The 67,500-nt window shown below is 45.4% G+C and overlaps 4 protein-coding genes across 8 annotated transcripts in view; 1 reads left to right on the forward strand and 3 right to left on the reverse strand.

The window, feature by feature from the left end:
* Window positions 1-2,768, reverse strand: part of LOC149984739 (very long chain fatty acid elongase 4-like) — a 14,315-nt gene extending 11,547 nt beyond the window's left edge. Inside the window, exons 1-2 of one of the 3 annotated variants that reach the window (XM_090215788.1) lie at window positions 2,467-2,768; window positions 1,372-1,464 (exon numbers count right to left, since the gene is read on the reverse strand). In XM_090215788.1, coding sequence (XP_090071914.1) covers window positions 1,372-1,438 — 67 coding nt within the window. In that variant the 5' untranslated portion in view covers window positions 1,439-1,464; window positions 2,467-2,768. The remainder of the gene's footprint in view (window positions 1-1,371; window positions 1,465-2,466) is intronic. The other 2 variants (XM_090215793.1, XM_090215798.1) reach the window with 2 other exon arrangements.
* Window positions 2,729-15,252, forward strand: LOC149984740 (PRELI domain containing protein 3A-like). Of its 2 annotated transcripts, XM_090215801.1 has the most exons (7): window positions 2,729-3,175; window positions 5,711-5,879; window positions 10,482-10,571; window positions 10,677-10,747; window positions 11,768-11,870; window positions 12,701-12,777; window positions 13,835-15,252. In XM_090215801.1, the coding sequence occupies exons 1-6, from the start codon at window positions 3,144-3,146 to the stop codon at window positions 12,770-12,772; spliced, it is 537 nt and encodes a 178-aa protein (XP_090071927.1). In that variant the 5' UTR covers window positions 2,729-3,143; the 3' UTR covers window positions 12,773-12,777; window positions 13,835-15,252. The 2 variants fall into 2 exon arrangements, with proteins under 2 accessions (XP_090071927.1, XP_090071931.1); XM_090215805.1 differs by lacking the exon at window positions 13,835-15,252 and having other exon boundaries at window positions 2,750-3,175; window positions 12,701-12,861.
* A 4,591-nt stretch (window positions 15,253-19,843) lies between these two features.
* LOC149984741 (F-box only protein 32-like) lies at window positions 19,844-36,432 on the reverse strand. Of its 2 annotated transcripts, none has more exons than XM_090215812.1 (9): window positions 36,131-36,432; window positions 33,279-33,394; window positions 33,098-33,147; window positions 32,826-32,918; window positions 25,810-25,903; window positions 24,680-24,864; window positions 23,006-23,188; window positions 22,216-22,359; window positions 19,844-21,844 (listed from the first exon to the last, which is right to left on the reverse strand). In XM_090215812.1, exons 1-9 carry the CDS (start codon window positions 36,241-36,243, stop codon window positions 21,755-21,757), a joined length of 1,068 nt encoding a protein of 355 aa, XP_090071938.1. In that variant the 5' UTR covers window positions 36,244-36,432; the 3' UTR covers window positions 19,844-21,754. The 2 variants fall into 2 exon arrangements, with proteins under 2 accessions (XP_090071938.1, XP_090071939.1); XM_090215813.1 differs by lacking the exon at window positions 36,131-36,432 and adding an exon at window positions 35,197-35,217.
* A 12,675-nt stretch (window positions 36,433-49,107) lies between these two features.
* LOC149984742 (kelch-like protein 38) lies at window positions 49,108-56,150 on the reverse strand. Its single transcript, XM_090215818.1, has 8 exons — window positions 56,054-56,150; window positions 53,860-54,100; window positions 52,734-52,883; window positions 52,518-52,595; window positions 51,505-51,627; window positions 50,593-51,357; window positions 50,169-50,274; window positions 49,108-49,650 (listed from the first exon to the last, which is right to left on the reverse strand). Exons 2-8 carry the CDS (start codon window positions 54,097-54,099, stop codon window positions 49,361-49,363), a joined length of 1,752 nt encoding a protein of 583 aa, XP_090071944.1. The 5' UTR covers window position 54,100; window positions 56,054-56,150; the 3' UTR covers window positions 49,108-49,360.
* Between the last annotated feature and the right edge of the window lie 11,350 nt (window positions 56,151-67,500).

A 67,500-nucleotide genomic window follows, 5' to 3' on the forward strand; every position in this document is an offset into this window, starting at 1 on the left:
GGATCTGTTACACAGGTGCACCTTGTGCTGGGGGGACAATAAAAGGCCACTCTAAAATGCGCTGTTTTTGTCACCCAACACAATGACACACAGATGTCTCAAGTTTTGAGGGAGTGTGCAATTGGCATGCTGATTACAGGAATGTCCACCAAAGCTTGTTGCCAGAGAATTGAATGTTCATTTCTCTACCATAAGCCACCTACAACGTTGTTTTAGAGAATTTGACAGAACGTTCAACCAGCCACACAACCGCAGGCCAGGTGTAACCACGCCAACCCAGGACCTCCACATCCGTCTTCTTCACCTGCGGGATCGTCTGTCTAATAAAGCCCTTTTCTGGGGGAAAACTCATTCTGATTGGCTGGGACTGATTTCCTTCTATGAACTGTAACTTAGTAAAATCGTTGAAATTGTGGCCTGTTGCGTTTATATTTCTGTTCAGTATAGAAAGAGAAAGAGACTTGTCTGAGATTGAGATTCTCGCAAACCAAGATCACGATCAAGACCAAGATCAAGACCAAGACCAAGATCAAGACCAAGATCAAGACCAAGACCAAGACCAAGATCAAGGTGAAACCTCAATGACTGACGCACACATACACACACACACAAACACTGGCATTGAATGACACACACACACACACACACACAGACAATGACTGACACACACACACACTGGCACTGACTGACACACACACACACACACACACTGGCACTGAATGACACACACACACACACACCGACAATGACTGACACACACAAACAATGACTGACACACACACAGGCACTGAATGACACAGACACACACACACACACACACTGGCACTGAATGACACAGACACACACACACACACAGGCACTGAATGACACACACACACACAGACAGACAATGACTGACACACACACACACTGGCACTGACTGACACACACACACACACACACTGGCACTGAATGACACACACACACACACACCGACAATGACTGACACACACAAACAATGACTGACACACACACAGGCACTGAATGACACAGACACACACACACACACACACAGACAATGACTGACACACACACAGACTGGCACTGACTGACACAGACACACACAAACACACACACTGGCACTGAATGACACAGACACACACACACACACAGGCACTGAATGACACACACACACACACACAGACAATGACTGACACACACACACACACAAACAATGACTGACACACACACACACAAACAATGACTGACACACACACATAAACACTGGCACTGAATGACACAGACACACACACACAGACAATGACTGACACACACTGGCACTGACTGACACAGACACACACAGACACACATACGGGAGAGTGTGAGGATTACCTGCGATGGTAAGGGCCCATTTATATAAATTAATGGTATCATTTATCAGATGTGTGGTGAGCTCCATCTTTGCAGGCCAGTATCTGAGTTACCCTGGCAGAAAGACACACAGAGAAGACAGCAGTAGAGCTCAGTAAAACATCCTCAGGTGTTTAACAACATCCAGCTATCACTGAACACTACCACGTAGCCCCCCCCCCCCCCCCCCCCCCCTAGATAACGCCGTGTGATTTAATGATCTCTGAACGGAAGCCTAAATATGACGCCCCCCCTTCTACAGTACACAAATTAAAAGATGAATCTACAGTCCTTCCGCACATTCTGATGTAAAGTAAACAAATAGACTTCCATCAATATTTATCCGTTCCTGACAGACCGCGGGGGGGAGAGAGGATGTCCGGGGGGCGACACTGCGCTGTAACTGTTCTGTTCTGCTCCGTGACGTGAAAGTCGAATGGTCCTCTATTCTAGCGACGCACAAAACCCTGACTGTCCGCACCGCACCGCCCGTTAACCGGAATCCAATCTGTAGTCCTATGCTATTTCATTCAAAACTACAATTAGATGTTACACTCGACATGTTTTATACCCAACCAGGTCATTGCACGGTGCGCGAGCAGAGTAGTAATAATATAGTATATTGGCCTAGAGCGCGTGGATAACGCCGTGTGATTTAATGATCTCTGAAGGGAAGCCTAAATATGACGCCCCCCCTCCCCTCCTCTCCTCCTTCTGACTCGCAACTAGGCAGCATCTGCACGAACCCAAACCGTATTTAATCTGATGGGAATAAAGCATTATGACCAATTAAAATATAGGCACATTACAAAAAAATATATGTCTGGATATTTGAGTAGGGTAGAATAGGCTATATAGATGATTAGCATATCCCACTGGCCCTCCACGTCACTGTGATAACACGGCAATGTGCTATTCATTGATCATACACGGACCATTTCCCACCCATCCTATAATTTGAGCCATAAAATAAAGAAAAACTAGCAAGCTAGCTAATTGTATCCAGTAAAATAAGTCAAATCTACCGAAACTCTGCGCACTAGTATTTGACGAGAATGAAGATTCTTGTTATCTTACCGTGTCGACAGATTGGGCTATATACGGTCCTTTTATTGTGACATTCAGTACAAGGTCATGTAATCTAACAGATCCACAGTTTCGGCTACTAAAAACCCTAATATATATATTTGTTTATATCCGTGGTTATGTTCCTATAGAAGACTAGTTAACATAACGGCGGAACAGAGAAATCCGTTATAGAGGCAACATAATGACCGCAACCCTTGTCACTGCAGCTGGAAACGGTTCTCCGGTGCGACTCGTTGGACTGATGACGGACACTGTTTGATGGTGCGCATGCGTAGATCAGTAGTCGAATGCAGCAGTAGTGGAGACAGGGAATATGTAACCGGTATTTTTTTTTTTTTTTTTTTACCGATCTCTCCGTTGTGATCTTGGTTGTACATCACAGGCTACCTCAGCATTTCCCCATCCTCGATCTGTGTGCGCTATGAACCGTGTATGTGGATGTCTGGCTCAGTGTTTTATAGCTTTATACGTACCGACCTAGTTGAGTCGTAACGAAACGACCTATTTTATTTGTGATGATCGTTTCTACTTGTTGTCTATGGACCGGATCCACCGTACAATGATAGGCACGGAGGATATGTCCCGGTAGAAAATGGGCCTGTAACGAACCGATATTTCTAACATATTTCTCCTCCTATAAGGAGAAGGACAGAGAAAACGGAAAGATGAAGATCTGGAGTACTGAACATGTTTTCAGGTTAGTAGGCCAAGAGTCTCTAAACCGAGCATATCGATAGGCTAGTTTACCGCTACCGTTAAACGCCGTGTTGCTTGTTTGTACAACCGTGGTCTTTTAGTTGAATTTCTATCGTTCCAAATGTTAGTCTACATTAAGAGGCTTGTCGAAATGAGCGCAGAGCAGCGACGCGATCCTACACGGTTCCCTCTCCCGTTGAGCATGTGAGGGATACGGTGTTACTATTGAGGTCCCGGTGTTGTGCCGAAAAACTCCCCACCTGACAGAATTTGAACCCAGTATATTTTTTGAAAGTGTCGTGATAATAATTCAGCCATAGTTGTTCTGAAATGTTTATTACCTTGCCAACATTTTACTCCCTCCTCTATGTTTAATATAACACACATACATTAAATGATTGATTTCGGTTGCCTATCCTAACGTGAAGTTTGTTCTATAGAAAGTATTTGACTCTAGCCACAAAAGTAAGGAAATTATAAGAGGGGGGGGGGGGGCGAGAATTCTGTCAGGGGGGTGATTTTCGGCACAACACCAGTTTTATAAAATATCACTGTCACACAAACGTTTGAACATGTCTGTTACGTTGTTCTACAAGGTGTCAGTTGTGTGAAACGAGTAGCCAAACGTTTATGATTAAAGGGATAGCGGCCAAACGTTTATGATTAAAGGGATAGTGGCCAAACGTTTATGATTAAAGGGATAGTGGCTAAACGTTTATGATTAAAGGGATAGTGGCCAAACGTTTATGATTAAAGGGATAGTGGCCAAACGTTTATGATTAAAGGGATAGCGGCCAAACGTTTATGATTAAAGGGATAGTGGCCAAACGTTTATGATTAAAGGGATAGCGGCCAAACGTTTATGATTAAAGGGATAGTGGCTAAACGTTTATGATTAAAGGGATAGTGGCCAAACGTTTATGATTAAAGGGATAGTGGCTAAATGTTTATGATTAAAGGGATAGTAGCCAAACGTTTATGATTAAAGGGATAGCGGCCAAACGTTTATGATTAAAGGGATAGTGGCCAAACGTTTATGATTAAAGGGATAGTGGCCAAACGTTTATGATTAAAGGGATATCGGCCAAACGTTTATGATTAAAGGGATAGTGGCCAAACGTTTATGATTAAATAGTGGCTAAACGTTTATGATTAAAGGGATAGTGGCCAAACGTTTATGATTAAAGGGATAGTGGCCAAACGTTTATGATTAAAGGGATAGTGGCCAAACGTTTATGATTAAAGGGATAGTGGCCAAACGTTTATGATTAAAGGGATATCGGCCAAACGTTTATGATTAAAGGGATAGTGGCCAAACGTTTATGATTAAATAGTGGCTAAACGTTTATGATTAAAGGGATAGTGGCCAAACGTTTATGATTAAAGGGATAGTGGCCAAACGTTTATGATTAAAGGGATATCGGCCAAACGTTTATGATTAAAGGGATAGTGGCCAAACGTTTATGATTAAATAGTGGCCAAACGTTTATGATTAAAGGGATAGTGGCCAAACGTTTATGATTAAAGGGATAGTGGCCAAACGTTTATGATTAAAGGGATAGTGGCCAAACGTTTATGATTAAAGGGATAGTGGCCAAACGTTTATGATTAAAGGGATAGTGGCCAAACGTTTATGATTAAAGGGATAGTGGCCAAACGTTTATGATTAAAGGGATATCGGCCAAACGTTTATGATTAAAGGGATAGTGGCCAAACGTTTATGATTAAAGGGATAGTGGCTAAACGTTTATGATTAAAGGGATAGTGGCCAAACGTTTATAATTAAAGGGATAGTGGCCAAACGTTTATGATTAAAGGGATAGTGGCCAAACGTTTATGATTAAAGGGATAGTGGCCAAACGTTTATGATTAAAGGGATAGTGGCCAAACGTTTATGATTAAAGGGATAGTGGCCAAACGTTTATGATTAAAGGGATAGTTCATTCAAAATCACCCACTATACTCTAACACCAAACTTAATTGAACCACAATTAAGTTTGTGTAGTTCAGTTGGTAGCACATGGCACTTAGAAAGCCAGGATAATGGGTTTGATTCCCGGGACCCATCTATATGTAGCATGTATTACTGCATGACTGCCTGTTGCTTTGGATAATAGCATTTGCTAAATGGCATACATGATTGAAACAACCCATTTTGAAGATAAATACAGGTCTAATGATTATGACATTGCATGACCATTTCATCTTGTTTAGTAACCTGGCTGTTATTCTGCTATAGTAATTGGGCCATATTCACAATGTTTAACTTGGGGTGTCAAAGGACCGTGTTACCATGTTTAGTGACCTGACTGATTATCCTGTACTTAGAGACGGTGATCAAGGCAACGATGAGAAACCCCATGAACCCTAACAGTCCTCCTCCTCTCTGTCTCTCTGTCTCTCTCTCTCTCACTGTCTCTCTCTCTATCGCTCTCTGTCTCTCTCTCTGTCTCTCTCTCACTGTCTCTCTCTCTGTCGCTCTCTCTCTCTCTCTCTGTCTCTCTCTCTGTCTCTCTGTCTCTCTCTCTGACTGTAGCTACCCGTGGGAGACGGTGATAAAGGCAGCGATGAGGAAGTACCCTAATCCCATGAACCCTAATGTGGTGGGAGTGGATGTGTTGGACAGGAACCTGGATACCGACGGACGGCTCCACAGCCACAGACTCCTCAGCACCGAGTGGGGCCTGCCAGGCATCGTACGAGCGGTAAGTAAGCTGCTGCTATCTCTCTCTGTCTCTCTCTCTGTCTCTCTCTCCTCCCCTCTCTCTCCTCTCTGTCTCTCTCTCTCAAACTTTGCTTTAGTCTGTCAGTCCTCTCTCTCTCTCTCTCCTAGTCTGGTGTCTCTCTCTCTCCTAGTCTGGTGTCTCTCTCTCTCCTAGTCTGGTCTCTCTCTCTCTCCTAGTCTGGTCTCTCTCTCTCTCCTAGTCTGGTGTCTCTCTCTCTCCTAGTCTGGTCTCTCTCTCTCTCCTAGTCTGGTCTCTCTCTCTCTCCTAGTCTGGTCTCTTTCTCTCTCCTAGTCTGGTGGTACAGTCTGTTTGTGCCTAGCCAATGAAACAGAGGTTGTTCTTAGACCTGGACACTTGGGTTAGCTCTCCAAGCACAAACACAGTCTAGCGTGGTGCCGACCTCTCATCAATGAGCTGTTTTCACCCACAGGACTGCCGACCTCTCATCAATGAGCTGTTTTCACCCACAGGACTGCCGACCTCTCATCAATGAGCTGTTTTCACCCACAGGACTGCCGACCTCTCATCAATGAGCTGTTTCACTCACAGGACTGCTGACCTCTCATCAATGAGCTGTTGTCACCCACAGGACTGCTGACCTCTCATCAATGAGCTGTTTCACCCACAGGACTGCCGACCTCTCATTAATGAGCTGTTTCACCCACAGGACTGCTGACCTCTCATCAATGAGCTGTTGTCACCCACAGGACTGCCGACCTCTCATCAATGAGCTGTTTCACCCACAGGACTGCCGACCTCTCATCAATGAGCTGTTTCACCCACAGGACTGCCGACCTCTCATCAATGAGCTGTTTCACCCACAGGACTGCCGACCTCTCATTAATGAGCTGTTTCACCCACAGGACTGCCGACCTCTCATCAATGAGCTGTTTCACCCACAGGACTGCCGACCTCTCATCAATGAGCTGTTTCACCCACAGGACTGCCGACCTCTCATTAATGAGCTGTTTCACCCACAGGACTGCCGACCTCTCATCAATGAGCTGTTGTCACCCACAGGACTGCCGACCTCTCATCAATGAGCTGTTTCACCCACAGGACTGCCGACCTCTCATTAATGAGCTGTTTCACCCACAGGACTGCCGACCTCTCATTAATGAGCTGTTTCACCCACAGGACTGCCGACCTCTCATCAATGAGCTGTTTCACCCACAGGACTGCCGACCTCTCATCAATGAGCTGTTGTCTGTTTTTTTATTAGTCTCTCTATTCTCGGTAAATCCCTTAACACTGTCGTGCCTGTAAAACCCCATGATGCCGACCGTTTCTGAGATACCGGAACCCGGCGGGCCTGGCACCGACGATCATCCCACGCTCAAAGTTGTTTAGGTCCCTCGTTTTGCCTCGACGATCGTCCGCCTGCTTTCTAAAACAAGCCACGGCCACGTGACTCACTGTCTGTAGGAGCGAACCATTTCTGTGAACGGGGTGTAACCCCTTATAAACTGGTCTCTGAGTATGTATGTATACACACTACCGTTCAGAAGTTTAGGGTCACTTAAAAATGTCCTTGTTTTCCATGAAAAATATACATGAAATGGGTTGACAAGATTATTAATAATGATTTTTAATTGAAATAATAATTGTGTCCTTCAAACTTAGCTTTTTGTCAAAGAATCCTCAAATTACAGCCTTGCAGATCTTTGGCATTCTAGTAATCTGAAGAGATTTCACCCCTTGCTTCCTGGAGCACCTCCCACAAGTTGGATTGGCTTGTACGGTCAAGCTCCTCCCACAACAGCCCAATAGGGTTGAGATCTGGTGACTGTGCTGGCTACTCCATTATAGACAGAATACCAGCTCACTGCTTGTTCCCTAAATAGTTATTGCATAGTTTGGAGCTGTGCTTTGGGTCATTGTCCTGTTGTAGGTGTAAATTAGCTTCAATTAAGCGCCGTATGTCATGGCGTTGAAAAATGGAGTGATAGTCTTCCTTCTTCAAGATCCCTTTTACCCTGTACACATCTCCCACTTTATCACCACCAAAGCACCCCCAGACCATCACCCCCGGACCATCACCCCCGGACCATCACCCCCGGACCATCACCCCCGGACCATCACCCCCGGACCATCACCCCCGGACCATCACCCCCAGACCATCACCCCCAGACCATCACCCCCAGACCATCACCCCCAGACCATCACCCCCGGACCATCACCCCCAGACCATCACCCCCAGACCATCACCCCCGGACCATCACCCCCGGACCATCACCCCCGGACCATCACCCCCGGACCATCACCCCCGGACCATCACCCCCGGACCATCACCCCCAGACCATCACCCCCGGACCATCACCCCCAGACCATCACCACCAGACCATCACCCCCAGACCATCACCCCCAGACCATCACATTGCCTCCACCAAGCTTGACAGATGGCGTCAAGCACCCCTCCAGCATCTTTTCATTTTTTCTGCGTCTCACGAATGTTCTTCTTGTAAACCAAACACCTCAAACATAGATTAATCTGTCCATAACACTTTTTTCCAATCTTCATCTGTCCAGTGTCTGTGTTCTTTTGCCCATCTGAATATTTTATATTTAATGGCCAGTCTGAGATAAGGCTTTTTCTTTGCAACTCTGCCTAGAAGGCCAGCATCCCTGAGTCGCCTCTTCACTGTTGACGTTGAGACTGGTGTTTTGCGGGTACTATTTAATGAAGCTGCTAGTTGAGGACTTGTGAGGCGTCTGTTTCTCAAACTAGACACTCTAATGTACTTGTCCTCTTGCTCAGTTGTGCACCGGGGCCTCCCAGTCCTCTTTCTATTCTGGTTAGAGCCAGTTTGCGCTGTTCTGTGAAGGGAGTAGTACACAGCGTTGTACGAGATCTTCAGCTTCTTGGCAATTTCTTGCATGGAATAGCCTTCATTTCTTATAACAAGAATAGACCGACGAGTTTCAGAAGAAAGGTCTTTGTTTATGGACATTTTGAGTCTGTAATCGAATCCACAAATGCTGATGCTCCAGATACTCAACTAGTCTAAAGAAGGACAGTTTTATTGCTTATTTAATCAGAACAACAGTTTTCAGTTGTGCTAACATAATTGCAAAAGGGTTTTCTAATGATCAATTAGCCTTTTAAAATGAACAACTTGTATTAGCTAACACAACGTGCCATTGGAACACAGGAGTGATGGTAGCTGATAATGGGCCTCTGTACGCCTATGTAGATTCCATTAAAATAAATCTTCCGTTTCCAGCTACAATAGTAATTTACAACATTAACAATGTCTACACTGTATTTCTGATCAATTTGATGTTATTTCAAAAACAGGGACTTTTCTAAGTGACCCCAAACCTTCTGAACGGTAGAGTGTGTGTGTGTGTATATATAGACTGACTTGAATGCTTCTAGAGTGTATATATAGACTGACTTGAATGCTTCTAGAGTGTGTATATAGACTGACCTGAATGCTTCTAGAGTGTGTGTGTGTGTATATAGACTGACCTGAATGCTTCTAGAGTGTGTATATATAGACTGACCTGAATGCTTCTAGAGTGTGTGTGTATATATAGACTGACCTGAATGCTTCTAGAGTGTGTGTGTATATATAGACTGACCTGAATGCTTCTAGAGTGTGTATATATAGACTGACCTGAATGCTTCTAGAGTGTGTGTGTATATATAGACTGACCTGAATGCTTCTAGAGTGTGTGTGTATATATAGACTGACCTGAATGCTTCTAGAGTGTGTGTATATATAGACTGACCTGAATGCTTCTAGAGAGTGTATATATAGACTGACCTGAATGCTTCTAGAGTGTGTATATATAGACTGACCTGAATGCTTCTAGAGTGTGTGTATATAGACTGACCTGAATGCTTCTAGAGTGTGTATATATAGACTGACCTGAATGCTTCTAGAGTGTGTGTGTATATATAGACTGACCTGAATGCTTCTAGAGTGTGTGTGTATATATAGACTGACCTGAATGCTTCTAGAGTGTGTGTGTATATATAGACTGACCTGAATGCTTCTAGAGTGTGTATATATAGACTGACCTGAATGCTTCTAGAGTGTGTATATATAGACTGACCTGAATGCTTCTAGAGTGTGTGTATATATAGACTGACCTGAATGCTTCTAGAGTGTGTGTGTATATAGACTGACCTGAATGCTTCTAGAGTGTGTATATATAGACTGACCTGAATGCTTCTAGAGTGTGTGTGTATATATAGACTGACCTGAATGCTTCTAGAGTGTGTATATATAGACTGACCTGAATGCTTCTAGAGTGTGTATATAGACTGACCTGAATGCTTCTAGAGTGTGTGTGTGTGTATATAGACTGACCTGAATGCTTCTAGAGTGTGTATATATAGACTGACCTGAATGCTTCTAGAGTGTGTATATATAGACTGACCTGAATGCTTCTAGAGTGTGTGTGTGTATATAGACTGACCTGAATGCTTCTAGTGTGTATATATAGACTGACCTGAATGCTTCTAGAGTGTGTATATATAGACTGACCTGAATGCTTCTAGTGTGTATATATAGACTGACCTGAATGCTTCTAGTGTGTATATATAGACTGACCTGAATGCTTCTCTTGTAGATCTTGGGGACCGGTCATACCCGGACGTACGTCAAGGAGCACTCCATCGTGGATCCCGAGGAGAAAAAGATGGAGCTTTATTCAACCAATGTGAGTGGAAAGCGGTCCCCTTCTCTTGTATCATCAGGTTTCTGTTGTTGGTGGTATCTTCATGAACGTTTCATACAAATGATTGTCTTCTTCTTCGTCCCGCAGATAACTCTAACCAATCTGGTGTCAGTGGATGAAAGACTGGTTTACAGACCTCATCCAGACAACCCAGAGGTGTAAGTAGAAAGAAAGCCCCAACCTAGCATGATAACACATTACAACCTATCATGATAACACATTACAAGCTAGCATGATAACACATTATAACACATTATAACCTAGCAGGATAACACATTACAACCTAGCATGATAACACATTACAACCTAGCAGGGTAACACATTACAACCTAGCAGGATAACACATTACAACCTAGCAGGATAACACATTAGAACCTAGCAGGATAACACATTACAAACTAGCAGGATAACACATTACAACCTAGCAGGATAACACATTAGAACCTAGCAGGATAACACATTACAAACTAGCAGGATAACACATTACAACCTAGCAGGATAACACATTAGAACCTAGCAGGATAACACATTACAAACTAGCAGGATAACACATTACAACCTAGCAGGATAACACATTACAACCTAGCATGATAACACATTACAAGCTAGCATGATAACACATTACAACCTAGCAGGATAACACATTACAACCTAGCATGATAACGCATTACAACCTAGCATGATAACACATTACAACCTAGCATGATAACACATTACAACCTAGCAGGATAACACATTACAACCTAGCAGGATAACACATTACAACCTAGCAGGATAACACATTACAACCTAGCAGGATAACACATTACAACCTAGCAGGATAACACATTACAACCTAGCATGATAACACATTACAACCTAGCAGGATAACACATTACAACCTAGCAGGATAACACATTACAACCTAGCAGGATAACACATTACAACCTAGCAGGATAACACATTACAAACTAGCAGGATAACACATTACAACCTAGCAGGATAACACATTACAACCTAGCATGATAACACATTACAACCTAGCATGATAACACATTACAACCTAGCAGGATAACACATTATGACACATTTATAACAACCTGGTATGTGTCGTTTCCACTTACCTCATTTACAAATGAATATTAACTTGTACTGCAACTATCTTGTTCCCCCCTCCACCCCTTCTCTGTCCCTCTCAGTACTGTTCTGACCCAGGAGGCCATCATCACAGTAAAAGGAGTCAGTTTGAGCAGTTACCTGGAGGGAATGATGGCCCTCAGAATGTCAGCTAACGCCAGAAAGGTGCTGTTGTAATAAGTTACTCTACAGAATCTCCTTAAGCGATACTGATGTAACAATCCCTGAGCGTGTTCTGCATGCAGCTTTTAGCCTCTATGCTTTCCCTGACTGTGAAGAGAGACGGTCCACGGTCATTAGACATCTCTGTGTGGCTGACCTCGACCATGTTTTCTCTGAAAGGAGTTGGGATGCTCTACCTAAGATCTTCTCTGTGTGTTACTGTCTCTATAGGGTTGGGATGCTCTATCTAAGATCTTCTCTGTGTGTTACTGTCTCTATAGGGTTGGGATGCTCTATCTAAGATCTTCTCTGTGTGTTACTGTCTCTATAGGGTTGGGATGCTCTATCTAAGATCTTCTCTGTGTGTTACTGTCTCTATAGGGTTGGGATGCTCTATCTAAGATCTTCTCTGTGTGTTACTGTCTCTATAGGGTTGGGATGCTCTATCTAAGATCTTCTCTGTGTGTTACTGTCTCTATAGGATTGGGATGCTCTATCTAAGATCTTCTCTCTGTGTGTTACTGTCTCTATAGGGTTGGGATGCTCTACCTAAGATCTTCTCTGTGTGTTACTGTCTCTATAGGGTTGGGATGCTCTATCTAAGATCTTCTCTGTGTGTTACTGTCTCTATAGGGTTGGGATGCTCTACCTAAGATCTTCTCTGTGTGTTACTGTCTCTATAGGGTTGGGATGCTCTATCTAAGATCTTCTCTGTGTGTTACTGTCTCTATAGGGTTGGGATGCTCTATCTAAGATCTTCTCTGTGTGTTACTGTCTCTATAGGGTTGGGATGCTGTATCTAAGATCTTCTCTGTGTGTTACTGTCTCTATAGGGTTGGGATGCTATTGAGTGGATCATTCAGAACTCTGAAAGGGAGAACGTTCCTCTGTGTGAGCTGTACTGACTCTGGTAACTACTCTTCCCTGGCTGAGTTTAGCAGCACCTGACTGGTAACTACTCTTCCCTGGCCGAGCTTAGCAGCACCTGACTGGTAACTACTCTTCCCTGGCCTAGCTTAGCAGCACTTGACTGGTAACTACTCTTCGCTGGCCGAGCTTAGCAGCACCTGACTGGTAACTACTCTTCCCTGGCCGAGCTTAGCAGCACCTGACTGGTAACTACTCTTCCCTGGTCTAGCTTAGCAGCACTTGACTGATAACTACTCTTCCCTGGTCTAGCTTAGCAGCACCTGACTGGTAACTACTCTTCCCTGGCTGAGTTTAGCAGCACCTGACTGGTAACTACTCTTCCCTGGCCTAGCTTAGCAGCACTTGACTGGTAACTACTCTTCCCTGGCCTAGCTTAGCAGCACCTTACTGGTAACTACTCTTCCCTGGCCTAGCTTAGCAGCACCTGACTGGTAACTACTCTTCTCTGGCTGAGCTTAGCAGCACCTGACTGGTAACTACTCTTCCCTGGCCTAGCTTAGCAGCACCTGACTGGTAACTACTCTTCCCTGGCTGAGCTTAGCAGCACCTGACTGGTAACTACTCTTCCCTGGCCTAGCTTAGCAGCACTTGACTGGTAACTACTCTTCCCTGGCCTAGCTTAGCAGCACTTGACTGGTAACTACTCTTCCCTGGCCTAGCTTAGCAGCACCTGACTGGTAACTACTCTTCCCTGGCCTAGCTTAGCAGCACTTGACTGGTAACTACTCTTCCCTGGCCTAGCTTAGCAGCACCTTACTGGTAACTACTCTTCCCTGGCCTAGCTTAGCAGCACCTGACTGGTAACTACTCTTCTCTGGCTGAGCTTAACAGCACCTGCCTGCATGCTGCTGTAATGGTTCATTTAGACAATGGCCATTATCCTGCTACTTTCCCTTTTTCCATTCATGTTCTTCTATCTTGATAATTAGAACCAGACAAGATCCAATACTTTGAGCAATGAAATGGGGAAAAACTTGAAAGCGCCTGTCAACTTTCTGTCTGTTTGATAATAATACTTCTGCTATTGTTGCCTGCAGGAAGGGCCAGTCAGAGGACTGTGTCGACTACATGATCAGGGACTATATCATCCTACACAGAGCAGCCCAGACAAACCTCCCACATGGCAGCCAGCCCAGACAAACCTCCCACATGGCAGCCAGCCCAGACAAACCTCCTACATGGCAGCCAGCCCAGACAAACCTCCCACATGGCAGCCAGCCCAGACAAACCTCCCACATGGCAGCCAGCCCAGACAAACCTCCCACATGGTAGCCAGCCCAGACAAACCTCCCACATGGCAGCCAGCCCAGCCAAACCTCCCACATGGCAGCCAGCCCAGACAAACCTCCCACATGGCAGCTCCATAGAGGGCATCACAACCCTCCCTGGTGCCCAGGCTTCATAGAGGGCATCACAACCCTCCCTGGTGACCAGGCTCCATAGAGGGCATCACAACCCTCCCTGGTGCCCAGGCTTCATAGAGGGCATCACAACCCTCCCTGGTGCCCAGGCTCCATAGAGGGCATCACAACCCTCCCTGATGACCAGGCTTCATAGAGGGCATCACAACCCTCCCTGGTGACCAGGCTTCATAGAGGGCATCACAACCCTCCCTGATGACCAGGCTCCATAGAGGGCATCACAACGCTCCCTGATGACCAGGCTCCATAGAGGGCATCACAACCCTCCTCCCAACCCTCCCTGGTGACCAGGCTCCATAGAGGGCATCACAACCCTCATCCCAACCCTCCCTGGTGACCAGGCTCCATAGAGGGCATCACAACCATCCTCCCAACCCTCCCTGGTGACCAGGCTCCATAGAGGGCATCACAACCCTCCTCCCAACCCTCTCTGGTGACCAGGCTTCATAGAGGGCATCACAACCCTTCCTGGTGACCAGGCTCCATAGAGGGCATCACAACCCTCCTCCCAACCCTCCCTGGTGACCAGGCTCCATAGAGGGCATCACAACCCTCCTCCATGCCCATAAAGAATGTTGCTGCTGTCAAGTCGACGATCAATAGAAACACGAGGGTTATTAATATATCATCAGAAAGACTGCGATCATTGATCCTTCCACAGAAAGGTTTCCCTACTGAGGGATTGAGGCCAATGTTAATGTCCAGGAGGATATTGATTGGATACAAAGGTCTATGATAGATGTAGGTTGCGTGCCATTTAGGATGCCATTTAGGATGCCATTTAGGATGACATTTAGGATGCTATATAGGATGACATTTAGGATGCTATTTAGGACGACATTTAGGATGCTATTTAGGGTGCATATGTAGTGTGAATTACATATAAAAGCTACAAAATGTCATTCTCCATATGAAATGCGGATGGTATTTGCTATGGAAATGATCTGCTGCTATACACTGTATGAAGTATGCATTCAGCATTCTCTTACGGAAGGTTCTTCCAGGGAATCTGTCACAACATTCTCTAATGGAAGGTTCTCCAGGAATCTATCACAACATTCTCCAGGAATCTATCACAACATTCTCTTATGGGAGGTTCTTCCAGGGAATCTATCACAACATTCGCTTATGGGAGGTTCTCCAGGAATCTATCACAACATTCTCCAGGAATCTATCACAACATTCTCTTATGGGAGGTTCTCCAGGAATCTATCACAACATTCTCTTATGGGAGGTTCTCCAGGAATCTATCAGAACATTCTCTTACGGAGGTTCTCCTGGAATCTATCACAACATTCTCTTACGGGAAGTTCTCCAGGAATCTATCACAACATTCTCTTACGGAGGTTCTTCCAGGGAATCTGTCACAACATTCTCTTACGGAAGGTTCTTCCAGGGAATCTGTCACAACATTCACTTACGGAAGGTTCTTCCAGGGAATCTGTCACAGCATTCTCTTACGGAAGGTTCTTCCAGGGAATCTGTCACAACATTCTCTTACGGAAGGTTCTTCCAGGGAATCTGTCACAACATTCTCTTACGGAGGTTCTTCCAGGGAATCTGTCACAACATTCTCTTATGGAAGGTTCTTCCAGGGAATCTGTCACAACATTCTCTTATGGAAGGTTCTTCCAGGGAATCTGTCACAGCATTCTCTTACGGAAGGTTCTTCCAGGGAATCTGTCACAACATTCTCTTACGGAAGGTTCTTCCAGGGAATCTGTCACAACATTCTCTTACGGAGGTTCTTCCAGGGAATCTGTCACAGCATTCTCTTACGGAAGGTTCTTCCAGGGAATCTGTCACAACATTCACTTACGGAAGGTTCTTCCAGGGAATCTGTCACAGCATTCTCTTACGGAAGGTTCTTCCAGGGAATCTGTCACAGCATTCTCTTACGGAAGGTTCTTCCAGGGAATCTGTCACAGCATTCTCTTACGGAAGGTTCTTCCAGGGAATCTGTCACAGCATTCTCTTACGGAAGGTTCTTCCAGGGAATCTGTCACAGCATTCTCTTATGGAAGGTTCTTCCAGGGAATCTGTCACAGCATTCTTTTACGGAAGGTTCAATGGTTTTGATATTTCATATTTAAACAAGAGAGTTTCTTTGACGTTTTAAACACAATGAATATTTCTTTGCACGTAGATAGTCTAGGATTATGAAGGTATATACATTAAATGAATGTACAGTGACCTCACATAGATAGGAAAACTACAGTAGAGCTAACAATGCAGTAAAAATATATCTAAATGTTCAGACAGAAAGTTCCACGGTTAGAGTGAACAACCTCACTCTCCAGACCAGGGTGATATGGTACATAGCTGTGAACAGAACCTCGTTGGGTTGGCAAATGGACTTCCTGACAGATGGGTATTTTAACGGGCTAACAAGTATTGGTAGCCGCTGCTGTCATTAACAACACTGACCCTATGTCTAAACTAATGTGTCTAAAATGGCATCCTATTCCCTATATAGTGCACTACTTTAGACCAGGGCCCTATTCTCTACATAGCACACTACTTTAGACCAGGACCCTATTCCCTACATAGAGCACTACTATAGACCAGAGCCCTATTCCCTACATAGCGCACTACTTTAGACCAGGGCCCTATTCCCTACATAGTGCACTACTTTAAACCAGAGCCCTATTCCCTACGTAGTGCACTACTTTAGACCAGAGTCCACCCTATTCCCTACATAGTGCACTACTTTAGACCAGAGTCCACCCTATTCCCTACATAGTGCACTACTTTAGACCAGAGTCCACCCTATTCCCTACATAGTGCACTACTTTAGACCAGAGTCCACCCTAAGACACTTTACTGACTTGTTTATTCATAGCGTCTTCATATACTTGAATTATCACAGTTGATTTAATTGAATGTTAGAAATATATTTATTTTTGTTATAACATTGTGAAAATGTATTTTCTTATTTTTTTTATTTATTTAGTTTTTACTTCAGTTCATTTTAGTAAATACTTTTGTAACACTTATTTTTCTTTAAATTGCATTGTTGGTTAATGGCTTGTAAACATTTCACATGTTGTGTTCGGCGCATGTGACAAATAAAATTAGATTTGGATTTGAAACCTGCTGTGGACTAGTGGACTCTCTCTTTACATACATGCAAATTACTTGGAAATATGCAAATATGGCCTATTTAGTCAACAGCCACCGGCCAATGAATAGAGGACTAGTCTGCAGCACCATCACTGACCAGCCAATAGGACAGAAGATCACGCTGCAGTAAAACCTAGTGGTCAGTTGATGGCGTAATTGAGCCATGGCTGACAGAATGCTGGACAACAAACAACATGTTGAAATGTTTTGAATCATAATTCTCTGTGTGAAGCCAGTATATATAAAAAAGAGATGATAGATTCTGGATGATAAATACCAGTACTGTATGACACTGGTTGCAACTGGAGATCATCGTCTAGTTAAATAAAACATGAGTAAACCTCGGGAGGATCACAGCTAGAATAGAAGAACATATTCATTAGTACATGTAATTCATATTCCAATAACGTAGGACAAATTACTGAATATTCATGGGGAGACAGCTAAAACAAACCAAAAAAAAAAACAGAATTATTTTCAGTTTATTTATTGAACAGAAACATGGACATAGAAAACACTGCATGTATTGGACATTACTCTACTGCCTAGGCAGTGTGAATAGGGGTCTGAGACTACATCCCAAATGGAATACTAGTACTTTTGATCAGGACTCATATAGTGCACTATATAGGGAGGGGGTAGGGTCCCATTTGGGACGTAACCGGAGTCAAGATTGCACCACTCAACAGGCTGTTCCATCATGCTTCCTCTACCCACCAACACAGGCTGTTCCATCATACTTCCTCTACCTATCAACACAGGCTGTTCCATCATGCTTCCTATACCCACCAACATAGGCTGTTCCATCATGCTTCCTCTACCTATCAACACAGGCTGTTCCATCATGCTTCCTATACCCACCAACATAGGCTGTTCCATCATGCTTCCTCTACCCATCAACACAGGCTGTTCCATCATACTTCCTCTACCCATCAACACAGGCTGTTCCATCATACTTCCTCTACCCATCAACATAGGCTGTTCCATCATGCTTCCTCTACCCATCAATACAGGTTATTCAATATGTCAGACACACAAATCATTTAGAAAAACATCTGAGTATTTTTTAAAAAGCAGCATCATGCAGGAAGCCATAAATAAACAAGTTATGAATTATTAAATAAAAAGAAGTCCTTCAAGCTTTTAAAAATATATTGGTTTTCAAAGCTGCTCCTTCAGTACCATGTCAAGTTCTTCTTGTAAATAAATGTCTCCTAGATTAAAAAGTTTAAAAAACACAAGAATCTGAAAACATCCCACTTTTGTTCTTAACCAGCTGCTCTTGGGCACACCACCATAGCTGTTATTATTATTATTATTATTATTATTATTATTATTCAGTGTGTTTGTAATATGGTCAGTAAAGCATTAGCAGCTAGTGACGACACACAAGCAAAATACAAAAACCTTTGTAAATATCAAATATATAAAAGTGAAAAAAAGGGGATGGGGTTGTGTTTAGAAAATTATATGCAGTCAACATATCAAAGAATATCATACCAGTCAACATAGCAAAGAATATCATACCAGTCAACATATCAAAGAATATCATACCAGTCAACATATCAAAGAATATCATACCAGTCAACATAGCAAAGAATATCATACCAGTCAACATATCAAAGAATATCATACCAGTCAACATATCAAAGAATATCATACCAGTCAACATATCAAAGAATATCATACCAGTCAACATATCAAAGAATATCATACCAGTCAACATATCAAAGAATATCATACCAGTCAACATAGCAAAGAATATCATACCAGTCAACATATCAAAGAATATCATACCAGTCAACATATCAAAGAATATCATACCAGTCAACATATCAAAGAATATCATACCAGTCAACATAGCAAAGAATATCATACCAGTCAACATATCAAAGAATATCATACCAGTCAACATATCAAAGAATATCATACCAGTCAACATATCAAAGAATATCATACCAGTCAACATAGCAAAGAATATCATACCAGTCAACATATCAAAGAATATCATACCAGTCAACATATCAAAGAATATCATACCAGTCAACATATCAAAGAATATCATACCAGTCAACATATCAAAGAATATCATACCAGTCAACATATCAAAGAATATCATACCAGTCAACATAGCAAAGAATATCATACCAGTCAACATATCAAAGAATATCATACCAGTCAACATATCAAAGAATATCATACCAGTCAACATATCAAAGAATATCATACCAGTCAACATAGCAAAGAATATCATACCAGTCAACATATCAAAGAATATCATACCAGTCAACATATCAAAGAATATCATACCAGTCAACATATCAAAGAATATCATACCAGTCAACATATCAAAGAATATCATACCAGTCAACATATCAAAGAATATCATACCAGTCAACATATCAAAGAATATCATACCAGTCAACATATCAAAGAATATCATACCAGTCAACATATCAAAGAATATCATACCAGTCAACATATCAAAGAATATCATACCAGTCAACATATCAAAGAATATCATACCAGTCAACATATCAAAGAATATCATACCAGTCAACATATCAAAGAATATCATACCAGTCAACATAGCAAAGAATATCATACCAGTCAACTTTGGTGAAAAACACCTTAGCAAAAAAATTTACATTCTCCCAAAATGTGTGTCCGTCCCCCCCCCGCCCCCCCCTCCATGCCAAATCTAAAGCCAGATTCTCTCACCTTTTCCCAGATTACCAAAAAAGTCAAATGCATAAAAACATTGAAAATGTTTTTGTCCTTGAAATTGACCCAAACTACTTACAAACTTCAAATCAGTTAATATATTTTCCTTTTAGAAAATGAAAGCCATTATGTTTTAAAACTAGGGCTGTCAAAGTTAACTCGTTAAATAACGCGTGACATTTGTAATTCCGTAAAAACAAAATTGGACACCGTTAGTCTCCTTTCTTCATCACACGGAACCTTCTGAGCGCTCGTTTCCGCACGGACCGTTTTAAGCGCAACACACAACACGCTCTCTGCCTGGTCACCTCAGTCAGTGTGACCTCGGTCTCAGTAGCGCTGTCGGGCTCTTGTGGTGCACGACGCGCATAGCTTTGAACAACAGTTAAAAGGAAAACTGACATGAAGTTCAACCATAAACACATTCCCAGGCGTTTCTTTAGATAACAGCAAAAACATACATTTGTACAAAAGCGGTTAGCTTACTTATGCTAACGCTAGCTAGCTAACCAAACTAAAATGTTTACAATGCATTGCCCTGATTGCATCTGGAATCAACCAGCTAGCTAACTTCCCACAAAAACATTAAATCCATCCCATTTACCTAACGTTACCGTTTTAGTTTTCAGGTTAAGTTCAGAAAAATATCCCAATTCTAGTAGCAGCTTGTGACTAGTTGGTGTTGAAGAACATGGATCAGTATCCTAGGCTAGATCTAATAGTTGTATTATATTTGACAAGACCTCAGACCTGTCTGATCGGTTGTTAATTGGACATGTTTAAAATCTCTGTCTCCATGGATACAGTTCTAGTTTCCTTATAGTCAACACTCCAATCAGAAATTGGCAGAACACTCATTTAGAATGCCTGAAGCTTTCAGGACGTGAGTGTGTGTGTGGCAAATGAGGAAGTGTTAAACTTCAAGAACATTGATAAGAGGGAGTAGAGGCCGACTGAAACATTGGGAGCGTTAACATCTATGTTCGCCGTTTATAGTTTAAAATGCCATTAAAAACATTCATACAGGTGATTTTGTCTCTTGCCCTTACAATTCAAAACATAGTATGTCTATAACTCAATGCACTGCTTTTTAAAATGATTTTTTTTAGGGCCAAATTTAATAAAAAAAAAATATATATATATATATATATATTATATATATATATATATATTACTAATGCTATTAACTAACTATTAATTATTTGAATCGTTTGACAGCCCTATTTAAAAACTAAACAAATTCACTTTTGCAAATGATTTCCTTTCTGGAAAATGTTTCAACTTAGTATGCTGTTATGGTAGCCATGCAATAACTGCACTCAGGAAGAGAAGTGCACTTAATTGGAATTAAACATTTTAAAAAAGGACCAAACTTATTTAATACACTTCAGAGTACTCTGTTCCACCTCATCCCCCTCTTCTTGTTCCACCTCTCTTTGATCAGTTTGGCAAGTTCACTTGTTCTCAGCTGTAGAACTCCAGCTCCCAGAATCCTCAGCTCTCCAGAAAACCAATAATTCGATTGCATCATTTCCCCACTGCTTCCTCTCCCCCAGTGTCACGGTGACCAGGAATCAAATGCACCATCACCACTATACACATACTAAGGTCCTGTTTGAATCCATTTGATCGCACTATAAAACGGTTCTGTACCGTATGTACAAAAGTCACTCGGGCTCCGTGTGGCTCTCAGAACTTGAAGAGGTTGATAAAGCCTTGTGGAGAAACAGGCTTACAGCAGCTCTCTGTGTTGTTGGCTGTGCAAGGGTGGTTTGTATCCTGAAACCACACAGAGAGAGAAAGAATTTAGTATAGTGAATTAATTCTAAAGAAACAGAAATAACTGTCTAATTACTACTATGTAATAAGTGTTACTTGTATTTGAATAGAGAGAGAGAAAGAGAGAAAGAGAGAGCGAGAGCAAGAGAGAGTGATGTTGGAATGAGAGATGTTGAAGTGTTCCCAACACTACCTTCCAGAAGTGGATGTGGCAGTGTGTGACCCAGAGAGAGACAGAGATGATGGAATGAGAGATGTTGAAGTGTTCCCAACACTACCTTCCAGAAGAGGATGTGGCAGTGTGTGACCCAGAGAGAGACACAGAGAGAGACATGTTGGAATGAGAGATGTTGAAGTGTTCCCAACGCTACCTTCCAGAAGAGGATGTGGCAGTGTGTGCAGAACTGCAGGGTTTCACTGTATTGCTCTCTGACAGGGTAGCAGCGACACAGCTTAAAGTACATCTTCTTCCACTCCAACTGGCCCTTGTCTGACACCATCAGACGCTTACGGATCTGCACAGAGAACACACACACACACACAACCTTGAGTCATGTTTAACTCCAAATGCTTGCAGCTTTTGATATCTGCACTGCAACAAAATAAAACACACACACACACAAAAAGAGATGCATTCAGTTTTAGAGTTAGGAGCTAGGGTTAGGAGCTAGGGTTAGGAGCTAGGGTTAGGAGCTAGGGTTAGGAGCTAGGGTTAGGAGCTAGGGTTAGGAGCTAGGGTTAGGAGCTAGGGTTAGGAGCTAGGGTTAGGAGCTAGGGTTAGGAGCTAGGGTTAGGAGCTAGGGTTAGGAGCTAGGGTTAGGAGCTAGGGTTAGGAGCTAGGGTTAGGAGCTAGGGTTAGGAGCTAGGGTTAGGAGCTAGGGTTAGGAGCTAGGGTTAGGAGCTAGGGTTAGGAGCTAGGGTTAGAGTTAAGGTTAGAATTAGGGTTAGGAGCTAGGGTTAGGAGCTAGGGTTAGGAGCTAGGGTTAGGAGCTAGGGTTAGGAGCTAGGGTTAGGAGCTAGGGTTAGGAGCTAGGGTTAGAGTTAAGGTTAGAATTAGGGTTAGGAGCTAGAGTTAAGGTTAAGGAAAATAAGATTTGAAATGTGTCCCCACAAAGTTAGTTATGACTGTGTGTGTGTATATATATAAATACCAGTCTGTACCTGTCTGTCAGTGAAGTGGTACTGGCAGAGCCTCTTCCACAGCAGCCTGTCCTCAGTGAGTTGTCCCAGGTCTGGAGTCACCTGTCCCAAACTGACCAGGTCCCTGCCATCTGACAGACGCTCCATGATGTTCAGCTGCAGGCTGGCAGGCAGGTCTGTTAGGGTCATACCCTTAGACACAGGCTGGAGGGGGGGGACACAACAGTGGGTTAACTGCCTGTTCAGGGGCAGAACGACAGATTTGTACCTTGTCAGCTCGGGGGTTTGAACTTGCAACCTTCCGGTTACTAGTCCAACGCTCTAACCACTAGGCTACCCTGCCGCATCTACACTCTAACCACTAGGCTACCTGCCTCCTCTACACTCTAACCACTAGGCTACCCTGCCGCCTCTACACTCTAACCACTAGGCTACACTGCCGCCTCTACACTCTAACCACTAGGCTACCCTGCCGCCTCTACACTCTAACCACTAGGCTACCCTGCCGCCTCTACACTCTAACCACTAGGCTACACTGCCGCCTCTACACTCTAACCACTAGGCTACCCTGCCGCCTCTACACTCTAACCACTAGGCTACCCTGCCGCCTCTACACTCTAACCACTAGGCTACCCTGACACCCCTTCCACATAAGGTGGAAGCTTCTGGTTCGGCTTCCTTTCTACCTTCAGCAACAATATATTCCTTATATCCATTCTTATTAAAGCATCTCTAGTCCTGGGGGGTGTCAGTGATTGGCTGAATTAGTCCTGGGGGGTGTCAGTGATTGGCTGAATTCCAACTAGCTGGGTCTCACAGGTCTAAAACAACAAAGGTAAATCCAGAAACGTAGAGATGCCTGCAGGATCCCAGGACCAGAGTGGCTCCATTCTAATATAGTCTTTCATTTCCTTGACAGATTCCTTATGATCCTGTAAAAGATTGGGGGCTCAACCCTGTTGATCTGAATGTTGTCTAGCTGTTATTGCCACTGTAGAATGTTCTCCATGCTAACTAACTAGCTGTGCCTGTCCTACTCACCCTGTTGATCTGAATGTTGTCTAGCTGTTATTGCCACTGTAGAATGTTCTCCATGCTAACTAACTAGCTGTGCCTGTCCTACTCACCCTGTTGATCTGAATGTTGTCTAGCTGTTATTGCCACTGTAGAATGTTCTCCATGCTAACTAACTAGCTGTGCCTGTCCTACTCACCCTGTTGATCTGAATGTTGTCTAGCTGTTATTGCCACTGTAGAATGTTCTCCATGCTAACTAACTAGCTAACTAGCTGTGCCTGTCCTACTCATCCTGTTGATCTGAATGTTGTCTAGCTGTTATTGCCACTGTAGGATGTTCTCCATGCTAACTAGCTAACTAACTAGCTAACTAGCTGTGCCTGTCCTACTCACCCTGTTGATCTGAATGTTGTCTAGCTGTTATTGCCACTGTAGAATGTTCTCCATGCTAACTAGCTAACTAACTAGCTGTGCCTGTCCTACTCATCCTGTTGATCTGAATGTTGTCTAGCTGTTATTGCCACTGTAGGATGTTCTCCATGCTAACTAGCTAACTAACTAGCTGTGCCTGTCCTACTCACCCTGTTGATCTGAATGTTGTCTAGCTGTTATTGCCACTGTAGAATGTTCTCCATGCTAACTAGCTAACTAACTAGCTAGCTGTGCCTGTCCTACTCACCCTGTTGATCTGAATGTTGTCCAGCTGTTGTTGCCACTGTAGAATGTTCTCCATGCGATGGACCCAACAGTTGATGTTCCCCACCAGAACAGACTTCCCCATATCCTGCACCAGACCACACAGAGACACGTACAGGGTCTGAAGGAGCTCCTTGATGGGCCGAACATTCTGCTGGTCACCGAGGACTGTGGAGGGAGAGGACAAGAGAAACATTTTTCAGCAACTCTCAGAAATACAAATGGAAGTAGATTTCAATAGTACTTCTAAACTTTGTATTATGAATGTGTTATTTAATTTTTAAAAAGGACACATCGTGTCAGAGCAGTTAATACACATGGTGTTCCCTTGGTAGTGCTATTTACACCAGCCATTCTAGATCTACCAATGGGTTCATAACATTTCCTAAACAACATGAACCTTTGTTTAGCCTGAAGGAACATCTAGTTTACACAGGAGGACTGTGTGTTGACTGTTATCATTTCCACTGAGAACCATTATGTAGTGGCCATGATTCATTACACCTTCTAGTGGCCATGATTCATTACACCTTCTAGTGGCCATGATTCATTACACCTTCTAGTGGCCATGATTCATTACACCTTCTAGTGGCCATGATTCATTACACCTTCTAGTGGCCATGATTCATTACACCTTCTAGTGGCCATGATTCATTACACCTTCTAGTGGCCATGATTCATTACACCTTCTAGTGGCCATGATTCATTACACCTTCTAGTGGCCATGATTCATTACACCTTATAGTGGCCATGATTCATTACACCTTCTAGTGGCCATGATTCATTACACCTTCTAGCGGCCATGATTCATTACACCTTCTATCATGAAAAACACCCCGGTCAGCGAGCTGATGGTTCAATGGGTTTTGATGACATTTACATGACCTGGTCTCTTGAGCATGATAAGAGGAAGTATGGAGGTCGTAATGCTCCCCAGACCTGGTTGTTGACATGATTAGAGGAAGTGTGGAGGTCATAATGCTCCCCAGACCTGGTTGTTGACATGATTAGAGGAAGTATGCAGGTACACAATAATAAACTAGGAAGTCATGAAGAAATGAAGAGAGAGGGGAGAAAGACCGGATTTGAGATTCAAACAGAAAGCGAGCTCACCTTTCTGCACCACTCTCTCCAGGATGTTCATGTAATTTTTCTGAGCCACTCCGCTGAGCGAGGGCAGCTGGGACTTGGCAATGAGCTCCAGCAGCTAGAAAGAGAGACAGAGAGAGAGAGAGACAGAGAGAGAGACAGAGAGAGACAGAAAACAGACATAAATATCAGCAGGCCTACTGTCAGACTCACAGACTCTCTGTGTTCCTCCATTACTTACTGTTTGCTATGCTTCTCTGTCTCTGCGTCACAAATAGCAAGGGCCTGGTCAAAAGCAGTGCACTATGGGCCCTGGTCAAAAGCAGTGCGCTACAAAGGAAATAGAGTGCCATTTGGGACTCAAGCTGTTCTTCCATGACTGACTGCTTATTATGGTTTTTCTCTCTGTATGTGTAGGAAGACAGACTGAGCTCATTTCAAAACAACCTCCAGGTCTCTAACTATCACCAGACTGTTGGAACGGAGGAGGTGTCTCCTGGTCTCTATCAGCAGACTGTTGGAACAGAGGAGGTGTCTCCTGGTCTCTATCATCAGACTGTTGGAACAGAGGAGGTGTCTCCACGTCTCTATCAGCAGACTGTTGGAACAGAGGAGGTGTCTCCTGGTCTCTATCATCACACTTTTGGAACAGAGGTGGTGTCTCCACGTCTCTAACTATCATCAGACTGTTGGAACAGAGGAGGTGTCTCCACGTCTCTAACTATCAGCAGACTGTTGGAACGGAGGAGGTGTCTCCACATCTCTAACTATCAGCAGACTGTTGGAACGGAGGAGGTGTCTCCACGTCTCTATCATCAGACTGTTGGAACGGAGGAGGTGTCTCCACGTCTCTAACTATCATCAGACTGTTGGAACGGAGGAGGTGTCTCCTGATCTCTAACTATCATCAGACTGTTGGAACGGAGGAGGTGTCTCCACGTCTCTATCATCAGACTGTTGGAACGGAGGAGGTGTCTCCACGTCTCTAACTATCATCAGACTGTTGGAACGGAGGAGGTGTTTGGAAACTCTGCACCTGGCTAGAACTCTCTAGCCCCATCATGACTCAGTGGATACACAGACACATTCTTGAAAGGGAACATCTATGCATGAATCCTATAAGGGCTTGAGAGCGTGCTCGTGTGTGTGTGTGTGTGTGTGTGTGTGTGTCTCCCCCTATGTGTTTACATGCCTACAGTATCCCTGTCACTTTAAAGAAGCCACTAGAACACTGTTCCCACTGGCTGTGGCAGTTTGTCTTGCCCAAGCCCTGGCTGGGGCAGGGTGTCTCTAGTCCAACACAGTGTACACCACAGCATCTAGTCCAACACAGTGTACACCACGGCATCTAGTCCAACACAGTGTACACCACGGCATCTAGTCCAACACAGTGTACACCACGGCATCTAGTCCAACACAGTGAACACCACAGCATCTAGTCCAACACAGTGTACACCACAGCATCTAGTCCAACACAGTGTACACCACGGCATCTAGTCCAACAGTGTACACCACGGCATCTAGTCCAACACAGTGAACACCACAGCATCTAGTCCAACACAGTGTACACCACAGCATCTAGTCCAACACAGTGTACACCACAGCATCTAGTCCAACACAGTGTACACCACAGCATCTAGTCCAACACAGTGTACACCACAGCATCTAGTCCAACACAGTGTACACCACAGCATCTAGTCCAACACAGTGTACACCACAGCATCTAGTCCAACACAGTGTACACCACAGCATCTAGTCCAACACAGTGTACACCACAGCATCTAGTCCAACACAGTGTACACCACAGCATCTAGTCCAACACAGTGTACACCACAGCATCTAGTCCAACACAGTGTACACCACAGCATCTAGTCCAACACAGTGTACACCACAGCATCTAGTCCAACACAGTGTACACCACGGCCAGGACAGGGGTGGCATGTGTGGCATGCAACAACAGACACAGCTACTGACACCATGGAGAAACTGGTCCTTACACCAGTCTGGACAGGACATGTGACCATTGTCAGCACCCCCCCCCCAAACAAAACACAAGAGCCCCTTAAGGCGTCCACATGCTTCCCATCCCAAACAGTTTACGCATATCAATAAAGAATATACTGTGTATAATGACCACATTCAGTGGCGTTTCTGTTCTTTTGTCTCAAGGCAAGCCTCAGGTCGGGGGCCCTCAGGTCGGGGGCCCTCAGGACGGGGGCCTCAGGACGGGGGCCCTCAGGTCGGGGGGCCTCAGGTCGGGGGGCCTCAGGTCGGGGGGCCTCAGGTCGGGGGGCCTCAGGTCGGGGGGCCTCAGGTCGGGGGCCTCAGTCGACGCCCCTTCGCCAGTGATTGGTCAACAGTAGGAGTTCTTCAGTTGAAGGGTTTGTTTTCATTCGTCGAATATCAAAATCGTTTTCATGCAACAAAAAAAAAATCCACTTGAAAAATATTAAAACAAACATCTTTGTTAGATTGTAAAATTGTACAACTAAGATCTCCTCTGTAAAAATGAATGACAGATTGGGGGCGGATCCCGAGTGGCGCAGTGGTTTAAGGCGTCACTACAGACCCGGGTTCGTTCCCAGGCGGTGTCACAACCGGTCGTGATCGGGAGTACCATTGGGCGACGCACAATTGGCACAGCGTCGTGCGGGTTAGGGGAGGTGCTTTACTTGGCTCATCGCGCTCTAGCGTCTAGCTTGTGGCGGGCCGGGCACCTGCAGGCTGACTCGGACGGCAGTCGAACAGCGTTTCCTCCAACACATTGGTGCGGCTGGCTTCCGGGTTAAGCGGACGGGGTGTTGTGAAGTGCAGTTTTGGCGGGTCATGTTTCAGAGGACGCATGACTCGACCTTCGCCTCCCGAGCACGTAGGGGAGTTGCAGCGATGAGACAAGATCATAATTGAGAAAAAAGGAGGTCAAATAAAACAATCATAATAATTAATTACAGATTTATTGAGTTATCTGCGATTAATTCTGACTATTTTTAGGAAGTGTATAATGGCTACAGCATCTCAAAATGGACGCATTTTTCTCATTTTTCAAGCGAAGGTCTTTTATTGAGTTCGGCTAGGCGCCAGCCAAACTGAAGCATGCGGAAGGCTTTACCCTCCCCTCAACCTCCCTCAAGTGTCTGAGTGTGCCTCTCCTCTCCTTTCCATCCACCCCCCCCTACCTCTTCACAGCCCCAACAAGTGTCTGTGCGTGGAGGAATGGCAGCAGTAGGTCAGGACATTGTGTATGTGTGTGTGTACTTATAGCCTCCACTCTACACTAACTAACCGTCAACGTAGGTTTTGTGGGTCTCCATTTCCACTAACCCAGAGAGTATTGTAGGTTTTGTGGGTCTCCATTTCCACTAACCCAGAGCGTATTGCAGGTCTTGTGGGTCTCCAGTTCCACTAACCCAGAGAGTATTGCAGGTTTTGTCGGTCTCCATTTCCACTAACCCAGAGAGTATTGCCTAATAGATCAACAACGTAGCTGTGTTTCCATGATCGTTGTTGTGTCACCCTATGGGCCCTGCTTAAAAAGTAGTGCACTACATTATATAGGGAATACGGTGGCATTTGGGGTCCCGGACAAAGTAGTGCACTACATTATATAGGGAATACAGTGGCATTTGGGGTCCCGGACAAAGTAGTGCACTACATTATATAGGGAATACGGTGACATTTGGGACGCAGTGGTAAACCTGATCGGTGTGGGGTAAACCTGATCGGTGTGGGGTAAACCTGATCGGTGTGGGGTAAACCTGATCGGTGTGGGGTGAACCTGATCGGTGTGGGGTGAACCTGATCGGTGTGGGGTGAACCTGATCGGTGTGGGGTGAACCTGATCGGTGTGGGGATAAACCTGATCGGTGTGGGGTAAACCTGATCGGTGTGGGGTAAACCTGATCGGTGTGGGGTAAACCTGATCGGTGTGGGGTAAACCTGATCGGTGTGGGGTAAACCTGATCGGTGTGGGGTAAACCTGATCCTGTGGGGTAAACCTGATCCTGTGGGGTAAACCTGATCGGTGTGGGGTGAACCTGATCGTGTGGGGTGATCGGTGTGATCGGTGTGGGGTGATCGGTGTGGGGTAAACCTGATCGGTGTGGGGTAAACCTGATCGCTGTGGGGTGATCGGTGTGGGGTAAACCTGATCGCTGTGGGGTGATCGGTGTGGGGTTAACCTGATCGGTGTGGGGTAAACCTGTGGGGTAAACCTGATCGGTGTGGGGTAAACCTGATCAGTGTGGGGTAAACCTGTGGGGTAAACCTGATCGGTGTGGGGTAAACCTGATCGGTGTGGGGTAAACCTGATCGGTGTGGGGTAAACCTGATCGGTGTGGGGTGATCGGTGTGGGGTGAACCTGATCGGTGTGGGGTAAACCTGTGGGGTAAACCTGATCGGTGTGGGGTAAACCTGATCAGTGTGGGGTAAACCTGATCGGTGTGGGGTAAACCTGATCGGTGTGGGGTGAACCTGATCGGTGTGGGGTGAACCTGATCGGTGTGGGGTGAACCTGATCGGTGTGGGATAAACCTGATCGGTGTGGGGATAAACCTGATCGGTGTGGGGTAAACCTGATCGGTGTGGGGTAAACCTGATCGGTGTGGGGTAAACCTGATCGGTGTGGGGTAAACCTGATCGGTGTGGGGTAAACCTGATCGGTGTGGGGTAAACCTGATCGGTGTGGGGTAAACCTGATCGGTGTGGGGTAAACCTGATCCTGTGGGGTAAACCTGATCCTGTGGGGTAAACCTGATCGGTGTGGGGTGAACCTGATCGTGTGGGGTGATCGGTGTGATCGGTGTGGGGTGATCGGTGTGGGGTAAACCTGATCGGTGTGGGGTAAACCTGATCGCTGTGGGGTGATCGGTGTGGGGTAAACCTGATCGCTGTGGGGTGATCGGTGTGGGGTTAACCTGATCGGTGTGGGGTAAACCTGTGGGGTAAACCTGATCGGTGTGGGGTAAACCTGATCAGTGTGGGGTAAACCTGTGGGGTAAACCTGATCGGTGTGGGGTAAACCTGATCGGTGTGGGGTAAACCTGATCGGTGTGGGGTAAACCTGATCGGTGTGGGGTGATCGGTGTGGGGTGAACCTGATCGGTGTGGGGTAAACCTGTGGGGTAAACCTGATCGGTGTGGGGTAAACCTGATCGGTGTGGGGTAAACCTGTGGGGTAAACCTGATCGGTGTGGGGTAAACCTGATCGGTGTGGGGTGATCGGTGTGGGGTAAACCTGATCGGTGTGGGGTAAACGGTGTGGGGTAAACGGTGTGGGGTAAACGGTGTGGGGTAAACGGTGTGGGGTAAACGGTGTGGGGTAAACGGTGTGGGGTAAACGGTGTGGGGTAAACCTGATCGTGTGGGGTAAACCTGATCGGATTACCTAAGATATTATTCTGATGATCGTCTGTACTTACTGTTCAGAATATTCTAGTTCTCTTTTAAATCAACAGAGAGAGAGATGTGTTCAAAGCAGACCACCAAACACACACCGTATCTCTCTCCCTCACAGAGTCTCTCTCGCTCCCTCACAGGCCGCTGTGAGTTAAGAGAATATCTCCAAAGAGCCTCTTGTCTGGAGAGAAGTGATAAGGCCCAGAGAGAGAGAGAGACAGCAGAGACAGAAACAGCAGAGAGAGACAGACAGAAACAGCAGAGAGAAAGAAAGCAGAGAGAGAGAAAGAGAGACAGCAGAGAGAGAGAGACAGCAGAGAGAAACAGCAGAGAGACAGCAGAGAGAAACAACAGAGAGAAACAGCAGAGAGAAACAACAGAGAGACAGCAGAGAGAAACAACAGAGAGACAGCAGAGAGAAAGAGACAGCAGAGAGAAACAGCAGAGAGACAGCAGAGAGAAACAACAGAGAGACAGCAGAGAGAAAGAGACAGCAGAGAGAAACAGCAGAGAGACAGCAGAGAGAAACAACAGAGAGACAGCAGAGAGAAACAGCAGAGAGAAACAACAGAGAGACAGCAGAGAGAAACAACAGAGAGACAGCAGAGAGAAAGAGAGACAGCAGAGAGAGAGAAGAGAGCGAGCAAGAGACCTACACGCCCAGGACATAACACAGCCCTTTAAACACCCCTCAGTACTGTGTCTGAGGTTAACCCTTTAAAAAGGTTAAAACCCCTACTCTCTGTGGTAACACCCTTTAATGTTCAACATTACATTAGTATGAATGCACAATGTGATATTTGTCATTTTCCTAAGGTGACGCCGAAGGACAATTCACATCCTCAGATGGACAATAAAGTTATATTCCCATCTCATAGGAATCCTCAGATGGACAATAAAGTTATGTTCCAATCTCATAGGAATCCTCAGATGGACAATAACGTTATATTCCAATCTCATGGGAATCCTCAGATGGGCAATAAAGTTATATTGCAATCGCATAGGAATCCTCAGATGGACAATAAAGTTATATTCCCATCTCATAGGAATCCCCCGATGGACAATAAAGTTATGTTCCTATCTCATGGGAATCCCCCGATGGACAATAAAGTTATATTCCAATCTCATGGGAATCCCCCGATGGACAATAAAGTTATATTCCAATCTCATAGGAATCCTCAGATGGACAATAAAGTTATATTCCAATCTCATGGGAATCCCCCGATGGACAATAAAGTTATATTCCAATCTCATAGGAATCCTCAGATGGACAATAAAGTTATATTCCAATCTCATGGGAATCCCCCGATGGACAATAAAGTTATGTTCCAATCTCATGGGAATCCCCCGATGGACAATAAAGTTATATTCCAATCTCATGGGAATCCCCCGATGGACAATAAAGTTATATTCCAATCTCATGGGAATCCCCCGATGGACAATAAAGTTATATTCCAATCTCATAGGAATCCTCAGATGGACAATAAAGTTATATTCCAATCTCATAGGAATCCCCCGATGGACAATAAAGTTATGTTCCTATCTCATAGGAATCCCCCGATGGGAACATAACTTTATTGTCCAATCTCATAGTAATCCCTTCATGATGATTTAACACAGGAGTAGAAGGGAGAAGTCAACCCACCCGTACGACATAGTTGAACCTCCGGTTGTCCTTGATGGCACTGCAGAAGTCCAGCCGGTTGAACGCTTCTCCCAGAGTGCAGTAACCATGACGCTGGGATAATTAGGAACGATCGGGTATTAGTGTCTGGTTCACGGGCAACAGGGTATACAGTAACTGTTTAGAATGACTATGTTAATAAAGAGACAGTCCTTCCTTCCTTCCTCCCTCCCTCCCTCCCTTCCTTCCTTCCTTCCTTCCTTCATCCCTTCCTTCCTTCCTTCCTTCCTTACCTCTTTAGTGCTTCCTTTGTGAACGTAAATCCATTTCTCTTTGTGGAAATCTGTAGGAAAAAGGAGAGTGTGTTTGAGGACATACATTTTTTTTAAAGACTGAGCATCACCGTGGAGACGACCATTTCCTGTGTAAAATGTCTTTATAATGTCATTGGCCGGTACTGTAGGTTAAACTTACAGGGAATCTTTGCGTTGTTGTTCATGAAGTCTTTCCTTCTCTTCTTGGCTGCCATGTCGTATGTAACAGACAGACGCAGATTCTCCTGGAAGCATTCGTCCTCTGTTTTGCAATAGCTGGAAGACAGACCATACATCCTGTTAGCAATAGCTGGAAGACTGACCATACATCCTGTTAGCAATAGCTGGAAGACAGACCATACATCCTGTTAGCAATAGCTGGAAGACAGACCATACATCCTGTTAGCAATAGCTGGAAGACAGACCATACATCCTGTTACCCATAGCTGGAAGACAGACCATACATCCTGTTAGCAACAGCTGGAAGACAGACCATACATCCTGTTAGCAACAGCTGGAAAACAGACCATACATCCAGTTACCCATAGCTGGAAGACAGACCATACATCCAGTTACCCATAGCTGGAAGACAGACCATACATCCAGTTACCCATAGCTGGAAGACAGACCATACATCCAGTTACCCATAGCTGGAAGACAGACCATACATCCAGTTACCCATAGCTGGAAGACAGACCATACATCCTGTTAGCAATAGCTGGAAGACAGACCATACATCCTGTTAGCAACAGCTGGAAGACAGACCATACATCCTGTTACCCATAGCTGGAAGACAGACCATACATCCTGTTAGCAACAGCTGGAAGACAGACCATACATCCTGTTACCCATAGCTGGAAGACAGACCATACATCCTGTTAGCAACAGCTGGAAGACAGACCATACATCCTGTTAGCAACAGCTGGAAAACAGACCATACATCCAGTTACCCATAGCTGGAAGACAGACCATACATCCAGTTACCCATAGCTGGAAGACAGACCATACATCCAGTTACCCATAGCTGGAAGACAGACCATACATCCAGTTACCCATAGCTGGAAGACAGACCATACATCCAGTTACCCATAGCTGGAAGACAGACCATACATCCTGTTAGCAATAGCTGGAAGACAGACCATACATCCAGTTACCCATAGCTGGAAGACAGACCATACATCCTGTTAGCAATAGCTGGAAGACAGACCATACATCCTGTTACCCATAGCTGGAAAAGAGACCATACATCCTGTTACCCATAGCTGGAAGACAGACCATACATCCTGTTAGCCATAGCTGAAAGACAGACCATACATCCTGTTAGCCATAGCTGGAAGACAGACCATACATCCTGTTAACAATAGCTGGAAGACAGACCATACATCCTGTTAGCAATAGCTGGAAGACAGACCAGACATCCTGTTAGCAACAGCTGGAAGACTGACCATACATCCTGTTAGCAATAGCTGGAAGACAGACCATACATCCTGTTACCCATAGCTGGAAGACAGACCATACATCCTGTTAGCAACAGCTGGAAGACAGACCATACATCCTGTTACCCATAGCTGGAAGACAGACCATACATCCTGTTAGCAACAGCTGGAAGACAGACCATACATCCTGTTAGCAACAGCTGGAAAACAGACCATACATCCAGTTACCCATAGCTGGAAGACAGACCATACATCCAGTTACCCATAGCTGGAAGACAGACCATACATCCAGTTACCCATAGCTGGAAGACAGACCATACATCCAGTTACCCATAGCTGGAAGACAGACCATACATCCAGTTACCCATAGCTGGAAGACAGACCATACATCCTGTTAGCAATAGCTGGAAGACAGACCATACATCCAGTTACCCATAGCTGGAAGACAGACCATACATCCTGTTAGCAATAGCTGGAAGACAGACCATACATCCTGTTACCCATAGCTGGAAGATAGACCATACATCCTGTTACCCATAGCTGGAAGACAGACCATACATCCTGTTACCCATAGCTGGAAAAGAGACCATACATCCTGTTACCCATAGCTGGAAGACAGACCATACATCCTGTTAGCCATACCTGAAAGACAGACCATACATCCTGTTAGCAACAGCTGGAAAAGAGACCATACATCCTGTTAGCAATAGCTGGAAGACAGCCCATACATCCAGTTACCCATAGCTGGAAGACAGACCATACATCCAGTTACCCATAGCTGGAAGACAGACCATACATCCTGTTAGCAATAGCTGGAAGACAGACCATACATCCAGTTTAGCAATAGCTGGAAGACTGACCATACACCCAGTTACACATCTGGTGTACAAAAAGCTACATTTATGCACTTTAAACAAACAAAAAATGGGTGAGTTTTATCATTGAATGAAATGTTTTTAAAAATGGCTCATTTGAGATAATTGTTTTCCAAACAGGTGGGCATATAGTTGGCTTCAAACTGCCTGGAGTCAGGTTCCACTGTAATTCCAACAGACGTCGTCTAATCCCATCACTTGTACAGTAGTTATTTATAGCACAATGATTAACGAGTAGGAACACAGGCTCAAAACACACAATAACAACAACAATAGCCGTCTCCTGCTTAGCCGTAGTTTTAACAGCAAGAGCGAATACCGTATTGTGATTAAACGTCACATTAGGTTTCTATCACTTATCTATTTATCGCTTATTTTAGAGGTAGACTGAATGTCCAATTGTCAATATGAATATATTTTTTCTCCTTCTCCGTCCCCCTGCCGCAATCTCTCAATTGAAGGGGATTTATTGGTATGGGAAACATGTGTTAACATGGCCAACGCAAGTGAACTAGATAATAAACAAACGTGTCTCTCTCTCTATCGCTCTCTCAGAGCATTTCATGGAAAACTCCTTGGATAACTTGATGGCGCACTTCAGTTGTTCTCGATGTCACTAGCTGGTGTCGATGCTGCTCAAGACTAAATGTATCAGGAAGCACAAACACAACAAAAAAATAAACTCAGTTTCCGATACTGACCTCACGTCTGAGTCATTGCTGTTTTTGTCGTCTAAAGAATAGTTTTTCCATCCTTCTTCAGTTTTAACCCAGCTCTGACCCGGGGACCGCCAATCCTGTCCTAGAAAAGGCATTCTCGACAGTTTAAAAATCAACAACGCCGAAAGAAAATGGTAGTTCTGACTTTATGTTGAAGAACGTTAAATGTTGTAAGATACAGGTTTGTTTTTGTCTCCCGTCTGGTCTTCAATAAAGTGTCTGATGTGTTGTCTAGTATTGTGAGTGCGCGGCGGCCCTTTTTATTCTCCTGTGAACAATCCGGAAAGTCAACACTTGAGCTCCTCCCCCCTTTTTGGAAACTGTGCGGCAACACGTGGCTTTGTTTATCTTCTTCGCTATTGCAAAACGACCCAGGGAAGGAATACTGTCAACCACAGTGGGGGTTTAGGGGGCAAATGTCCTGTGCTGGAAGATACATGAACCATTTTATACTGCTGAATCGGAGCTTTTTCATTTGACCTTGACACAACAAGCCTTTCTTGATGACGTAGTTAAAATAATCTTATCCGTTTCTGTAAAATTCCCCTGACTCATCCCTGGAAGTTAAAAATGAAGTCTCTTCTCAGGATTCTGCTAGAGTACAGGGTTACATTGGGGGGGAAACAAGATGTATAAGGGGGGAGGGAGGTAAGTGGAGCCGCACTCTAGGAAAACATACACCAAACTAATAATTCCACCAAATATTTAGGAAGAGGTCATCATTTCATGGAGTCTGTGAAGGAAGAAACCACTTGGAAAAAGTGGTAAGCAAGTGGTAAGCAAGTTATGTGCATCGATTTTCACCAAGTCAGATGAATGTATTAGGCTGGAAGTTTCCTTGTAGCTCTGTGGGCTAGTAGTTTGCCTTGGGGTAAGTTTAGCCAATGGCCTTGGAGTATCCAATGGTTGAGTCAATGGCCTTGGGGTAAGTTTAGCCAATGGCCTTGGAGTATCCAATGGTTGAGTCAATGGCCTTGGAGTATCCAATGGTTGAGTCAATGGCCTTGGAGTATCCAATGGTTGAGTCAATGGCCTTGGAGTATCCAATGGTTGAGTCAATGGCCTTGGAGTATCCAATGGTTGAGTCAATGGCCTTGGAGTATCCAATGGTTGAGTCAATGGCCTTGGAGTATCCAATGGTTGAGTCAATGGCCTTGGAGTATCCAATGGTTGAGCCAAAGGCCTTGGAGTATCCAATGGTTGAGCCAATGGCCTTGGAGTATCCAATGGTTGAGTCAATGGCCTTGGAGTATCCAATGGTTGAGTCAATGGCCTTGGAGTATCCAATGGTTGAGCCAAAGGCCTTGGAGTATCCAATGGTTGAGCCAATGGCCTTGGAGTATCCAATGGTTGAGTCAATGGCCTTGGAGTATCCAATGGTTGAGCCAAAGGCCTTGGAGTATCCAATGGTTGAGTCAATGGCCTTGGAGTATCCAATGGTTGAGCCAAAGGCCTTGGAGTATCCAATGGTTGAGCCAATGGCCTTGGAGTATCCAATGACTTCCGGCGCCGACAGAGATGGCCGCCTCGCTTCGCGTTCCTAGGAAACTATGCAGTTTTTTGTTTTTTTACGTGTTATTTCTTACATTACTACCCCAGGTCATCTTAGGTTTCATTACATACAGTCGAGAAGAACTACTGAATATAAGATCAGCGTCAACTCACCATCAGTACGACCAAGAATATGTTTTTCGCGACGCGGACGCGGATCCTGTGTTCTGCCTTACAAACAAGACAACGGAGTGGATCCTAAGCAGCGACCCAAAAAAACGACTCCGAAAGAGAGGGAAACGAGGCGGTCTTCTGGTCAGACTCCGGAGACGGGCACACCGTGCACCACTCCCTAGCATTCTTCTTGCCATTGTCCAGTCTCTTGACAACAAGGTTGATGAAATCCGAGCAAGGGTAGCATTCCAGAGGGACATCAGAGACTGTAACGTCCTTTGCTTCACTGAAACATGGCTCACTGGAGAGACTCTATCCGAAGCGGTGCAGCCAACGGGTTTCTCCACGCATCGCGCTGACAGAAACAAACATCTTTCTGGTAAGAAGAGGGGCGGGGGCGTATGCCTCATGGCCAACGTGACATGGTGTGATGAAAGAAACATACAGGAACTCAAATCCTTCTGTTCACTTGATTTAGAATTCCTCACAATCAAATGTAGACCGCATTATCTACCAAGAGAATTCTTCCCCTTACACTGTGTACAAGACAGTAGTTTTGGAATTGTTAGTTAGATTACTTGTTATTACTGCATTGTCGGAACTAGAAGCACAAGCATTTCGCTACACTCGCATTAACATCTGCTAACCATGTGTATGTGACAAATACATTTGATTTGATTTGATTTGATTTGGTTGAGCCAATGGCCTTGGAGTATCCAATGGTTGAGCCAATGGCCTTGGAGTATCCAATGGTTGAGCCAATGGCCTTGGAGTATCCAATGGTTGAGCCAATGGCCTTGGAGTATCCAATGGTTGAGCCAATGGCCTTGGAGTATCCAATGGTTGAGCCAATGGCCTTGGGGTATCCAATGGTTGAGCCAATGGCCTTGGAGTATCCAATGGTTGAGCCAATGGCCTTGGAGTATCCAATGGTTGAGTCAAAGGCCTTGGAGTATCCAATGGTTGAGCCAATGGCCTTGGAGTATCCAATGGTTGAGCCAATGGCCTTGGAGTATCCAATGGTTGAGCCAATGGCCTTGGAGTATCCAATGGTTGAGCCAATGGCCTTGGAGTATCCAATGGTTGAGCCAATGGCCTTGGGGTATCCAATGGTTGAGCCAATGGCCTTGGAGTATCCAATGGTTGAGCCAATGGCCTTGGAGTATCCAATGGCTGAGCCAATGGCCTTGGAGTATCCAATGGTTGAGCCAATGGCGTTGGAGTATCCAATGTTTGAGCCAATGGCCTTGGAGTATCCAATGGTTGAACCAATGGCAAGTTGAGGAAATGTAAGTATTTTCTTCCCAGGTATAATGCAAAGCATTAGAACAGAACAGACTGGGTAACTGGAGTCTCAGTAGAACAGACTGGGTAACTGGAGTCTCAGTAGAACAGACTGGGTAACTGGAGTCTCAGTAGAACAGACTGGGTAACTGGAGTCTCAGTAGAACAGACTGGGTAACTGGAGTCTCAGTAGAACAGACTGGGTAACTGGAGTCTCAGTAGAACAGACTGGGTAACTGGAGTCTCAGTAGAACAGACTGGGTAACTGGAGTCTCAGTAGAACAGACTGGGTAACTGGAGTCTCAGTAGAACAGACTGGGTAACTGGAGTCTCAGTAGAACAGACTGGGTAACTGGAGTCTCAGTAGGACAGACTGGGTAACTGGAGTCTCAGTAGAACAGACTGGGTAACTGGAGTCTCAGTAGAACAGACTGGGTAACTGGAGTCTCAGTAGAACAGACTGGGTAACTGGAGTCTCAGTAGAACAGACTGGGTAACTGGAGTCTCAGTAGAACAGACTGGGTAACTGGAGTCCCAGTAGAACAGACTGGGTAACTGGAGTCTCAGTAGGACAGACTGGGTAACTGGAGTCTCAGTAGAACAGACTGGGTAACTGGAGTCTCAGTAGAACAGACTGGGTAACTGGAGCCTCAGTAGAACAGACTGGGTAACTGGAGTCTCAGTAGAACAGACTGGGTAACTGGAGTCTCAGTAGAACAGACTGGGTAACTGGAGTCTCAGTAGGACAGACTGGGTAACTGGAGTCCCAGTAGAACAGACTGGGTAACTGGAGTCTCAGTAGAACAGACTGGGTAACTGGAGTCTCAGTAGAACAGACTGGGTAACTGGAGTCTCAGTAGAACAGACTGGGTAACTGGAGTCTCAGTAGAACAGACTGGGTAACTGGAGTCTCAGTAGGACAGACTGGGTAACTGGAGTCTCAGTAGAACAGACTGGGTAACTGGAGTCTCAGTAGGACAGACTGGGTAACTGGAGTCTCAGTAGAACAGACTGGGTAACTGGAGTCTCAGTAGAACAGACTGGGTAACTGGAGTCTCAGTAGGACAGACTGGGTAACTGGAGTCTCAGTAGAACAGACTGGGTAACTGGAGTCTCAGTAGAACAGACTGGGTAACTGGAGTCTCAGTAGGACAGACTGGGTAACTGGAGTCTCAGTAGAACAGACTGGGTAACTGGAGTCTCAGTAGGACAGACTGGGTAACTGGAGTCCCAGTAGAACAGACTGGGTAACTGGAGTCTCAGTAGAACAGACTGGGTAACTGGAGTCTCAGTAGAACAGACTGGGTAACTGGAGTCTCAGTAGAACAGACTGGGTAACTGGAGTCTCAGTAGAACAGACTGGGTAACTGGAGTCTCAGTAGGACAGACTGGGTAACTGGAGTCTCAGTAGAACAGACTGGGTAACTGGAGTCTCAGTAGGACAGACTGGGTAACTGGAGTCTCAGTAGAACAGACTGGGTAACTGGAGTCTCAGTAGAACAGACTGGGTAACTGGAGTCTCAGTAGGACAGACTGGGTAACTGGAGTCTCAGTAGAACAGACTGGGTAACTGGAGTCTCAGTAGAACAGACTGGGTAACTGGAGTCTCAGTAGGACAGACTGGGTAACTGGAGTCTCAGTAGAACAGACTGGGTAACTGGAGTCTCAGTAGGACAGACTGGGTAACTGGAGTCCCAGTAGAACAGACTGGGTAACTGGAGTCTCAGTAGAACAGACTGGGTAACTGGAGTCTCAGTAGAACAGACTGGGTAACTGGAGTCTCAGTAGAACAGACTGGGTAACTGGAGTCTCAGTAGGACAGACTGGGTAACTGGAGTCTCAGTAGAACAGACTGGGTAACTGGAGTCTCAGTAGAACAGACTGGGTAACTGGAGTCTCAGTAGGACAGACTGGGTAACTGGAGTCTCAGTAGAACAGACTGGGTAACTGGAGTCTCAGTAGAACAGACTGGGTAACTGGAGTCTCAGTAGAACAGACTGGGTAACTGGAGTCTCAGTAGAACAGACTGGGTAACTGGAGTCTCAGTAGAACAGACTGGGTAACTGGAGTCTCAGTAGAACAGACTGGGTAACTGGAGTCTCAGTAGGACAGACTGGGTAACTGGAGTCTCAGTAGGACAGACTGGGTAACTGGAGTCTCAGTAGAACAGACTGGGTAACTGGAGTCTCAGTAGAACAGACTGGGTAACTGGAGTCTCAGTAGAACAGACTGGGTAACTGGAGTCTCAGTAGAACAGACTGGGTAACTGGAGTCTCAGTAGAACAGACTGGGTAACTGGAGTCTCAGTAGAACAGACTGGGTAACTGGAGTCTCAGTAGAACAGACTGGGTAACTGGAGTCTCAGTAGAACAGACTGGGTAACTGGAGTCTCAGGAGAACAGACTGGGTAACTGGAGTCCCAGTAGAACAGACTGGGTAACTGGAGTCTCAGTAGAACAGACTGGGTAACTGGAGTCTCAGTAGAACAGACTGGGTAACTGGAGTCTCAGTAGAACAGACTGGGTAACTGGAGTCTCAGTAGGACAGACTGGGTAACTGGAGTCTCAGTAGAACAGACTGGGTAACTGGAGTCTCAGTAGAACAGACTGGGTAACTGGAGTCTCAGTAGGACAGACTGGGTAACTGGAGTCTCAGTAGAACAGACTGGGTAACTAGAGTCTCAGTAGAACAGACTGGGTAACTGGAGTCTCAGTAGAACAGACTGGGTAACTGGAGTCTCAGTAGAACAGACTGGGTAACTGGAGTCTCAGTAGAACAGACTGGGTAACTAGAGTCTCAGTAGGACAGACTGGGTAACTGGAGTCTCAGTAGAACAGACTGGGTAACTGGAGTCTCAGTAGGACAGACTGGGTAACTGGAGTCTCAGTAGAACAGACTGGGTAACTGGAGTCTCAGTAGAACAGACTGGGTAACTGGAGTCTCAGTAGAACAGACTGGGTAACTGGAGTCTCAGTAGAACAGACTGGGTAACTGGAGTCTCAGTAGAACAGACTGGGTAACTGGAGTCTCAGTAGAACAGACTGGGTAACTGGAGTCTCAGTAGAACAGACTGGGTAACTGGAGTCTCAGTAGAACAGACTGGGTAACTGGAGTCTCAGTAGAACAGACTGGGTAACTGGAGTCTCAGTAGAACAGACTGGGTAACTGGAGTCTCAGTAGAACAGACTGGGTAACTGGAGTCTCAGTAGAACAGACTGGGTAACTGGAGTCTCAGTAGAACAGACTGGGTAACTGGAGTCTCAGTAGGACAGACTGGGTAACTGGAGTCTCAGTAGAACAGACTGGGTAACTGGAGTCTCAGTAGAACAGACTGGGTAACTGGAGTCTCAGTAGAACAGACTGGGTAACTGGAGTCTCAGTAGAACAGACTGGGTAACTGGAGTCTCAGTAGAACAGACTGGGTAACTGGAGTCTCAGTAGGACAGACTGGGTAACTGGAGTCTCAGTAGAACAGACTGGGTAACTGGAGTCTCAGTAGAACAGACTGGGTAACTGGAGTCTCAGTAGAACAGACTGGGTAACTAGAGTCTCAGTAGGACAGACTGGGTAACTGGAGTCTCAGTAGGACAGACTGGGTAACTGGAGTCTCAGTAGAACAGACTGGGTAACTGGAGTCCCAGTAGAACAGACTGGGTAACTGGAGTCTCAGTAGAACAGACTGGGTAACTGCAGTCCCAGTAGAACAGACTGGGTAACTAGAGTCTCAGTAGAACAGACTGGGTAACTGGAGTCTCAGTAGAACAGACTGGGTAACTGGAGTCTCAGTAGAACAGACTGGGTAACTGGAGTCTCAGTAGAACAGACTGGGTAACTGGAGTCCCAGTAGAACAGACTGGGTAACTGGAGTCTCAGTAGAACAGACTGGGTAACTGCAGTCCCAGTAGAACAGACTGGGTAACTGCAGTCTCAGTAGAACAGACTGGGTAACTGGAGTCTCAGTAGGACAGACTGGGTAACTGGAGTCTCAGTAGAACAGACTGGGTAACTGCAGACCAGATGAGACCAGAGGAAACGAGGGGAAACCAGACGAGACCAGATGAGACCAGAGGAGACCAGATGAGACCAGACGAGACCAGATGAGACCAGAGGAGACGAGATGAGACCAGACGAGACCAGAGACCAAATGAGACCAGAGGAGACCAGATGAGACCAGAGGAGACCAGATGAGACCAGAGGAGACCAGTTGAGACCAGATGAGACCAGACGAGACCAAAGGATACGAGATGAGACCAGAGGAGACCAGACGAGACCAGAGGAGACCAGATGAGACCAGACGAGACCAGATGAGACCAGAGGAGACCAGAGGAAACCAGATGAGACCAGACGAGACCAGATAAGACCAGAGGAGACCAGAGGAGACCAGATGAGACCAGATGAGACCAGACGAGACCAGATAAGACCAGAGGAGACCAGAGGAGACCAGATGAGACCAGACGAGACCAGATGAGACCAGATTAGACCAGACGAGACCAAAGGAGACCAGATGAGACCAGAGGAGACCAGACGAGACCAAAGGAGACCAGTATGTGATGTGATGTGTTGTGATGTGATGTGTTGTGATGTGATGTGTTGTATTTTGATATGATAAGATATGATATGATGTTTTATGATGTGAAATGAAGTGTTATGATATTTTGTGCACACACAAATGCACACTTCCAGTCGGATGCACACTCTGAAACGCTAACTATACATTCATAATGTTCTGTTTCTTTGTAACGTTGAGCAACGTGACAGTTGTTCTTCTCCCCCCTCCCCCCCTGCAAAGTTACGCCCGGCACCAGATGCAACCAGAGCAGGGGCTTTCCTAGAGGTCCATGTGGATGACATTTTCCTTGTTGAAACAGGACAACATTACAGAAACACCAGACTGGTGTGGCGGGACCAAACACATCCAAACATCCAATCATCATAGAATAAGACAACACAACACGTATATATTATTGACTGGTAATCAGGTCAGTTAGTAGAGCATGGCTCTTGCAATGTCAGGATAGTGGGTTGGATTCCCAGGACCCACCATACGTAAACAAAAGCAGATATATCCTGATTGTTTAAAAAAATTATCAAACACTGATGAACAGAACTGTCTGATTCCTCTCTCTCTCTCTCTCTCTTTCTCTTTCTCTTTCTGTCTCTCTCTTTCTCTCTCTCTGTCTCTGTCTCTCTGTTTCTCTCTCTCCCTCTCTCTCTCTGTTTGTGTTATGGCTGTCAGACAGCACCTGACCCTCTCTCTCTCTCTGCTCTCTCTCTCTCTCTCTCTCTCTCTCCTTCTGTCTCTCTCTCGCTCTCTCTCTGTCTCTCTCTCTCTGCTCTCTCTCTCTCTCTCTCTCTGTCTCTCTCTCTCTGCTCTCTCTCTCTCTCTCTCTATGCTCTCTCTCTCTCTCTCTGTCTCTCTCGCTCTCTCTCTCTCTGTCTCTCTCTCTGTCTCTCTCTCCGTCTGTCTGTGTTTGTGTTGTGGCTGTCAGACAGCACCTGACCCTCCCGTCTCTCTCTCTCCTCTCCACCTGTTGTTGTCCCTCTTCAGTTGAATCAGTTTCATCATCTCTCAGGTGGTCTTGTGAAACTGTTCCTCCCTGTGGGCTCCGGGCTGTCACATCTGCCTGTCATGAAGCCAGTGTAGCAGCCGGCAGTCCACACGACTCACGTGGTGTAATGTTTCCCCCTCTCCTGTTTGTTTACTAAAATAACCCCAGATCATCTATACTTTCCAGCACTCCTTCTGCCCCCCTCTCACCCCTCCATCCCTCCATCCTTCACTCTATCCCCTCACCCCTCACCCTTTACCGGTTGGCACGGAACAATCTGGTTTTCAAAGAAATGTCAGTTGAGATCCGATAATAACTACTACCTGCGTATGTACTGTACATGAATGGAGGGGTTGTGTAACATTCACCTTATTCCGCCACTCATGACTTTGGGCTGTCACGAGACTGTCATTTACTCAGCATAGACGTTGGGCTGTCATGAGACTGTCATTTACTCAGCACAGACAGTTGGGCTGTCACGAGACTGTCATTTACTCAGCATAGACGTTGGGCTGTCACGAGACTGTCATTTACTCAGCATAGATGGTTGGGCTGTCACGAGACTGTAATTTACTCAGCATAGACGATGGGCTGTCACGAGACTGTCATTTACTCAGCATCATAGACGTTGGGCTGTCACGGGACTGTAATTTACTCAGCATAGACGTTGGGCTGTCACGAGACTGTCATCTACTCAGCATAGACGTTGGGCTGTCACGAGACTTTCATTTACTCAGCATAGATGTTGGGCTGTCACGAGACTGTCATTTACTCAGCATAGACGGTTGGGCTGTCACGAGACTGTCATTTACTCAGCATAGACGTTGGGCTGTCACGAGACTGTCATTTACTCACCATAGACGGTTGGGCTGTCACGAGACTGTCATTTACTCAGCATAGAAGGTTGGACTGTCACGAGACTGTCATTTACTCACCATAGACGGTTGGGCTGTCACGAGACTGTCATTTACTCAGCATAGACGTTGGGCTGTCACGAGACTGTCATTTACTCAGCACAGAGACAATGAAGTAGCTCAGAAACTAGTGTTGGCAGAGACGGGGGTCATGATGTTTCAGAAATCATGAGTAACGATTATTATTAAATCATTCATGAAACAATGAAGCGAGAGTAACCTGTTGTATAATGTGTTGTGGAATATGAGATAGATTGTGATGTACTGTAAGGGATTTATTGGGATATTCATTTAAATGTTGAAATGGGAAATACAACATGCTGTCCTCTCCTCCCCTGTCGTAAGAGATGCCTCTTCGTGTCTAGAGAACAGATGGAACCTGAGCAGCCCATCTGTCTCTCATGTAAAGTCAATGACCCCAGTTCAGCTGGTCTCGCTGGCCGCGCTGGTCCTCACAGTGGGACTGAGACCTCACAGTGGGACTGAGACCTCACAGTGGGACTGAGACTTCACAGTGGGACTGAGACCTCACAGAGGGACTGAGACTTCACATTGAGACTGAGACTTCACATTGAGACTGAGACCTCACAGTGGGACTGAGACCTCACAGTGAGACTGAGACCTCACAGTGGGACTGAGTCCTCACAGTGAGACTGAGATCTCACAGTGGGACTGAGACCTCACAGTGAGACTGAGATCTCACAGTGGGACTGAGACCTCACAGTGAGACTGAGACCTCACAGTGGGACTGAGACCTCACAGAGGGACTGAGACTTCACAGTGGGACTGAGACCTCACAGTGAGACTGAGACTTCACATTGAGACTGAGACTTCACAGTGGGACTGAGACTTCACATTGAGACTGAGACCCCACAGTGAGACTGAGACCTCTTTATAGAGAGAGGAGTACCGAAGAATTTTAAACGAAATTGACTGTCACAGTCATTGTGATAACATTTTATTTATTTTTTTATTAATAAACAACATTATAAAAACAAACACAAATATTAAAATCACTCCAAATTTAAAAAAAATACTTATATGAGGCGATTTGCATAGATCCGTCGGTAAACCGTTGGTACAGTGTCACCACACACAGTTAGGAGAAACACGTACAACAGACAGAGCCCTCTCCCTCTTCAAATATAACTATGCCGGCATTCTTACAATGTGCATATGGTATTGTTAAATCGTATGTCCGTTCACTTGGTTATAAACTCTCACTGAAATATGACTAGTTGCATCCACGTCGCCTCAGGGGAACGGTATTTATAGATATACACTGAGCGGACAAAACATTAGGAACACCTGCTCTTTCCGTGACATAGACTGACCAGGTGAATACAGATGAAAGATATGATCCCTTATTGATGTCACTTGTTATATCCACATGAAATCAGTGTAGATGAAGGGGAAAAGACAGGGTAAAGAAAGATTTAAGCCTTGAGACAATTGAGACATGGATTGTGTATGTGTGCCATTCAGAGGGTAAACGGGCAAGACAGAAGATTTAAGAGCGAGGTATGGTAGTAGATGCCAGACGCACCAGTTTGTGTCAAGAACTGCAAAGCTGCTGGGTTTTTCACGCTCAACAGTTTCCCGTGTGTATCAAGACTGGTCCACCACCCAAAGGACATCCAGCCAACTTGACACAACTGTGGGAAGCATTGGAGTCAACGTGGGCCAGCATCCCTGTGGAACTCTTTCAACACCTTGTAGAGTCCATGTTCTGACGAAATTCTTAATGTTTTGTACACTCAGTATACAGTGTTGCTAATGTTTTGTACACTCAGTAGTATACAGTGTTCCTAATGTTTTGTACACTCAGTATACAGTGTTCCTAATGTTTTGTACACTCAGTATGAAGTGTTCCTAATGTTTTGTACACTCAGTATACAGTGTTCCTAATGTTTTGTACACTCAGTATACAGTGTTCCTAATGTTTTGTACACTCAGTATACAGTGTTCCTAATGTTTTGTACACTCAGTATACAGTGTTACTAATGTTTTGTACACTCAGTATAAAGTGTTCCTAATGTCTTGTACGCTCAGTATACAGTGTTCTCAAACAACAGTCACTGAATCATGTTGGCACACTACCCTGGGTTTGTGATGATGCTCAGTAACACAGGGAACGTCCTTGCTGTCTCCATTCGTCTCAGAACCCAGAAACAAATCTTGCGTGCGCTGGCTAGCTAAAGTCTGTTACCAGAGACGACTGTCTCACATCATGTTTGGCCTACCGTAGGGTTTGTTATTGTGCAGTGATGAGTAGTGACTGGAGTTTTTCCTCGAAGATGTGCCCAGAGAAAACTCTGGACCCAACCCACTGGGGACAGACATCAGTTCAAACGTCTAGTTTTGATTTGGTTTCAGATGTTAACTAACGTGAAATCAACGTGAAATCAACGTGAAATCAACGTGAATTCAATGTGAAATCAACAAAACATTTCACCATATCGTTGGATGTATGCTAAAAAGTTAAAAATAGAACCAGTTTTCCACGTTGATTCAACGTTATCAAGATTGAATTTCTTTTGGGGTTGAAATGACGTAGAAACAACAACTGTTGCAACCAGTTTTTGCCCAGTGGGGAGTAATGTCATCCAGTCTGTTGGGAACGTGTGTTTGGACTGGTGACTAAACAGTTGGTCATCATGTAGTGTAGTCTTCATATAGTCTACAGGACTGTATACACCTATAGCCTTCAGTTCCACACAACAATTAACTGCCCGGGGCTTCAGTTCCACACAACAATTAACTGCCCGGAGCTTCAGTTCCACACAACAATTAACTGCCCAGGGCTTCAGTTCCACACAACAATTAACTGCCCAGGGCTTCAGTTCCACACAACAATTAACTGCCCGGGGCTTCAGTTCCACACAACAATTAACTGCCCAGGGCTTCAGTTCCACACAACAATTAACTGCCCGGGGCTTCAGTTCCACACAACAATTAACTGCCCAGGGCTTCAGTTCCACACAACAATTAACTGCCCAGGGCTTCAGTTCCACACAACAATTAACTGCCCGGGGCTTCAGTTCCACACAACAATTAACTGCCCAGGGCTTCAGTTCCACACAACAATTAACTGCCCAGGGCTTCAGTTCCACACAACAATTAACTGCCCAGGGCTTCAGTTCCACACAACAATTAACTGCCCAGGGCTTCAGTTCCACACAACAATTAACTGCCCAGGGCTTCAGTTCCACACAACAATTAACTGCCCAGGGCTTCAGTTCCACACAACAATTAACTGCCCGGGGCTTCAGTTCCACACAACAATTAACTGCCCAGGGCTTCAGTTCCACACAACAATTAACTGCCCAGGGCTTCAGTTCCACACGACAAGTAAAATCTCTAAAAACATCTCATTCGATTTAAGATTCGCTGCTGGAAAAAGTGTCACCCATTGAGGGAATTTGTGGGACAGGAAATGACATCAGAGATGTTCTTTGCAACATCTGTGTTGGTCAGAGTCACATCCGAGCAGCAACATATGTATAGACAGTATTGCCCTACCATGCAAGAAGGCAATAACTGCTCATTTGGTCCAAAATGAGTTCATGTCAATTTTTTGCTACATTAAATACATTCTTAATCATGTGGACAAGTATCCTGCCTCGGTTGTATTGTGTTCAGGAGAAAATGGGGGGTCATGTTAGCCAGTAACTGCATGAAGATACTGTGACACCAAGGTAAATAAAAGCAATTTTTCTCAGTTCTACGCTATGAGCAGTATTTTTGCTTGGTTGGGCAGAGTATCATCTGAAGGGGACACACACATCCACAACACACACTCAGGGAGGCTTGGATTTGTTGGAGACACACACCAGGGACAGAGAACCGTGGTCAAACAGCCTGTACGGCAACGTCCCCTTCGTCGTCCACGCGTCAGTCTTCGGGTCGTAGCACTCGAAGCTGTCGGAGTCCTCTATGACGTCGTGTCCGTTGATGAAGCGTCCTCCGGTCACGTACAGTTTGTCGTCGAGCACCGTGACGGCGTGATGCATCCTCCTCTGCTTCAGGTTCTCACACTTCGTAAAGCGGTTGGCTTTGGTGTCGTACGCGATCATTCTTCTGGTGTAGCCTGTAAAAAAAGGACATTAGGGGGGACAGTTAGGGGAAGGAGCTGCTGATAAAGTTGTCTTGACATAAGACAGAAGAGATATCGAAGATCTCAAAGTCCTAAGTAGACCAAATAAAGTTATGTTTAATTGAAACATTAGATTGTCCTTTTTTTTACCTGACTAAAGCAACAGACCCAGTCTTCACCTACCTCCGATAATGTAGATCTTGTCATCGACAGACCCAGTCTTCACCCACCTCCGATAATGTAGATCTTGTCATCGACAGACCCAGTCTTCACCTACCTCCGATAATGTAGATCTTGTCATCGACAGACCCAGCCTTCACCTACCTCCGATAATGTAGATCTTGTCATCGACAGACCCAGTCTTCACCTACCTCCGATAATGTAGATCTTGTCATCGACAGACCCAGTCTTCACCTACCTCCGATAATGTAGATCTTGTCATCGACAGACCCAGTCTTCACCTACCTCCGATAATGTAGATCTTGTCATCGACAGACCCAGTCTTCACCTACCTCCGATAATGTAGATCTTGTCATCGATGACTGCTGCTGGTGCAGAAACGTTCTTCACTGTCCTGGTCTCCATCATAGACCACATATTCCTGCCAATGTGATACACCTGGAGAAAGAGGATGGGTTTAGAAGAGTTTAGTGTTTCTGTGCAGATTTGTCCCCCCCAAAAAAGTTTCAAGAATTAACAGCAAACTCCAAGACTTCAAATCTTCAGTAATTAAACACCCAGAGACTTCAAATCTTCTGTAATTAAACACCCCGAGACTTCAAATCTTCAGTAATTAAACACCCCGAGACTTCAAATCTTCAGTAATTAAACACCCAGAGACTTAAAATCTTCAGTAATTCAAAACCCCAAGACTTCAAGACTTCAAGTTCACCACACAACAGACAGAAGGACACAACAGAAGGACATTCTGCCTACCTGTATCATCCTGACAGGGTTCTGCATCGCGTCCTCTCCTCCGAACATGTAGATTCTTTGATCGTTAGCGGCAACTGCCGGGTTTAGCACAGCCGTCGGCATGGGAACCATAGCCTCCCATTGGTTGAACATACTATTGTACCTTTGCACCGTGTCGCACGCCTGCTTCTCCGGCCCCAGGCCCCCCAGGACGAAGATAAAGTGCAGGTAGGAGACAGACTGGTGGGCGAAGCGCGGCTGGATCATGGGCTCGGTCGTCCTCCACTGGTTGGTCTTCAGAGACAACGTATAGACAGTGGTGCTAACCACTCTGTGCTTGGTGTTCATGGTGAGGCCTCCCAGGACATACAGGATACTGTGGATACAGACATAGGAGGCCTTATAGAGTCGCAAGGGCAGCTTGGCCAGCCACTGCCAGCGCTGAGTCCTCTCGTCGAACAGGAGTGCTTCGCGGGACGTCTGTTCGTTGTTCTTGCGGCCGCCAACTAGAACCAGGGTCTCCCGGCAGGTGAAGCGCCGCGGGGTCACCCACAGGGGCTTGAGGTCCGACCCACACTTAGTGGTGATGGAGAACATGAGGCGGCGGACGGACTCGATGACCTCGGTGCACAGGGTGGAGGACTGGACGAGGGGGTCGCTGGCGATGAACTGGAACAGGTAGGTGGGGTGGATGTAGCGCAGACGCACCTTCCTGAAGAGGTCGGAGATGGCGCCGCGCCGTGAGAACGGGTCGTGGTGGATCCACGCCAGTAACGTCTCGAACACCTGTTAAAAATATATATATATATTTTTTTAAATTTCAACGCTTAGTTCTTAAACATCCATTGATAGTTTTAACTTTGTTGATTATGCGCTGCTGCTTTTAGTGGCCGTTGTTGTTGATTGGGGTGTTTATTTTTAGTATTACCTTACCTGCTCCTCCTCAGCACAGAGCCAGTCATCCTCCAGGTAACCCATCAGCTCAGATAAGGAGAGCTCACACAGGTCCTCAGAGGTAGAGACGTCGGAGAAGCTCTGTACTGCCATCTCCCTGGCCTGGAATCAATCAATGAATGAATGAATGCCATTGACGATACACATGGGCTGAGTCCGAAATAGTACCTTTTTCCCTAATTCCTTTTAGTACACTACTTTTGACCAGGGCCCTTAAGCTGTCAAGGGAACTAACTACACCAGGGCTCCTAGGCTGCCAAGTCAACTAACTACACCAGGGCGCCTAGGCTGTCAAGTCAACTAACTACACCAGGGCTCCTAGGCTGCCAGTGAACTAACTACACCAGGGCTCCTAGGCTGCCAGTGAACTAACTACACCAGGGCTCCTAGGCTCCCAGTGAACTAACTACACCAGGGCTCCTAGGCTGCCAGTGAACTAACTACACCAGGGCTCCTAGGCTCCCAGTAAACTAACTACACCAGGGCCCCTAGGCTGCCAGTGAACTAACTACACCAGGGCTCCTAGGCTGCCAGTGAACTAACTACACCAGGGCTCCTAGGCTCCCAGTGAACTAACTACACCAGGGCTCCTAGGCTCCCAGTAAACTAACTACACCAGGGCCCCTAGGCTGCCAGTGAACTAACTACACCAGGGCTCCTAGGCTGCCAGTGAACTAACTACATCAGGGCTCCTAGGCTGCCAAGTCAACTAACTACACCAGGGCCCCTAGGCTGCCAGTGAACTAACTACATCAGGGCTCCTAGGCTGCCAAATGAACTAACTACACCAGGGCTCCTAGGCTGCCAAATGAACTAACTACACCAGGGCTCCTAGGCTGCCAAATGAACTAACTACACCAGGGCCCCTAGGCTGCCAAATGAACTAACTACACCAGGGCTCCTAGGCTGCCAAATGAACTAACTACACCAGGGCTCCTAGGCTGCCAAATGAACCAACAATACATACTTCAAACTAAATAAATTCTACTGACCTTCTCCTTCAGGCTGTTGCAGTGTAATATCTTTGCCAGCCGCATCATGCTGAGGCAGTTGTCTGAGCTCAGCTGCTCCTAAAATATATTACATGTAAAAAATGTAAATGTATTTCCCCCAGGGACAAAACACACATTATTAATCCTGTTAAAGTTTCAACATCAATGTGAAAGTGTCAGAGTTTAAAGCCAGGAAGCTAATTCATCTGTGGTCACCTGCAGGAATGAGGAGCAGGCCTCGAACAGCCTGGTGTACTGGAGCATGGAAGAAGCCTGCATAAGGGGCAGTACTATCTCCATGGTGATGGTTATGACCCCTGTGTAGACGTAGTCGACGATCTCACTCAGGATGCTGGAGGTGATCCCCTTCAACAATAACAATAATAATAACAATAATAACAACAATACTACAATAGCAATAACAATAATAGTAATAATGACAACAATAACAACAACAATAATAATAATAGTAATAACAACAACAATAATAATAACAATAAATAAAATGTAAACAAATAATAATAACAATAATAATAATAACAATAATAACAACACCAATAATAATAATAATAATAACAACAACAACAACACCAACAATAATAATAATAATAATAATAATAATAAAAACAACAATAACAACAATAATAATAATAATAATAACAACAACAACAACAACACCAACAATAATAATAATAATAATAATAAAAACAACAATAACAACAATAATAATAATAATAATAACAACAACAACACCAATAATAATAATAATAATAATAATAATAATAATAATAATAATAATAACAATAATAATAACAATAGGGAGAAAGATTATATTGTATTTGTACAGCGCCTTTCGTTGACAGGCAGAAACCACACAGCACTTTACATAAAAGCCTTCTCCTGTTTCAGTAGAGTGAAACAAGCCTACCTTCAGATCCACCTTCTCCTGTTTCAGTAGAGTGAAACAAGCCTACCTTCAGATCCACCTTCTCCTGTTTCAGTAGAGTGAAACAAGCCTACCTTCAGATCCACCTTCTCCTGTTTCAGTAGAGTGAAACAAGCCTACCTTCAGATCCACCTTCTCCTGTTTCAGTAGAGTGAAACAAGCCTACCTTCAGATCCACCTTCTCCTGTTTCAGTAGAGTGAAACAAGCCTACCTTCAGATCCACCTTCTCCTGTTTCAGTAGAGTGAAACAAGCCTACCTTCAGATCCACCTTCTCCTGTTTCAGTAGAGTGAAACAAGCCTACCTTCAGATCCACCTTCTCCTGTTTCAGTAGAGTGAAACAAGCCTACCTTCAGATCCACCTTCTCCTGTTTCAGTAGAGTGAAACAAGCCTACCTTCAGATCCACCTTCTCCTGGTTCGTCTCTCGGAAGTGGTGACAGAACATGGCCGTGAAGTAAGGACTGCTGGAGGCCAGGATGTTACGGTGACAGGGGATCTCTGTGTTATCTGAACAGAGCAGCACGTCGGTAAGGATCCTGTTCTGTCTCAGACGGTTCAGCTGCAGCAGGAGGTAGGACGACTGTTCCTCGTTCCTGTAGTGGAACACATCTACGTGTGGCTTTGATTGGTCCATTCTGGAAAAGACAGGACATGGTTTGATTTGGGAGGAAATGGGTTCAATTTTGGTTTTAGGAAGGGGGGGGGGGGGTTTCCTCTGTAGAGGTGAGTGTGTATAGTTTGGACAAGCCAGTGTCATGAAGGAATAGAAAGCCTTGGTCTAACATTTTAAATGTTTTCTCCATCACACACATATTTCCTGCAGGATCCAAGGCTTAGGTGTTTCCCACCTCCGACTGCGACTCCGTCACGATCATAAATACCTCAAATTGCATTTAAAATGTGTATCTTCAGTAGCACGCCGTTTTCAGCGTGCTACAACACACTGACTCAACTCCAGCCACTTTAATAATGGAAATTGATGGGAAATGATGTCAAATATATCACTAGCCACTTTAAACTATGCTACCTAATATAATGTTTACTTACCCTACATTATTCATCTCATATGCATACGTATATACTGTACTCTATATCATCTACTGCATCTTTATGTAATACATGTATCACTAGCCACTTTAACTATGCCACTTTGTTTACATACTCATCTCATATGTATATACTGCACTCAATACCATCTACTGTATCTTGCCTATGCTGCTCTGTACCATCACTCATTCATATATCCTTATGTACATATTCTTTATCCCTTTACACTTGTGTGTATAAGGTAGTAGTTTTGGAATTGTTAGCTAGATTACTCGTTGGTTATTACTGCTTGTCGGAACTAGAAGCACAAGCATTTCACTACACTCGCATTAACATCTGCTAACCATGTGTATGTGACAAATAAAATTTGATTTGATTTGATTTTGATTTTGATTCTGCACGAAGAACTCCCAATGCAGATAGCGTGAGGCTCGTGATCAACATTCACATATTATAGTAGTAGTCCTGTCGTAACCCAGCTTGGGGTCTAGCACCACGTCCTCGACTCTACCAGCATTGGGACACAACACATTCACTAGAGCTGTTATCAACACTCGGTTAGGATGGTCTGATTACCCTGGAGTCAGACACCATCCCCATTTAGTCTCATGGATCAAGACAGACCAACAATACCGCAATTGTTACGTCCGTATCGGAATGAGACCAGAGCTCAGGTGGAAAACAGGCTGCCTAAGTATGATTCCCAATCAAAAGACAATGATAGACAGCTGCCTCTGACAGATGCCCACCCAGACCCTCCCCTATAGGTTTAGGTTTTGCGGCCGGAGACCGCACCTTTGGGGGGGGGGGTACTGTCACGCCCTGACCTCACCTTTGGGGGAGGGGGGGGGGGGGTACTGTCACGCCCTGACCTCACCTTTGGGGGAGGGGGGGGGGGGGTACTGTCACGCCCTGACCTTAGAGATCCTTTCATGTGTCTGTTTAGAGCACTTTGTTTGTGAGCTTCACGGTTGGTGTTTGTAGTGGTTATTGTTTTTGTTTGGCGTCATTTTCCTTAAAATAAATAAAATGGACGCTCCCCACGCTGCACCTTGGTCCTCGTCCTTCAACAGCCCGGGACAATAATATTTATATCCGTTTGATATGACTGTTTACACACGGGCAAAAGTGTCAAGTATCCATGGTAACAATCTCAACCTGACCTATAGCGGAATGTAGGTCAACAAGCGCTCCGGCAAATCAATGAATTAACTGTTTTAACTGAGAATCATTAGCTTGATATAATAGTTACAGTACAGTACATTATTCAAACACAGATTACCACGTTTGATATCAACTTGTCATTGTTTTCTCCTAACCTAAGACATTGAAAGCAGGTTGATTAATCAATCAGCAGCTAGTCAGATTACTACACTGGATCGTTCACCATTCACAGCCAACAGAATGTTAGAATAACTCTGGTTGTTTTTTCATCTGATTTATGGGTAAATGTTGATCAACATCCATGTTACAGTCAGCTACATTCAGCAGGTCAACCTCTACACCTCAGTACGACACACCTTCCTTCCTTCCTTCCTTACCTTGTCTCAGTCTTCTAATGCGTCTGAGGTAGGTGTCCTTTCACTCAGCTCTGCTATCAGCAACATTCACCCAGTCATCTCTCTCTCTCTCGCCCCCCCCCCTTCTCTCTCTCTCGCTCTCTCTCACTCTCTCTCTCTCTCTCTCTCTCGCTCTCTCTCTCTCTCTCACCCCCCCCCCCCTCTCTCTCTCTCTCTCTCTCTCTCTCTCTCTCTCGCCCCCCCCCCCCCCTCTCTCCTACTGGTGGTTCTCTATAAGTGAAGGAGGGGCTGTTTGTAGAGAAACTGTTCTGTGTTTGTTGTTATGGTCTCTTTCCATGAGGTATCTGGCTCTGTGTACATTCCTGTTTAAATATAGACCCCACTCTTTAGCAACACCCCAGCAGCCTAGCATGTGACTGCCCTTCTCTCTCTCTCCCTCTCTTTCTCTCTCTCTCTCTCCCTCTCTTTCTCTCTCTCTCTCCCTCTCTTTCTCTCTCTCTCCCCCTCTCCTCCTCCTTCTGTCTGCCTTACACAACCCATGCTCCTGTATGTTTACATCCGTGATAAACAGAGATGATCTGGGACAGTCACAGGAGAGGAGTCTGTGGCCAGGTACTGGGACAGTTACAGGAGAGGAGACTGTTTGCGAGGTGCTGGGACAGGTACAGGAGAGGAGTCTGTGGCCAGGTGCTGGGACAGGTACAGGAGAGGAGGCTGTTTGCCAGGTGCTGGGACAGGTACAGGAGAGGAGTCTGTGGCCAGGTGCTGGGACAGGAGAGGAGAGGAGTCTGTTTGCCAGGTACTGGGACAGGTTCAGGAGAGGAGTCTGTGGCCAGGTGCTGGGACAGGAGAGGAGAGGAGTCTGTGGCCAGGTGCTGGGACAGGTACAGGAGAGGAGTCTGTGACCAGGTGCTGGGACAGGTACAGGAGAGGAGTCTGTGGCCAGGTACTGGGACAGGTACAGGAGAGGAGTCTGTGGCCAGGTACTGGGACAGGTACAGGAGAGGAGTCTGTGGCCAGGTACTGGGACAGGTACAGGAGAGGAGTCTGTGGCCAGGTACTGGGACAGGTACAGGAGAGGAGTCTGTGGCCAGGTACTGGGACAGGTACAGGAGAGGAGTCTGTGGCCAGATACTGGGACAGTTACAGGAGAGGAGTCTGTGGCCAGGTACTGGGACAGGTACAGGAGAGGAGTCTGTGGCCAGATACTGGGGCAGTTAGAGGAAAGGAGGCTGTTTGCCAGGTACTGGGACAGTTAGAGGAGAGGAGTCTGTGTCCAGGTACTGGGACAGTTAGAGGAAAGGAGGCTGTTTGCCAGGTACTGAGACAGGTACAGGAGAGGAGTCTGTGTCCAGGTACTGGGACAGGGACAGGTACAGGAGAGGAGGCTGTTTGCGAGGTACTGGGACAGGTACAGGAGGGGAGTCTGTGTCCAGGTACTGAGACAGGTACAGGAGGGGAGTCTGTGTCCAGGTACTGAGACAGGTACAGGAGAGGAGGCTGTTTGCCAGGTACTGGGACAGGTACAGGAGAGGAGTCTGTGTCCAGGTACTGGGACAGTTAGAGGAGAGGAGGCTGTGTCCAGGTACTGGGACAGGTACAGGAGAGGAGTCTGTGTCCAGGTACTGGGACAGGTACAGGAGAGGAGGCTGTTTGCGAGGTGCTGGCTGGCCTCGACACAGGGACCTGGGTAGTGTTACCTTGACAACCATGTAAACACACAGAGGCACAGCCTACGTCTCAAATGGCACCCTATTCCCTACATAGTGCACTACTTTTGACCAGAGCCCATAGGGAATAGGGTACCATTTTGAACCCAGACAGAGAGATGGTAATGGCACCCTATTCCCTACATAGTGCACTACTTTTGACCAGGGCCCATAGGGAATAGGGTGCCATTTTGAACCCAGACAGAGAGATAGCAGGGACAGCTGAATGTAATGGCAGGGACAGCTGAATGTAAGACCTGGGTCACAACAACATGGATTAGCAATGGCATGTCTATGAACGCCCAAATAGCTGTTAAAGCTGTTATAACGACTCATAAGACTGTTATAACGACTCATATGACTGTTATAACGACTCATAAGACTGTTATAACGACTCATATGACTGTTATAACGACTCATAAGACTGTTATAACGACTCATGACTGTTATAACGACTCATATGACTGTTATAACGACTCATAAGACTGTTATAACGACTCATAAGACTGTTATAACGACTCATAAGACTGTTATAACTGGTTTAGTTTGGAATGAATTCTCTGAGTTGTCATTCATCACCGCTCAGCTGAAACCTGGTCCGTGACTGATAGGCCTGGCGTTCTGTTCAGAATAACACCGAGGTCAGGTTTAGTCCAGAGTGGGGCGTTCTGTTCGGAATAACACCGAGGTCAGGTTCAGTCCAGAGTGGGGCGTTCTGTTCAGAATAACACCGAGGTCAGGTTCAGTCCAGAGTGGGGAGTTCTGTTCAGAATAACACCGAGGTCAGGTTCAGTCCAGAGTGGGGAGTTCTGTTCAGAATAACACAGAGGTCAGGTTCAGTCCAGAGTGGGGAGTTCTGTTCAGAATAACACAGAGGTCAGGTTCAGTCCAGAGTGGGGAGTTCTGTTCAGAATAACACTGAGGTCAGGTTCAGTCCAGAGTGGGGAGTTCTGTTCAGAATAACACGAGGTCAGGTTCAGTCCAGAGTGGGGAGTTCTGTTCAGAATAACACAGAGGTCAGGTTCAGTCCAGAGTGGGGAGTTCTGTTCAGAATAACACCGAGGTCAGGTTTAGTCCAGAGTGGGGCGTTCTGTTCGGAATAACACCGAGGTCAGGTTCAGTCCAGAGTGGGGAGTTCTGTTCAGAATAACACCGAGGTCAGGTTCAGTCCAGAGTGGGGAGTTCTGTTCAGAATAACACAGAGGTCAGGTTCAGTCCAGAGTGGGGAGTTCTGTTCAGAATAACACCGAGGTCAGGTTCAGTCCAGAGTGGGGAGTTCTGTTCAGAATAACACCGAGGTCAGGTTCAGTCCAGAGTGGGGAGTTCTGTTCAGAATGACACCGAGGTCAGGTTCAGTCCAGAGTGGGGAGTTCTGTTCAGAATAACACAGAGGTCAGGTTCAGTCCAGAGTGGGGAGTTCTGTTCAGAATAACACAGAGGTCAGGTTCAGTCCAGAGTGGGGAGTTCTGTTCAGAATAACACTGAGGTCAGGTTCAGTCCAGAGTGGGGAGTTCTGTTCAGAATAACACGAGGTCAGGTTCAGTCCAGAGTGGGGAGTTCTGTTCAGAATAACACAGAGGTCAGGTTCAGTCCAGAGTGGGGAGTTCTGTTCAGAATAACACCGAGGTCAGGTTTAGTCCAGAGTGGGGCGTTCTGTTCGGAATAACACCGAGGTCAGGTTCAGTCCAGAGTGGGGAGTTCTGTTCAGAATAACACCGAGGTCAGGTTCAGTCCAGAGTGGGGAGTTCTGTTCAGAATAACACCGAGGTCAGGTTCAGTCCAGAGTGGGGAGTTCTGTTCAGAATAACACAGAGGTCAGGTTCAGTCCAGAGTGGGGAGTTCTGTTCAGAATAACACCGAGGTCAGGTTCAGTCCAGAGTGGGGAGTTCTGTTCAGAATGACACCGAGGTCAGGTTCAGTCCAGAGTGGGGCGTTCTGTTCAGAATAACACAGTGGTCAGGTTCAGTCCAGAGTGGGGAGTTCTGTTCAGAATAACACCGAGGTCAGGTTCAGTCCAGAGTGGGGAGTTCTGTTCAGAATAACACAGAGGTCAGGTTCAGTCCAGAGTGGGGAGTTCTGTTCAGAATAACACAGAGGTCAGGTTCAGTCCAGAGTGGGGAGTTCTGTTCAGAATAACACCGAGGTCAGGTTCAGTCCAGAGTGGGGAGTTCTGTTCAGAATAACACCGAGGTCAGGTTCAGTCCAGAGTGGGGAGTTCTGTTCAGAATAACACGAGGTCAGGTTCAGTCCAGAGTGGGGAGTTCTGTTCAGAATAACACAGAGGTCAGGTTCAGTCCAGAGTGGGGAGTTCTGTTCAGAATAACACCGAGGTCAGGTTTAGTCCAGAGTGGGGCGTTCTGTTCGGAATAACACCGAGGTCAGGTTCAGTCCAGAGTGGGGAGTTCTGTTCAGAATAACACCGAGGTCAGGTTCAGTCCAGAGTGGGGAGTTCTGTTCAGAATAACACCGAGGTCAGGTTCAGTCCAGAGTGGGGAGTTCTGTTCAGAATAACACCGAGGTCAGGTTCAGTCCAGAGTGGGGAGTTCTGTTCAGAATAACACCGAGGTCAGGTTCAGTCCAGTGTCGGATCACAAAGCAAGGACAAGTTCGTTGTAATGTTGATTCGTCCAGTGGAATGTAAACGTCATGTACACTGAACAAAAAAATAGATATAAACACAAACATGCAACAATTTCAACGATTTTACTGAGTTACACTTCATATAAAGGAAATCAGTCAATTGAAATTAATTAATTCGGTCCTAATCTATGGATTTCACATGTGGGCGGGTCTTGGAGGGCATAGGCCCACCCACTCGGAGTGGGATTGTGTTTTGTGACAAATCTGCACATTTTTTATAGAGTAGCCTTTTATTGTCCCCAGCACGAGGTGCACCTGTGTAATGATCATGCTTTTTAATCAACGTATTGATATACCACACCTGTCAGGTGGATGGATGATCTTGGCAAAGGAGAAATGCTCACTAACAGGGATGTAAACAAATCTGTGCATAAATGTATAAATATAAATATAAATAAATAAATAACATTTTTTTTGCGAATTCTGGGACGTTTTAATTCAGTTCATGAAACATGGGATCATGTTGCGTTTCTATGTTTTGTTCAGTATATATATATATATATATATACGACTCATATGACTGTTATATATTAATATATATATATATATATGCCCAAAGCAAACGCATGTGGTTCACCTAAGGCTTTTTAAACGGGTTTCACCATCCTACATTCAGTTGGCATTGATCCTAAGTTTTATATCGTAGGTCAGACGATCCCCTGGTTATTCAACGTGTCGATCCTGGTTCACTTTCACCCAGTGAAATACTCCAGCGCCATCTAGTGGTGATGTCCTGCTAGCAGCCGTGTCGGGGAGCCAAGAGGATTTCTCCTTCCTCCGTGTCTAATGAATAACTAACACCTTCTCACAACATGTCTTTATTTCCTGTTCCTGTTAAATACACAGCTGAGATGTCACACTGCGTCTGAACTGCCCCTTTTACTGCTCTTTACATTATAGGACTTGTTTATTGTTTATTGTTTACTCCATGTGTAACTCTGTGTTGTTGTTTGTGTCACACTGCTATGCTTTATCTTGGCCAGGTCGCAATTGTAAATGAGAACTTGTTCTCAACTAGCCTACCTGGTTAAATAAAAAGTGAAAATTAAAAAAAAAAAAAAATTGAAATAGTGCCCTACTTCTGGCCAGAGTTACGCAATAGAGGGACCAAGGGTTCCATTTGGGAGACACCCTAGAACAATAGAGGGACCAAGGGTTCCATTTGGGAGACACCCTAGAACAATAGAGAGACCAAGGGTTCCATTTGGGAGACACCCTAGGTCAAGTGTCTTATTGTTAAATAAAAACAACAGCATGTGAGCAGATCAAAGCGTCTGTCCTCTGCTTTGCTAAACGCCGTTTCACCGTCAGGAGAAGATTCATCTTTCAAGAAGAGCCTTAAGTCAAAATGTCTGCTTCTACAATCTATTATCACAACCCTCTGGCCAGAAATACCATCTAATAAGGAGACATCACGGGACTGATGTTATGATAAGAGTTATATTATTAAATAAGGAGACTGATGTTATGATAAGACTTATATTATTTAATAAGGAGACTGATGTTATGATAAGACTTATATTATTTAATAAGGAGACGTCATGATAAAAGTTGAGGTAGAGTACAGCATCTTCACGTATTACACCATCACCCAGCCCATGGGACAGTGGATGTGTCCCAGCACACAGTCTCTATAGTGTCAAACCATGACCTTATATGGACGCAGATGATATGCTGCTGTAATAGAGACGTTTCTGTCATTGAGGAAAAAGGCTAACCGTGGGTATGGGATGGTCCTAGAGCCATAGACAAGACTACACGTCTATAGGGACAGGGAGAATGCATCCCCAAGGACGGAGAGTTTGTCTCCACTATAGAGACGTCTCTGTCACTGAGGGAAAAGGCTAACCGTGGATATGGGATGGTCCTAGAGCCATAGACAAGACTACACGTCTATACGGACAGGGAGAATGCATCCCCAAGGACGGAGAGTTTGTCTCCGCTATAGAGACGTCTCTCCTGGCTGATTATTAAAGTAACAGTAACACTGGTAATTGTAAATAATGGAAGGAAAGGAGGACAGAACAGGAAATACCATCGTTGTTCTATTTCTAACGGGGCAGAGGATTGTCATTTTGTCAAGTTCTCTTATAGATCTGAGCTGCTGGATTCGAAAGATATAATTTGTTTTTTGTTATAATAACTGTTATAATAACTTCTAAGCTTTTTTTTTTTTTTTAATTTTTACACATCGCTGTTTTTATGGGGGGGGGGGAGAGTTCATCCAGGCGTTATGTATAGTATAATGTTATCATCCCACAACCAATATCTGAAGGACCTAGTAGCACTCTGGATACTCCTCGCTCAAATCAACCAGCCTCTGTAAGCAACAGTGAAGAGGAGACTCCGGGGATGATGCCCTTCTAGGCAGAGTTGCGAAGAAGAAAAAGCCATATCTCAGATTGGCCAATAAAAAGAAAAGATTAAAGACGGACAAAAGAACACAGACACTGGACAGAGATATGGCTTTTTCTTTGCAACCCTGTCTAGAAGGCCGGAGTCGCCTCTTCACTGTTGACTGGTGAGACTGGTGTTTTGCGGGTACTATTTAATGAAGCTGCCAGTTGAGGACTTGTGAGGAGTCTGTTTCTCAAACTAGACACTCTAATGTACTTGTCCTCTTGTTCAGTTGTGCACCGGGGCCTCCCACTACTCTTTCTTTTCTGGTTAGAGCCAGTTTGCTCTGTTCTGTGAAGGAAGTAGTGCACAGCGTAGTACGAGATCTTCAGTTTCTTGGCAATTTCTCGCATGGAATAGCCTTCATTTCTCAGAACAAGAATAGACTGACGAGTTTCAGAAGAAAGGTCTTTGTTTATGGACATTTTGAGTCTGTAATCGAACCCATAACTGCTGATGCTCCAGATACTCAACTAGTCTAAAGAAGGACAGTTTTATTGCTTCTTTCATCAGAACAACCGTTTTCAGCTGTGCTAGCATAATTGCAAAAGGGTTTTCTAATGATCAATTAGCCTTTTAAAATGATTGCTAATAGAATTATATGATTAGAACGATTAGAATATTACCCTCTGAGACCATAACTCTGAAACCAATACGATAGTATGAAATTGATTAGAATCATTAGACTATTTTAATGCTGTGTGTGATTTAGTCAGTAGAATCATATCTGAGAGTGTAGTTCGTAGTCAGAATTAATGTTTTGGTGACAATATATCTAGTGTCTTGATAACGGACTGTCTGAGGAAGATTCGGGGCCGACCTTGGCTGGGGCACTGAGGACTTCCCAGGGTCTCGGCACTGAGAACCTCCCAGGGTCTCTCCCTACGTCGGCTGGGTAGCAGGACAGTGTGGGCGTATGAGAACCACCCAGGGTCTCGGCACTGAGAACCTCCCAGGGTCTCTCCCTACGTCGGCTGGGTAGCAGGACAATGTGGGCGTATGAGAACCACCCAGGGTCTCTGCACTGAGGACTTCCCAGGGTCTCGGCAGAGAGCTTCCCAGGGTCTCTCCCTATGTCGGCTGGGTAGCAGGACAGTGTGGGCGTATGAGAACCTCCCAGGGTCTCTCCCTACGTCGGCTGGGTAGCAGGACAGTGTGGGCATATGAGAACCTCCCAGGGTCTCTCCCTACGTCGGCTGGGTAGCAGGACCGTGTGGGCGTATGATAACTGATGTTTTGTGTGTAAGTATGTGTGTCACTATAAAATGAAGGTCTTTGTACTGTGCACGCCAGAACGTTCCCGTGAATAAACATGTGACTATTGTGGACTGGACCTCCTACCAGTATCTTACAAATCCTGGCTGCAGACAGAGTCATTTAAATTAAGTGGGATATGAACAATTGAGAACCTAATTCTCGAGACATTGATACACTTGGATTAGCTAACACAACGGGCCATTGGAACACAGGAGTGATGGTTGCTGATAATGGGCCTCTGTACGCCCATGTAGATATTCCATTAAAAATCAGCCGTTTCCAGCTACAATAGTCACTTACAACATTAGCAATGTCTACACTGTATTTCTGATCAATTTGATGTTATTTAAATTGACAAAAAATGTTATTTTCTTTCAAAAACAAGGACGTTTCTAAGTGACCCCACACTTTTGAACGGTAGTGTATGTACAGTATTTACCCCCAAAATATATGATGGGATTTAAAATGATGCAGACAATTACATTGATGGAAACAACAATCTATCCTCAATATTAAAGCTGATCCACCCCCCCCCCCCCAAAAAAAGAAGTAAAATAATGCCTGGTCTCTTCCATCTCAGAGAGAGAGAGATCCACCAAGCCTCTGAATGCCTGGTCTCTTCCATCTCAGAGAGAGAGAACCACCAAGCCTCTGAATGTCTGGTCTCTTCCATCTCAGAGAGAGAGAACCACCAAGCCTCTGAATGTCTGGTCTCTTCCATCTCAGAGAGAGAGAGAACCACCAAGCCTCTGAATGTCTGGTCTCTTCCATCTCAGAGAGAGAGAACCACTAAGCCTCTGAATGTCTGGTCTCTTCCATCTCAGAGAGAGAGAGAACCACCAAGCCTCTGAATGTCTGGTCTCTTCCATCTCAGAGAGAGAGAGATCCACCAAGCCTCTGAATGTCTGGTCTCTTCCATCTCAGAGAGAGAGAGAACCACCAAGCCTCTGAATGCCTGGTCTCTTCCATCTCAGAGAGAGAGAGAGAACCACCAAGCCTCTGAATGTCTGGTCTCTTCCATCTCAGAGAGAGAGAGAACCACCAAGCCTCTGAATGCCTGGTCTCTTCCATCTCAGAGAGAGAGAGAACCACCAAGCCTCTGAATGCCTGGTCTCTTCCATCTCAGAGAGAGAGAGAACCACCAAGCCTCTGAATGCCTGGTCTCTTCCATCTCAGAGAGAGAGAGAACCACCAAGCCTCTGAATGTCTGGTCTCTTCCATCTCAGAGAGAGAGAACCACTAAGCCTCTGAATGTCTGGTCTCTTCCATCTCAGAGAGAGAGAGAACCACCAAGCCTCTGAATGTCTGGTCTCTTCCATCTCAGAGAGAGAGAGATCCACCAAGCCTCTGAATGTCTGGTCTCTTCCATCTCAGAGAGAGAGAGAACCACCAAGCCTCTGAATGCCTGGTCTCTTCCATCTCAGAGAGAGAGAGAGAACCACCAAGCCTCTGAATGTCTGGTCTCTTCCATCTCAGAGAGAGAGAGAACCACCAAGCCTCTGAATGCCTGGTCTCTTCCATCTCAGAGAGAGAGAGAACCACCAAGCCTCTGAATGCCTGGTCTCTTCCATCTCAGAGAGAGAGAGAACCACCAAGCCTCTGAATGCCTGGTCTCTTCCATCTCAGAGAGAGAGAGAACCACCAAGCCTCTGAATGTCTGGTCTCTTCCATCTCAGAGAGAGAGAACCACAAAGCCTCTGAATGTCTGGTCTCTTCCATCTCAGAGAGAGAACCACCACGCCTCTGAATGCCTGGTCTCTTCCATCTCAGAGAGAGAGAACCACCAAGCCTCTGAATGCCTGCTCTCTTCCATCTCAGAGAGAGAGAACCACCAAGCCTCTGAATGGCTGGTCTCTTCCATCTCAGAGAGAGAGAGCCACCAAGCCTCTGAATGCCTGGTCTCGTCCATCTCAGAGAGAGAGAACCACCAAGCCTCTGAATGTCTGGTCTCTTCCATCTCAGAGAGAGAGAACCACCAAGCCTCTGAATGTCTGGTCTCTTCCATCTCAGAGAGAGAGAGCCACCAAGCCTCTGAATGTCTGGTCTCTTCCATCTCAGAGAGAGAGAACCACCAATCTGCTGAATGCCTGGTCTCTTCCATATTTTCCATCTCAAGAGAACATAATTGCTTCTGATTGGACCGTTGGTCGGTTTGAAGAAAATAAGAGGAGCATTTTAGATGTTACAGTCAGGCTGTGTTCCAAATGGCACCGTATTCCCTACACAGTGCACTACTTTTGGACTGGTCAACAGCAGTGCACTTATAGGCCTACAGGGAATCGAGTGGCACTGGGACACATGCTCAGCCAGTCAGTGTACACTGAAGGGAGCCGGAGCATTCGGTCTCCCTCTTGACAGAATTGAGATTGTTTCACTTTCATCTTCTAGGCTCAATTATGGCCTTGTTGTGTTTTGATCCATTTCAAAGAGCTCGCTGTCTCTCTCTCTCTCTCTCTGTCTCTCTCTCTCTCTCTGTCTCTTTCTCTCTCTCTCTCTCTCTCCCTGTCTCTCTCTCTCTCTCTCTCCCTGCCTCTCTCTCTCCTCTCTCTCTCCCTCTCTCTCTCTCTCTCCCTGCCTCTCTCTCTCTGTCTCTCTCTCTCTCTCTCCTTGGTTTCTCTGTCTCTGTGTCTCTCTCTCTCTCTCTCTCTGTCTCTTTCTCTCTCTCTCTCTCTCTCTCCCTGTCTCTCTCTCTCTCTCTCTCCCTGCCTCTCTCTCTCCTCTCTCTCTCCCTCTCTCTCTCTCTCTCTCCCTGCCTCTCTCTCTCTGTCTCTCTCTCTCTCTCACTCTCTCTCTCTGTCTCTCTCTCTGTCTCTCTCTCTCTCTCTCTCTGTCTCTCTCTCTCTGTCTCTCTATCTCTGCCTCTCTCTCTCTGTCTCTCTCTCTCTCTCTCTGTCTCTCACTCTCTCTCTCTGTCTCTCTCTCTCTCTGTCTCTCTCTCTGTCTGTCTCTCTCTCTCTCTCTGTCTCTCTCTCTCTGACCACCCGTCAGTGGAAAAAACAGCTTATATTTTGTACTTATTGTAGCCTGTACTATATGACATCACTGACATCCATGTGTCATATTACCATGGAGCAGTATGAGGTTATTACCATGGAGCATTATTAGGTTATTACCATGGAGCATTATTAGGTTATTACCATGGAGCATGATGAGGTTATTACCATGGAGCATTATTAGGTTATTACCATGGAGCAGTATGAGGTTATTACCATGAATCATTATTAGGTTATTACCATGGAGCATTATGAAGTTATTACCATGGAGCATTATAAGGTTATTACCATGGAGCATTATGAGGTTATTACCATGGAGCATTATCAGGTTATTACCATGGAGCATTATGAGGTCATTACCATGGAGCATTATTAGGTTATTACCATGGAGCAGTATGAGGTTATTACCATGGAGCATTGTTTGGTTATTACCATAGAGCATTATCAGTTATTACTATGAAGCATTATGAGG

This window comes from Oncorhynchus mykiss, chromosome 2 (assembly GCF_057628025.1).
Source record: "Oncorhynchus mykiss isolate SJ-2025 chromosome 2, ASM5762802v1, whole genome shotgun sequence".
In the NCBI taxonomy this organism is placed as follows: domain Eukaryota; kingdom Metazoa; phylum Chordata; class Actinopteri; order Salmoniformes; family Salmonidae; genus Oncorhynchus; species Oncorhynchus mykiss.

Coding starts and splice junctions, on each gene's coding strand:
- LOC149984742 (XM_090215818.1), bottom strand. CDS start 54,099: ATGGACCAATCAAAGCCACACGTAGATGTGTTCCACTACAGGAACGAG. Junction 52,596..52,733: donor CCTGCTCCTCATTCCTGCAG/GTGACCACAGAT, acceptor AATATATTTTAG/GAGCAGCTGAGCTCAGACAA. Junction 51,628..52,517: donor GCAACAGCCTGAAGGAGAAG/GTCAGTAGAATT, acceptor GATTGATTCCAG/GCCAGGGAGATGGCAGTACA.
- LOC149984740 (XM_090215801.1), top strand. CDS start 3,144: ATGAAGATCTGGAGTACTGAACATGTTTTCAG. Junction 3,176..5,710: donor AGTACTGAACATGTTTTCAG/GTTAGTAGGCCA, acceptor CTCTGACTGTAG/CTACCCGTGGGAGACGGTGA. Junction 5,880..10,481: donor TGCCAGGCATCGTACGAGCG/GTAAGTAAGCTG, acceptor CTTCTCTTGTAG/ATCTTGGGGACCGGTCATAC.
- LOC149984741 (XM_090215812.1), bottom strand. CDS start 36,243: ATGCCTTTTCTAGGACAGGATTGGCGGTCCCCGGGTCAGAGCTGGGTT. Junction 33,148..33,278: donor CAACAACGCAAAGATTCCCT/GTAAGTTTAACC, acceptor TTTTTCCTACAG/ATTTCCACAAAGAGAAATGG. Junction 21,845..22,215: donor GCCACATCCTCTTCTGGAAG/GTAGCGTTGGGA, acceptor GTGTGGTTTCAG/GATACAAACCACCCTTGCAC.